This window comes from Xenopus laevis, chromosome 7L (genome assembly GCF_017654675.1).
Source record: "Xenopus laevis strain J_2021 chromosome 7L, Xenopus_laevis_v10.1, whole genome shotgun sequence".
In the NCBI taxonomy this organism is placed as follows: Eukaryota; Metazoa; Chordata; class Amphibia; order Anura; family Pipidae; genus Xenopus; species Xenopus laevis.
The window spans coordinates 132,478,206-132,550,294 of record NC_054383.1 but is presented as its reverse complement, the minus strand read 5'-3'; the positions used below and the strand labels follow the sequence as shown (position 1 = coordinate 132,550,294).

Below are 72,089 nucleotides of genomic sequence, written 5' to 3'. Positions count from 1 at the left end.
GGGTGTGCGGGATAACTGATCTTTCTGTCATTTGGGTCTTCATGCCTTAAATCTACTAGAAAATCATGTAAACATGAAATAAACCCAATAGGCTGGTTTTGCTTCCAATAAGGATTAATTATATCTTAGTTGGGATCAAGTTTTATTTATGCAGAGAAAAATGGAATTGTTTTTTAAAATTTGAAGCTTTCTGGAAAGCGGGTTTCCAGATAACAGATCCCGTACCTGTACTAAAACCCCCGAATCCTGAATAGCTCGGCTATTATAAGTGATTCATACGTGGCCATTGAGCAGTACAACCGGACTATAACTTGAACGCCTGTAGCTAGGCTGTAAATTATTTATACCGATTAAAGATTAGATCTTTACATGGTGTTTATTCTTGTTTATACAATGTAATAATGCTCCCTAAATCAATCAATGGTAGAAGAATAAAAAAAAATGAAATTGTGCGTGGTGTTGTGCCGAAAGCCGTGCATTAGGGGTGTTGCCCTATACATAGACGTGCGAATGAGAAATGCGTTATATCGGACTGCACTGACATCTCTGCAGCTGCAAATTTAGGAGCCTATTTATGATGCTGTGTAAAAAGCAATCTAGCTTTAAAAAAAAAAAAACAGCATAAAAAGTGGTGTAGAATAAAAGATAAATTTATCAAATTGTGCTTTATTTTAGGCCATTATTTTACTCCACTTCAGATCTTTGTTCAGTTCCGGCATAAGTTGTTCTAAGAAAAACCCATAAAAAATGTATGCCTTTTCTTCCCCACACGTAGACTGGTGATGTGTGCGGAATTCTGTTGCTGCTTTCCACGCTGCTTAATAAATCTGCCCCCAAGTGCGCTCCTGTAAATGTCTCACACATATATCTTAGCAACAACCCCAGCTTCGGGGGTCCGATAACGTCAGGCAGCAAGCCATTAAAAAATTGCTAAACTTGAAATCGGTAAATTAAATCCGGGCTGTTTAATAGTCTGTTCACCGCTGACCACAAACCTCACAACTAGGGTTGCCACCTTTTCCAGGAAAAAATACCGGCCTTCCTATACATTTATCTTTTTTCCCTATTAATAACATTGGGATCACTGACCTTCCTATATATTTATCTTTATTCCCTATTAATAACATTGGGATCACTGACCTTCCTATATATTTATCTTTATTCCCTATTAATAACATTGGGATCACTGACCTTCCTATATATTTATCTTTATTCCCTATTAATAACATTGGGATCACTGGCCTTCCTATATATTTATCTTTTTCCCTATTAATAACATTGGGATCACTGACCTTCCTATATATTTATCTTTATTCCCTATTAATAACATTGGGATCACTGACCTTCCTATATATTTATCTTTATTCCCTATTAATAACATTGGGATCACTGGCCTTCCTATATATTTATCTTTATTCCCTATTAATAACATTGGGATCACTGACCTTCCTATATATTTATCTTTATTCCCTATTAATAACAGTGGGATCACTGGTCTTCCTATATATTTATCTTTATTCCCTATTAATAACATTGGGATCACTGGCCTTCCTATATATTTATCTTTATTCCCTATTAATAACATTGGGATCACTGACCTTCCTATATATTTATCTTATTCCCTATTAATAACATTGGGATCACTGACCTTCCTATATATTTATCTTTATTCCCTATTAATAACATTGGGATCACTGGCCTTCCTATATATTTATCTTTATTCCCTATTAATAACATTGGGATCACTGGCCTTCCTATACATTTATCTTTTTTCCCTATTAATAACATTGGGATCACTGGTCTTCCTATATATTTATCTTTATTCCCTATTAATATCATTGGGATCACTGACCTTCCTATATATTTATCTTTATTCCCTATTAATAACATTGGGATCACTGGCCTTCCTATATATTTATCTTTATTCCCTATTAATAACATTGGGATCACTGACCTTCCTATATATTTATCTTTATTCCCTATTAATAACATTGGGATCACTGACCTTCCTATATATTTATCTTTATTCCCTATTAATAACATTGGGATCACTGGCCTTCCTATATATTTATCTTTATTCCCTATTAATAACATTGGGATCACTGGCCTTCCTATACATTTATCTTTTTTCCCTATTAATAACATTGGGATCACTGGTCTTCCTATATATTTATCTTTATTCCCTATTAATATCATTGGGATCACTGACCTTCCTATATATTTATCTTTATTCCCTATTAATAACATTGGGATCACTGACCTTCCTATATATTTATCTTTATTCCCTATTAATAACAGTGGGATCACTGGTCTTCCTATATATTTATCTTTATTCCCTATTAATAACATTGGGATCACTGGTCTTCCTATATATTTATCTTTATTCCCTATTAATAACATTGGGATCACTGACCTTCCTATACATTTATCTTTTTACCCTATTAATAACATTGGGATCACTGACCTTCCTATATATTTATCTTTATTCCCTATTAATAACATTGGGATCACTGACCTTCCTATATATTTATCTTTATTCCCTATTAATAACATTGGGATCACTGGCCTTCCTATATATTTATCTTTATTCCCTATTAATAACATTGGGATCACTGGCCTTCCTATACATTTATCTTTTTTCCCTATTAATAACATTGGGATCACTGGTCTTCCTATATATTTATCTTTATTCCCTATTAATATCATTGGGATCACTGACCTTCCTATATATTTATCTTTATTCCCTATTAATAACATTGGGATCACTGACCTTCCTATATATTTATCTTTATTCCCTATTAATAACATTGGGATCACTGACCTTCCTATATATTTATCTTTATTCCCTATTAATAACATTGGGATCACTGGCCTTCCTATACATTTATCTTTTTTCCCTATTAATAACATTGGGATAAACCATTATTTTTACCGGCCAGGCCGGTAAAATACCGGCCAGGTGGCAACCCTACCCACAACCCATATCACGGTTAACGTCCTTATGAGTGAAATTGGCACGCAACAGCAGACCGTTTTATAACGACACCGTTTGACGTCACTATCTCGCCTCGCAAGACTTTCCGGGAGTAAAGGGTGGAGATTGGTTAGGGCCAGGCCCGGATTTGTGGTGAGGCCACATAGGCCCGGGCCTAGGGCGGCACTTTTTTGGGGGCGGCATGCCGCCCAGCCGCTCTGTGGGGAGCCTGTGCTCCCCAGTGCTCCGGCGCTTGTACGCTGGCGCACGGCCTAGGGGCGCCCGCCAAGCGAATCCGGCGCTGGTTCTTGTTCCTTGTTGGAGCTTCAGCTGCTCTTTCTCTCTATCCTATCTGCCTTTCTCTCCTAGAGAGACTATGACATGTCTGCCCTAGTGTAACTATTCCTCATTCACGGGGTTACCTGGTCCCCGACTTGGACACATGACTTCTTCTGGGCCTATTGCACTCAGTCCCCTGAGCTCATCCAGCCGGAATCACATCCAGAGGCAAAAGAGGAAGAGGCCACTCCCTGCACTCACTATATAGGAGTGAGTCGGAGCAGTGTCATCAAATCTCTCAGCCTATCACTGTAAAGGTTATTTTGTAACAGGGATTCTACCCAATAACCCAAGGAAATTGTGAAAAGATTAACTCTATAGGGCCTGTATCCCTATAGGGCCCTACACCTTGTATCATCTCAGAATCTTGTTTGTGCACCAGAATGCGGGACCTGATGTCCATCCCCATGTCCTGGCTACACAATTAAATGGTGAAGAGATTGGGGGGAATGTGGGGAGAGCAGTGACATCTAGGAAGTGCTGAATGGAAAGTGAAAGTAATTGCCTAAGGCGTAGAGGAGGGGCAGATAATATTTGATTGACAGCTGAGATTTTTAAATGAGTTTACAACAGATATGAATGCTTTAATAAAAATAGAAATTGGATTTCATGTTTAATTTGAAAAGGACTTTTATTATACAGTGTATGTTAGCCAAACAGTGTACAACAATTAAATACACTGATTTTCACAGCAGTCAAAAAAGAAAGAGAAACTCAGCATACAAAGACTTTATTTGGTTTGGGCGCTATTTTCTTTGGAGCAATTCACTATAAGGAAAGAAGATATGGACTATGATGTAACCACTAGGGTTATATGGACTTGTGTTACTGGAGCCAACCAGGCTGCACATCCTCTCAGCAGTGTCCGGTATGACCAATCACATGAATGGTGGGAGGGACTTAATGTATTTAATTGTTGTACACTGTTTGGCTAACATACACTTGATAAAGAGCTAGCAAGCTCGAAACATGTCGTGTTTGTGAATAAAGGCACCTTTTGCAGCAGACATTCTGCGCTTTATTGTCTCCACCCTTATTCATTGGATTTACAGATTGACTGCTTTGGATGGAACAAGGTGTTCAGGACACTAGAATCTGTCTCAGAAGTGTAAAGGTACCAGTAACCCATTGCATTACAAATGGCTCAACCTCTGCCGTTGACTTTTAAATTAACTCGTTGGGTTTTAGGTGGTGAATATTCCTATTAGAACTGTTTGCATGGTCGAGATGTGATAAATCTCACATTTGGATTTACATTTTAAAATTCGATTGTGTGAATTTTGACACCATAAAACGATTGGAGTTTTAGGGTTGCTATATATATTTCTGTTGGCCTTGTGGGCCAGGAAGATTGAGATTTGGGTTGAATGCTTAATTGTTTTCCTCGTTTCTTCTATTAAGTATATTGGAATTACTGCCTGTAGGGTTCTCCGTCTGTCAGTCTAAAATGTATCATGCTGAGGATTGTGGGTAGAGACTGAGAGAGACTAGACTGGGCTTTGCTATTATTTTATGACGGGTGAGAACTATGCGGAGTCATGTGCTAAATACAGTCTACATGTTAGCACCCACAGACCTTCACTGTATACATAGGTATATATAAGTATAAAGGACCGAAGCTTAGTAAAGCATTTCTGTAAATTAAAGGCTTCATTAAAAAGTTGTTAAAAGATATGTGTTGTAAACCATTCCCAGGGTTTTAAAACGTCTATTTTAAAACCAGGTGTTGCCAGACATTCAGGGTAACTTCTTTTAGCTGACATTTTTAAGCTATTGAGTAGTCAGTGGCTACTGTATTAATCCTGGGCAAATCTGCACCTGAGCTGTATCCCATGGCAATTGGCAACCAATCGTAATTCTTCCTTCTACTGTATGTTGGCCAGCCAATGATAATTTGCACCAACAACAGAAGCACCAATGAGGTCCTGTTTGTTGGCCATACACTACAGAACTACCAATGAGGTCAAAAGAATGGTATTATCGTATTAATTTAGTAGAGTCCCCTATAAGGCCCTATGTGTTGGCTAACCAATACTTTCATTCTGTAAAGTGCCACTAATGAGGCCATGTGTGTTGTTCAACCAATAATACTTTAATTTCATAAAGAACTACCAATTATGTCCTTCTTGTTGACCCACCAGTGATACTTGAGTTCACTATAGAACCACCAATGAGGCTAATCAATGAGGTCCCATTAGTTGGCCAACCAGTGATGCTTCTGTTATTCTCCTATTTGTAGGTCTTATACTCACAGAGCACTGGACTGTAGGAATCGTGTCCTGACTGGAGAAGAGGTGTTGACTAATACAATGTATAAGTGGTACAGGTATGGGATCAATTATCCGGAAACCCATGAAAATCCAGAAAGCTCAGAAAGGCTGTCTCCCTTAGACTCCATTTTATCCTAATCCAAAAACAGTAGCTTGTACTTGATCCCAACTAAGATATAAATAATCCTTATTGGAAGCAAAACCAGCCTATTGGGCTTATTTAATGTTTACATGATATAATAGTAGATTTAAGGTATGAAGATCCAAACTATGGAAAGATCCATTGTCTAGAAAACTCAAGGTTCCGAGCATTCTGGATAATAGTTCCTATACCTGTATGAGAAGTCAGAACAAGCAATGGGAAGCATAGTAAGAGAAAAGTTGCTTAGAATTGTATTTCCTTATATTATGTGAACTTTATTAAAGGTGTGAATCAGGTAAGAGAAAACATTAAAGGGTTTCTTTTACTAGGCCACTTATTATACTGTAATATAAATGATGTAATAGTTATTTATTCATTCTAAAGGTATTTCATTTTCCTTTAAATTTGGACATTACCCACCATGCTGTTCTTCAACCAAAAAAGAGCACTAAGACAGTTAAGGGGTTATGATTACTATTTATAAATATAGAAGGGAGCAGAAATGAAATAGAGAAAGTACAGAGAAGAGCGACTAAACTGATAAAGGGAACAGAAGGGATCAGTTATGGGGAAAGGCAAGTTGGGATTGGTTACACTGGAGAAGAGACAGTTACTGGGGATATGATCACTATATATAAACGTATAAAGGGGATATGATCACTATATATAAATATATAAGGGGGATATGATCACTATATATAAATATATAAGGGGGATATGATCACTATATATAAATATATAAAGGGGATATGATCACTATATATAAATATATAAAGGGATATGATCACTATATATAAATATATAAGGGGATATGATCACTATATATAAATATATAAGGAGATATGATCACTATATATAAATGTATAAGGGGATATGATCACTATATAAATATATAAGGGGATATGATCACTATATATAAATATATAAGGGGGATATGATCACTATATATAAATATATAAGGGGATTTGATCACTATTTATAAATATATAAGGGGGATATGATCACTATATATAAATGTATAAGGGGGATATGATCACTATATATAAATATATAAGGGGGATATGATCACTATATATAAATATATAAGGGGATTTGATCACTATTTATAAATATATAAGGGGGATATGATCACTATATATAAATGTATAAGGGGGATATGATCACTATATATAAATATATAAGGGGGATATGATCACTATATATAAATGTATAAGGGGGATATGATCACTATATATAAATATATAAGGCGATATGATCACTATATATAAATATATAAGGGGGATATGATCACTATATATAAATATATAAGGGGGATATGATCACTATATATAAATATATAAGGGGGTTATGATCACTATATATAAATGTATAAGGGGGATATGATCACTATATATAAATGTATAAGGGGGATATGATCACTATATATAAATATAGAAGGGACAGTAATGAAATAGAGAAAGTACAGAGAAGAGCAACTAAACTGATAAAGGGAATAGAAGGGATCAGTTATGGGGAAAGGCAAGTTGGGATTGGTTACGGAAGCGAAGAGACAATTAACGATGGAAGATCGTTGCATTGATGTGTCATGTGGTCCAGAATTCAAACCCTCAAAGGCCCATTCATTCCAGTACTTCCCTAGTTGGTCAGACTCACTGGTGATCACTTGTGGTAGAAGCTCCTGCTGTGATTGCTACTAATCCTGTTCCTGGTATTAACCCTTGTCCACCTGACCCTATTTGTACACTTTCACTGCAATTTGCCTGTATCAATGCCTGACTTCTGTCTTACCTGTTCTTAAGTAGCAGTTCTAAAGTATCTGTCCTGTGTTCCCCAGTCAGCCTCCCCCTCAGTCCTTACTGATCCTTAATGACGTCCTGTTTTGATGCTTATTGTCCATGGCTGTTGGGAATTCCATAGACTAATTACCCTTGCCCGGGTGATCATTCACATGGAATAGGAGTTTCCATAATAACCTGCATGTAAACATATTGGAATCACCCTTCTTATAATGACTAACTCAAAATCTATTGTGTTGTGAGTCCAACATCAGAGCTGGGTTAGTCACCTAAAGTGCAGAGGGACAATTAAAGTGTATACGTTGTGTTGCATCATCAGTACAGACGAAACATGTAATTTAAAGGTGAACAAAAGTGGGTGCATCCGATACTATTCCCAGCCTTTTCTAGTTTTAGGATCATTTAAAATCAGTGCTCTCCATTCAGGGATTTAGGGGGAGGGCATCCTCAGTTGCACCAAAATAAAAACAGTGGGAGCTTTTGTCTGTTACATGATCATGGTCAGGCTGCTATTTACTTAAGGGGGTTCTTTATCAAAGGTCGAGTCACTGGTAGTGATGGGCGAATTTGTCCCGTTTCGCAGCAAAACGCGAATTTTGACGCCGTTGACAATTCACAGGCATCAACAATTCTGATTTGCGACATTTGCCGCACATTAAGGGGCAGATTTAATAAGGTTCAAGTGAATTCAAGTTAAAAAAGTTTGAATTTAAAAGTAATTTTTTTGAATACTTCGACCATTGAATAGGATACTATGACTTCGAATTTACTTTGACTTAGATTCGAAGTAAAAATCGTTCGAAAATTCGACCATTCGATAATCGAAGTACTGTCTCTTTAAAAAACTTCGACTTCAATACCTCGCCAAATTAAACCTGCCGAAGTGCTATGTTAGTCTATGGGGACCTTCTACAATTTCTAAGTCTTTAGAGGTCGAAGGAAAATCCTTCGATTGATAGCTGAAATCGTTCGTTCGATCAAACGATTTTCCTAAAAGTCAATGGGTTGACGAATTTTTGCTGAAATTTCCTGAATTTATTCACCGGTGGCAAAACAAATTTAAGTGAATTTTTTTTATTCTAATAAATTCGAATATACTCACAACTCAAATGGGAGGTTAGTTAAGTAAATGTGAACGTCTAATATTCGATCCAACAGTCCCGACTCAAAAATTTGAATCTAATTTGAATCGTGTTTTCCTCCGAAAAAACCTTGAATGTCAGGAAGGCAATTAACATATTCAAGTGGTTCAACGGACCTCTGCCATCGACTTGTACATGAATTTGGCAGGTTTCAGGTGGCGAATATTCGAATTATTCAAACTGTTTCCATGGTCGAGGTGTGATAAATCTCACATTCCAGTTTACATTCAAATGGGAGGATTAAAAATTGAAAGTGTGAATTTTGACACCAAAAAATTGGATTTCGAATTTACTATTCAGTCCTTAATAAATCTGCCCCTAAAACTTCAACTTTGAAAAGTAACCACCTAAGTGTAACACCAACATTAGTAAATGATTCCAACAGATTTAGAGACACTCCTCTTGCAGCTATGAGCCAGTACATATGTTGCACTTCCAGTAACACACACCTAGGAGGCAGTGCTCCATGTCAGCCAAGGGAGTAGATGACTTTGGAAAGGCTAAAATTAAGTAAGCTTTATCAGAAAGGTCTATATAAATACACCAGTAAACCCTCAAAGTAATGCTGCTCTGAGTCCTCTGTCAAAAGAAACACCACATTTCTTTCCTTCTATTGTGTACTCATGGGCTTCTGTATCAGACTTCCTGTTTTCAGCTTAAACCTCCAGGGCTAGGGCTTGAGCATGCTCAGTTTGCTCCTGTTTGCTCCTGTCTCCCTCTCCTCCCCCCTTTCCCTGCCATAATCTGAGCCTAGAGCTATGAGCAGGGAAAGACTTAGGCAGGAAGTGATGTCACACCAAGCAAATATGGCAGCTGCTATTCTAAACAAACACAGAGCGCTCTAGAGCTGTTTACTCGGGTATGGTAAAGAATTCTACAGAATAAATATAGTGTTATAGCTTGCACTGTTTTGGCTAATCTTTTAGCAATAAACTGCTTTAGTAGCTTTCCTTCTCCTTTAGGGGCAAATTTACTAACCTCCGAAAATTTAACAGCGACGGCTTCGCTCACATCGCAACACTTCGCCAGGCGTAGCTTCGACAGGACAACGCTAATTCACTAAAATCCAAAGTTGTGTCCAGGGCACCGAACGCTGGCAATGTTGTGCTAGCGTTACTGCGCCAAGCAAAGCAAAGTTGCACTAGCGTTGCCTCATTTGCATACAGCGGGATGTTAAAGTTGAATGGACGTATATGTTGCAGCAAATACATTACACTACACAAGCCCGGGAAACCTTAATAAAATAAAATAAAGTTGTTATATTGCCCTACACATGAGCCCAGTGTATAGTTTATGTGCCATATGTTAGGAAATGTAGGGGGGAAGCTGGTTACTCCCCCAAAAAAATGCTATTTTTCAGCCTATCTCCCTGAAAAAGGAAAAGACGACAGCGTTTTTTGGGATAGAATTTTTTTTAAGAATGTTATTAGGAACTCCTATCTACTCTATTGCACTTCGTCTGGTCTGAGATGGCGAAGGCAAGTCTGGCGCAAGAGGTAACGTTCAGTAAAATCCGCATCTTAGTGAATTTGCGTAGTTACGTCCACTGGCCAGAGAGCAAATTCTCCAGGGGGGAAGCCGGGTACCCTAAAAAAAGTACGATCTTTTGCAGCCTATCACCCTGAAAAACGGAAAAGTCGCCAGCGTTTTTTTGAGGAACTCCTATCTCTATTGCACTTCGCCTGGTCTGAGGGGGTGAAGGCAAGTCTGGCGCAAGAGGTAACGCTCATTAAAATCTGCATCTTGGTGAATTCGCGGAGTTACGTCCATTTGCCAGAGCGCAAAATCGCCAGGCGTTAGGGAGCAAAGTACCGATAGAGTCTATCTGCTTCACTAGCGAAGTTATGCTGGCGACCATTTGTAAATCGGCAAAGTACCGAAATGACGTCACGCTGGTGAATTTTCACTTCGCCCTTTAGTAAATTGGGGCAAATAAAGTGCTTGCTTGCCTTTAAATAAACGTTTAGTATGATACAGAGAGTGATATTCTGAGACAATTTGCAATTGGTTTCCATTTTTATTATTTGTGGTTTTTGAGTTATTTAGCTTTTTATTCAGCAACTCTCCAGTTTGCAATTTCAGCCATCTGGTTGCTAGGGTCCAAATTCCCCTAGCAACCATGCATTTGTTTGAATAATAGACTGGAATATGAATAGGAGAGGCCTGAATAGAAAGATAAGTAATACAAAGTTGTAATAACAATAAATGTGTAGCCTTCAAGAGCATTGGTTTTTAATGGGGTCAGTGACCCCCATTTGAAAACTGGAGTCAGAAGGAAGCAAATATTTCAAAAATGAAAAAAATGAAGACCAATTGGAAAGTTGCTTAAAATTAGCCATTCTATGACATACTAAAATGTTAACATACATTTTAACCAACCCTTTAATTACAGATGCAGCCACTTTGGTTTGTCTGTTTGACACAGAATAACTAAACACAGATATCCCATTTATCTCATTTAACACAGAAAACTGTGTCACAACAACCCATCTAATTAAAGCATTCACCATTGTGAACAATGGAGCTTTGGTATGCTAATGAAAAGGTTAAATGCATTAAATGAGTTAAGATGACTTAAGATAACACAGTTTCTTCAATTACCCCTGAGTCATGACGCATTTAACTCACAAATCCAAGTGGCTTCATCTGTATATCATAGGGTGACATTAATCAGGGAAATGATTCTCTGGAAACAATGGTACCAGGTTAATGTGTGTCATTGGCAGCCAGTGAAATGGGGAGAGCCCCATGCATCACCTCTGACAACAAACAACAGATATTTAATGAGTTTCACCGCCCGTCTGTATCCAGCATATAAGTAATTACAGTCATCGGCTTGTCTCGCTATGCAAGAGCATCACAACAGCAAGAGAGACGAGGCAGCTCACAGGAGAGAGGTGAGAATCATTTCGGCAATATTCAGCCAAAAAAAAAAGGGAGGAGGCACATTATTGTACCCAATGTATAACTGACCCTTTACTTTCAGGTCAAGATGTTGAAGGGCAGTCCTCTGAAAGTCGTACTCATCTTGGGTGAGTAGTGGAACTTATCTTTCCAAAATAATTGGGGGTGCACATTTTAATTAAGTGTTGTACAATATTTACCCAGGTCTAGTATACCAACCAATCCAATGTTTGCTATAAAACAGCTTGCTAGGAATCTCTGCCATAAAGCAGGACAGGACTGCTGCTTACAATGGGGATCAGATAGGATCTGTGCAGCCCCTGGGACAGAATGTTCTGTTATACAGATAGCTAGAATCTCTGCCATAAAGCAGGACAGGGCTGCTGCTTACAATGGGGATCAGATAGGATCTGTGCAGCCATTGGGACAGAATGTTCTGTTATACAGATAGCTAGAATCTCAGCTGCCATAAAGCAGGACAGGACTGCTGCTTACAATGGGGATCAGATAGGATCTGTGCAGCCACTGGGACAGAATGTTCTGTTATACAGATAGCTAGAATCTCAGCTGCCATAAAGCAGGGCAGGACTGCTGCTTACAATAGGGATCAGATAGAATCTGTGCAGCCACTGGGATAGAATGATCTGTTATACAGATAGCTAGAATCTCAGCCATAAAGCAGAGCAGGACTGCTGCTTACAATGGGGATCAGATAGGATCTGTCCACTCATTGGGACAGAATGTTCTGTTATACAGATAGCTAGAATCTCAGCTGCCATAAAGCAGGACAGGACTGCTGCTTACAATGGGGATCAGATAGGATCTGTGCAGCCACTGGGACAGAATGTTCTGTTATACAGATAGCTAGAATCTCAGCCATAAAGCAGAGCAGGACTGCTGCTTACAATGGGGATCAGATAGGATCTGTCCACTCATTGGGACAGAATGTTCTGTTATACAGATAGCTAGAATCTCAGCTGCCATAAAGCAGGACAGGACTGCTGCTTACAATGGGGATCAGATAGGATCTGTGCAGCCACTGGGACAGAATGTTCTGTTATACAGATAGCTAGAATCTCAGCTGCCATAAAGCAGGACAGGACTGCTGCTTACAGTGGGGATCAGATAGGACCTGTGCAGCCACTGGGACAGAATGCTCTGTTATACAGATAACTAGAATCTCAGCTGCCATAAAGCAGGGCAGGACTGCTGCTTACATTGTTTACAGATTTACATTGCTAGAGCTAATATGAGCACTGGGGAAATCACAAGTCTGGCTGAACTTCTGCCCATTCAGAGCATTACAATTCTCACCAAAACAAGACCAACCAGTAGCCCAAACAGAGGAATATAATTTCTCCAGATCAAGCCCCAGGTTATGAGATCATTAGAATAACTAGACCAGGTTGTAATCACAACATACGGTTGTACCAACTGGAGTCCCATGGGCAGAACAAGTTCGTACTGGTAAGATCACAAGGATGACTAAATGATGTTTCACAAGGACAAATTAAATAGTGGGGCATAAAATGTTATAGTTGTAATTGTCTTTTTATTATTTAAACTATAATTACTCCTAAAAATAACCCTGGAAGATAAACTGCTTCCTATGTTTTCATTATATGTTATAAAACTCCACCTCTGCACAACATCATAAGAGATCTGAGTATTATAGTCTATAGTAATAACAGGCGTGTTGCAACTACATCGTTATTGAGCTACTCAACCTCCACTTTGGTGCAATGCCTATTAACCTACCACTAAATCTATATAGGAATGCAACCCGTATAACTGGAACAGATTGTAGCATAGTAACATAGTAAGTAAGGTTGAAAAAACACACACGTCCATCAAGTTCAACCTTTTAGTTTTTTTTTATATCTGCCTAACTGCCAGTTGATCCAGAGGAAGACAAAAAACCCATCTGAAGCCTCTCCAATTTGCCTCAGAGGGGGGAAAAGGCTGAATCCCCACAGGCTAGGGAATATACAGCAGAGAGTAAGTTGACAGCATGTGATGGGTATTGCCCAGTTTTCAGGATATCTTCCAGTGGCAGACCTATCTCAACACTTGGTTCCTTACTCTGGGTCAGTAACTCTAATCTCCTCGGCGGAGCCTTGAGCTGCTCAGCTAAATAACCTCTCTATCACTCCTAGAGTGATCTATAAACGAGTATAGCTGTCTAATTACTAGGGCCAAGGCACTACCCATTCCCTTCTAGCCTGCTTGGTTGGGCTAAAGCAATGGAACCAGAACACATGGTTCCTAAACCTTTTATACTCACAGTGCCATCTGGTGTACACTGTGTGAACTACAGGGGTTACATAAGCACAAGGTCCCACTGAGGTGTCCATATTACTAGGGATGTGCCTGTCTGTAAAGTGTAAGGGTGTCTAAGATTTTCACATCCCTACAAAAGTAAAACAAACAGGGCTGCAGTTATTATAAATTAAACAGTGGGAATAAAGACTAGTGAATTAAACAGTGGGAATAAATAAATCACTAGGGGGCAGATTTATTAAAGGTTGAAGTGAAAAATCGAATTAAAAAAAATCGAATTTGAACTAATTTTTTTGTAGTTCGACTACGGAATAATCCAAATTCAATTCGAATTTGTAAAAAATCTTAAAATTTGAATTCCGAAAATTTATCATGCACTGTCTCTTTAAAAATTCAACTTCGACCATTCACCATCTAAAACCTGCCGAATTGCTGTTTTAGCTTATGGGGGACTTCCTAGAACCTATTTGGAAAAACTTTGAATCGAATTAGATTGAATGCGCTATTACCTAGATAGGTTCTTTTTTTTCCAGAAGTGGTAGCAACGCTAAGAGGCGGATTTATTAAAATTGGAAATTTGCAATTTTCTTCCCAGAAGAGGTAGAGATGCTAAGGGACTGATTTTTTTTGATTTTTCTAAATCGGAGATTGGCATTTTTTTCCAGAAGAGGTAGCAATGCTAAGGGGCTGATTTATTAAATTTGGAGTTTTGCAGTTGTTTCCCAGAAGAGGTAGTGATGCTAACGGACTGATTTTTTTTTTTAATTTGAGATTTGAAGTTTTTTCCCAGAAGAGGTAGTGATGCCAAGGGGCTGCTTTTTCTTTAATTAGAGATTTTAAGTTTTTTCACAGAAGAGGTAGTGATGGTAAAGGCCTTATTATTATATTTTTTTTAATTAGAGATTTCTAGTTTTTTTCCAGAAGAGGTAGCAATGCTAAGGGGCTTATTTAATAAAATTGGAGATTTGCATTTTTTTCCAGAAGTGGTAGCAATCATAAGGGGCTGATTTATTAAAATTGGAGTTGTGCAGTTATTTTCCCAGAAGAGGTAGTGATGCTAAGCGGCTGATTTTTTTTTTTTAATTGGAGATTTGCTTTTTTTCTAGCAATTTTCAGGGTTTTTTTAACTCTAATTTTTGAGAGTCAAACATGATTGAAAACATTTGGTAAAAGCTGTTATAGATACAGGGGGCAATTTATTAAACCTCGATTTTCTCTGGGCAAGGTTTTTAGGGGTAAAACTCGATTATTCGAAAAATAAAAAGTGGAATTTTTAGAGATTTATCATACGGCAAAGCTTCTAAAAATCTGAATCTGAAATACTCCATCTCAAGCCTATCGAGGTCATGTAGAAATCAATGGCAGATGTCCCTGAAGTTGTTTCTTGATATCATGATCTGCACTGGATAATCCAATGGAGTCTGGGTTTTCCTCTGAAAATACAAAAAAGTCAAGTTTTCGCAGCAAAAATTCGATAAAATCGACTTTTCCAAGCGACAATTGTACAATACAAATTGGTCTGTGGAGCCATTGTTCCCTGTATTTTTGGTGAAGCATCACAGCTGGAATCACACACACACACTTTATATAAAAGAGAGACTCTTAGGTGCAAATTGATTAAAATTCAAATTGGCATTTTTCTGCAATTTGGAAAATTGTGGGGAAAAAATTGTGAATTTCAATATTTTCACATTGTTTTTCTAATTTAAATTTTTGAAGCAATTGAAAAGATTTTGAAAATTCAAATAAAGAAATGTTTTCTAAAACAGCCAGAATAAAGAATAAATGAAACAATGTGATTACTTTTTTTTGCCGCAACTTAATGGGATCAAGCTTTTCTGATTCAAGTTTTTGCTTAAATATAATAGCAACTGCAATAATATTGTGATTGTGGAAAAAGACTCGATCAATTTGAGTCACTTTCAGCCACAGTTCTCTCAAATACGACAAGGTTACAATTTTGGGGGGAAAACTCTGCCTACATGGGCATGGGACAGATTTATCAACATTCGAATTCAAGTTTTTACCCCAATTCAAAATTTGAGTTTTCAAAATGTCGGTATCTCAAAGCTGGAAAGCTGCTATAGAAGTTTATTCTTAAAAATCTATGTATTTTTCGATTTTAGTTTTAAGATTAGTTCACAAATTAACATTCACTTGGCAGAGTCATTGAAAATGAAGGATAGAATGTAATTTGGCTGCTTCTGAGTTGTTTTTTTTCACAATTTTAAGTGATCAAGTTCCTAATTGTTCAAATTTGAGATGCGTTTTATAATTGTTTCAGATCTGACTCAAATATGTTTACATTTGAATTTGGATAATTACTACTGGTTCATTAGGTGGCATTTGCCACCACCAGAAAATACATCTGAGGAGCAGCACTGCATTTAATTTCTACAGCCCAGCAATGAGCATTTATTAGAAGTGACTCTTGTGGTCCGGTCACCTAACCTTGACGTTTGGGGGGTTATTTATCAAAGTCCGAATTTATCTCAATATTTTCTGCTACAAACTCCGATCGGATTTTTTAGGCTTATTTATTATTACATTTTCCCGAAAATTTGCTTTGCGTGGAAAAAAACTGATTTTCATGATTTTTTCAAATTTTTCATCCAATTTTCTATTTTTTCAAGATTTTATCCGATTTTCACGATATTTTTAGATTTTTCATCCGAAAACTAAAATTTTTGCCCAAAAACTCAGAAAATTTCGGGGTATTGCACAAAACCCAGATCACATCGAAAAAACTTCTCCCGTTGACTAATACGCAACCTCGACACGTCTGAGATGCCGGGTTTTTCTGATTCGAACTTTTCCATCATTGGGGTTTAATAAATACATGATTTTTTTTAATAAAATTGGACTTTCAAAAAATCACAAATTTTTCGGGATTTTTGCATTCGGAGTTTAGTAAATAACCCCCTTGGTGTTTTATTTAAATGCTCGTTGCTCAATCTGATTATAAAACAAAGGTTTTAAATTAGATGTATTTATAGAGACAATGGAGTAATTATTGTCATTAGGTGTGGAATGTTGCAAATCTGAACATGCCGTTGCCATTGTCTTCTTTATTTTTAGGCTTGTGCTTGACGCAAGTGACCGCCCAGCTTCCAACTGGTTCCCATGCAGGTAAAACACACACATTTTCTTCCTCCTTCCAGTGGCCCTAGATAAAAACACACCTCCAGTTCTTTTTTTAGCTTAGTTCTGTTGAGTTCTGTGCCTCTAAACAGGTGCCAAACTGGTGAGGAACATGTCAGAGCTTCTTGTGGAGATTTCATTGCACATTTTTGGTAATAAAAATGCTTTTAGCATTTATTATTTTTGTAATTATTTTGGTGTGGTTGTGCAGGTGTTTAAATTGGTCTGTTGGATAGTATCCAGATCCATTCCAAAATGTTCTCTGCAGATGATTCCGATATGAGAATCATTTATTAGGCGAAACCTACAAGGTCGTACTTATCTCCTTTTTTTTTTTTTCAGATGATTACTGTGAACCCAATAAGAAGTTCTATGATTGCATGCCATGTATTAAAGTTTGCGGCAACGTGGAGCCGGCGTGTGAAAAGAGCTGCAGACCATCGTGCCATTGCAAACCAGGCTATGTCTTGTCATCACTCTCCTCCGATACCTGTATACTAGAGAGCCAGTGCGGTTCTTGTGGACCCAACGGAAGGTTTGATAACTGCAGTCCCCCCTGTCAGGTCACGTGTGCAAATTATCTCCAGCGCAACCAGGCGTGTGCAATGATGTGCAATCCCGGCTGTATCTGCAACAATGGTTTTGTCTTGCACCAGGGCACATGCATCCTGCCCACACAGTGCCCAAAAAGCACCCGCTCCAGCCCAATCCTTATTGCTCTTCTAAGCAGGAATTGACGATAAATATAGTGCGTTGTTACCCCAACATATATCCTGATACTGTGTTACCTAAATGTTCATTCTGTCTCTGTGTGCTGCCAATAAATTCACTTTATTTAAATATCTTCATTTGTAAAGAATAAAAAAAGGAGGATGGTTGTTGTCTGTGCCCTGGGTACCCCTGGAACTATAGCAGGGTGACTGTTACCCAAAAATTTCTATATATTTGTAACCTTGTTATGAGCTAAGGGGGCCCAGTCTGAAGGTCAGTTAGGGGGAGATTTGGGGTGAGTGCTTATTTGTACCCTGGGTACCCCTGGAACTATAGCAGGGTGACACCCCAATGTTTCTATATATCTGTAACCTTGTTATGAGCTAAGGGGCCCAGTCTGAAGGTCAGTTAGGGGGAGATTTGGGGTGAGTGTTTATTTGTACCCTGGGTACCCCTGGAACTATAGCAGGGTGACTGTTACCCCAATGTTTCTATATATCTGTAACCTTGTTATGAGCTAAGGGGGCCCAGTCTGAAGGTCAGTTAGGAGGAGATTTGGGGTGAGTGCTTATTTGTGCCCTGGGTACCCCTGGAACTATAGCAGGGTGACTGTTACCCCAATGTTTCTATATATCTGTAACCTTGTTATGAGCTAAGGGGGCCCAGTCTGAAGGTCAGTTATGGGGAGATTTGGGGTGAGTGCTTATTTGTGCCCTGGGTACCCCTGGAACTATAACAGGGTGACACCCCAATGTTTCTATATATCTGTAACCTTGTTATGAGCTAAAGGTGCCCAGACTGAAGGCCAGTTAGGGGGAGATTTGGGGTGAGTGCTTATTTGTACCCTGGGTACCCCTGGAACTATAGCAGGGTGACTGTTACCCCAATGTTTCTATATATCTGTAACCTTGTTATGAGCTAAGGGGGCCCAGTCTGAAGGTCAGTTAGGGGGAGATTTGGGGTGAGTGATTATTTGTACCCTGGGGACCCCTTGAACTATAGCAAGGTGACTGTTACCCCAATGTTTCTATATATCTGTAACCTTGTTATGAGCTAAGGGGGCCCAGTCTGAAGGTCAGTTAGGGGGAGATTTGGGGTGAGTGCTTATTTGTACCCTGGGTACCCCTGGAACTATAGCAGGGTGACACCCCAATGTTTCTATATATCTGTAACCTTGTTATGAGCTAAGGGGGCCCAGTCTGAAGGTCAGTTAGGGGGAGATTTGGGGTGAGTGCTTATTTGTACCCTGGGTACCCCTGGAACTATAGCAGGGTGACACCCCAATGTTTCTATATATCTGTAACCTTGTTATGAGCTAAGGGGGCCCAGTCTGAAGGCCAGTTAGGGGGAGATTTGGGTTTATATATATCTGTAACCTTTTTAACAGCTGAGGGCCATGAGTTAAGATGAAATTTGGGAGGACAGATTTAAAGCAATACCTACTCAAGGAATTACAGCAGGGTACGCCTTGCATGGGGTTACTGTTCCTATAAAATGAACATTATCTTTAGTTGCTATAAAGACTATTTAATCTATAGATAATCTATTGTGTGAAAAAAACAAAAAACAAAATGCGCATAACCTCATACACAGGATTTATTATGTCTAGAAACATTTAATTTCTGGAGTCATTTAATTTTTCTATTTCCAGCTTGTTAGGGGCATTCTCTGGGCAGAACACAGGGCCCGGCAGTACCAGACAGAAAGATGTAGGGGGGCTGACAGAAGCATCCTCGCTTACACGCTGCAGGGCAAAAAAAATCTGCCTCATTTATGTTTTGACAGTCTCGGGGGCAGTAGGATCCACACTCTTTCCAAACCTGATTAAGGAGACAACTTCCTGCTGTGAGAAAAGAAATATAATGACAATAAGTCCCAACACGTTCCACAATCTGTACATTGTCTATAAAGTACATTGTGACGTCCCAGTAGATATTGAGATGACGACCAGTAGATCACATTGCAGCGTTATCCACAAGCAGTTCCAGTAGATCCCTATTCTGGATGATACCCATTATTCAGATTATGGAATTTGTTTTTGGGGAATTTTTAAATACCAAGAAAAAACCCAAAATGTATGGTTTCTTTCAGTGTTTTCCATGGCATCATAACTCTAAAGGCTGTAGAACCTAATGTGAAAACGACATAAAATTAGACCCTACTCTGGTAAACACTGGGTACCCCTGTTGTACATTGCATTGTGCATAAACATTGTGATAATTATAAAAAGGTATTTGCAAAGGTATTTTGCTCTAATAAAAACAAATTACATTCCATCCTTCTATTATGCCCTTGGTACACCAGGGTTCCACAGGAATATTTCTATGGTTAAACTGCTGTTAAAAAGATGTTACCACTCAGGCTGCCTACTAGTGTATGGGCCTTAAAACACATATTTGTGCATTTGTAGGCTTGTCAACTCTGTTTAAAGGGACAGTAACACCAAAAAATTAAAGTGTCATGCACTGTTCCCCTGCACTGGTAAAACCGACATGTTGGTTTCAGAAACAGTAGTACAGTTTATATAAACAAGCTGCTGCGCAGCCATGGGGGCAGCCATTCAAGCACAGGATACACAGTAGATAACAGATAAGTACTACTGTAGTTTATATAAACAAGCTGCTGTGTAGCCATGGGGGCGGCCATTCAAGCACAGGATACACAGTAGATAACAGATAAGTACTACTGTAGTTTATATAAACAAGCTGCTGCGCAGCCATGGGGGCAGCCATTCAAGCACAGGATACACAGTAGATAACAGATAAGTACTACTATAGTTTATATAAACAAGCTGCTGTGTAGCCATGGGGGCGGCCATTCAAGCACAGGATACACAGTAGATAACAGATAAGTACTACTGTAGTTTATATAAACAAGCTGCTGCGCAGCCATGGGGGCAGCCATTCAAGCACAGGATACACAGTAGATAACAGATAAGTACTACTATAGTTTATATAAACAAGCTGCTGTGTAGCCATGGGGGCAGCCATTCAAGCACAGGATACACAGTAGATAACAGATAAGTACTACTATAGTTTATATTGTGCCCCTATTGCTACACAGCAGCTTATTTATATAAACAATAGTAATGTTTCTGAAGCAAACACCAGTTTTACCAGTTCAGGGCAACACTGCATTATATTTGCATTACTTTAAAAACATATTCATTTTTTGATGTTACTGTTCCTTTAACCCATTGCACGCTGTCTGAGCAGGGATAGGCTGGTTCCATGTCATTTACACCCTTTTTTATAGCCCAGGATTCATTTGAAGATGCCGGCAAGATTTAGATGCGTTTCAGGCATATTATGTTGGAGGCGGGGTCAGGCATTTTCCCATGCAGGGGTGTAACTATAGAGGAAGCAGACCCTGCGACTGCAGGGGGGCCCAGGAGGTATAGGGGCCCCATGAGGTCCTTATTCATATACAATTTCAATAAATACTGTTAAAACTGGTCAACCTGGGTGCCTGAAAAATAATCTGCTATGGGGCCCAGTAATATCTAGTTACGCCACTGTTCCCACGATCCCCTTTGACATCATACAATTAGAGATGAGCTTTTCTCAAGGCATCACAGTGACATAAGCATCCCAGTGATTAATTCTGTGTATATAATAAAGTGATGGCTCAGAATCCCACTCATGTTCATGTCACAAGTGTGTTTCCCAGTGGGGTAAAGTCAACTTACGTTCAGCAGGTTCATCAGTGATAAAACATCTTGTTCCACAGACACAGAGAAGAGACAAAGCTACAAAGAGACATTCAGTATAGTGTTATTAGACTGCACAGCAACATGATCAGTATTTGTATTATTATCTACTAGACACTGCCAAAGGCTGATGCCCTCCAACTGGAATAAAAATTTGGTTTTTTAGATTTTCGTTTCATATTATTACCAATTAGTGATGGGCGAATTTGCGCCGTTTGCTTCGCTGAAAAATTTGCGAATTTCGTGCAAAATTCGAGAAACGACGAAAAATTCGCTAAACTGTGCCGGCGTCTCGTTTTTGACGCTGGCACCTGTTTTTGACGCCGGCCTCCGTTTTTTTTCGACGCAGGTGAATTTTTTCGGGCAAATTTTTGCGGGCGTTTCATGAATATATTCGCTGGTGGCGAATCCCGCAAATTCGCCCGTCACTATTACCAATATTATCAACAATTCTGTAAATATTCTGTAATTTGCAATATCATATTTAGGGGGGTTATTTACTAAAAGTCAAGTTGCGTTTTTCCCAAAAGATGAGAGTTTGAGGGTAGTTTAGTAAAAACTCAAACTTTGAGTTTAAAAAAAAAACCTCACATTTGTTTTTTTAAAAAAAAAACTTGAATTTTGAAGTTTATTATGCCCTTAGACTGGAAATAGATCTAATCCAAAAATACTCCAGCTAAAACCTGTCAAAAGTCGTGTAGAATGGCAGAGGTCCCTTGAGCCATTTGATGATGTTTGTAGCCTTCATGATATTTTGTTTTTATTCAGTGGTTTTTACTCAAAAACTCGATCAGTTTGAGGGTTTTTTTTTTCGCAAAAAATGCGATCAATTCTTGTATAGGTATGGTATCCATTATCCAGAAAGCTCAAAATTACAGAAAGACCATCTCCCATAGATTCCATTATAATCAAATAATCCAAATATTTAAAGGGGTAGTTGACCTTTAAGATAACTTTTAGTATATACAATAGTATAGTAGTCATAGAATGGCCGATTCTAAGCAACTTTTAAATTGGCCTTTAATTTTTCTTTGTTATAGTTTTTGAATTATTTGTCTTCTTCTTCAGACTCTTTCCAGCTTTCATATGGGGGTCACTGACCCCATCTAAAAACAAATGCTCTGTAAGGCTGCAAATATATTGTTACATTTTATTACTTATCTTTCTATTCAGGCCTCTCTTATTCATATTCCAGTCTTTTATTCAAATCAGTGCATGGTTGCTAGGGGAATTTGAACCCTAGCAACTAGATAGATGAAATTACAAACTGGAGAGCTGCTGAATAAAAAGCTAAATAACTCAAACACCACAAATAATAAAAAATGAAAACCGATTGCAAATTGTCTCAGAATATCCCTCTAAGTAGCAATAACAATAAATATGTAGCCTTACAGAGCATTTGTTTTTAGATGGGGTCAGTGACCCCCATTTGGAAACTTGAAAGAAGACAAATAACCACCAAACCATAAAAATAAATAATGAAGACCAATTGAAAAGTTGCTTAGAATTGGCCATTCTATAACATACTAAAAGTTCACTTAAGGGTGAACCAGCCTATTAATAAATTTCGAATGATCGCAAGAATCACAATACTTTTTTTTTTGCTGCAAAAAAACTCGAATCACAGTAAAAGCAAATAAACTTGCTTCTAAGCATGTAACAATTCTGGCCTTTCCTCACCCAGTGCACAGATTAGAAACACAGCGCTCGCTCTCTTCATTTTATTCAGTTATCTAGTGGTTCTCTAAAGAAATAGATGAGACAATTAGTACATTTAAAGACAAGAAGTTCAAAACAATTGAAGCCATATCAATTATTGATGTCAAAAAATTGCTTGAAGACTCGATTTTTTTTCTGGTCAAGGTGTAAAACTAGAATTTTACATGGAAAAAAACCCTCAGATTTTTAAAAAATGTATTATACCCCAAAGCTGCTAAAAATCAGAACCCGAAAATACTCCATCTCAAACCTGTTGAGATCATGTAGAAGCCAATGGCAGATGTCCCTGATTTGTTTCTTGACATTGGGATCAACGCTGGATAATCCGAAAAATGTGATCAAGTCTGGGTTGTCGTCTGATGATCCAAAAAAGTTGAGATAGATAAAGTGCTGGGGTTTTACTAAGCAGGAATAGATTTGATACTTACATGAGAAGTTTTCTTCAGTCGAAAGTCTCTCTCTCTCTCTAAGGAAAAGGTTCACATACCAGTATTTATATATGTTATATGATTTGTGCAGATTGTTTCTACCCAAACAAGGAACAAGGAAGAAAACGTCAATTTTTATTACAGTTTTTAAAATCACAAGTCTTTTAGAAAGGGAGAAAAGCTGCAGTTTATATGCAATAACGCAGAACTGGTATTAGACTGGTTTCTATCATACAGCAACCAGATCTGTCATATGTCGTCAACCAGATGTAAAGGAGAACTAAAGCCTAACTAAAGAAGTAGGTAGAAATGTTGTACATGATGTTTTGTGCTTCTTTACCAGCCCAAGGCAACCACAGCCCTTTAGCAGTAAAGATCTGTGTCTCCAAAGATGCCCCAGTAGCTCCCCATCTTCTTTTTTGCTGATTCACTGCACATGCTCTGTGCTGCTGTCACTTACTGAGCTTAGGGACCCACTCACAATATACAGTACACATAGAATAGAAATGTCACAATATAAGGCTGATTAGTAATTAATACAGATAATTACTACATGGCAGCACAGAAACCAGTGCAATTAGCATCAGAATTGAATCATCAGCAAACCTGTAGCATCAGTTTATATTACAGCCAGGGAAGCTCATTTTCTGCTGGATAATTAGTGACGAGCCCTAAGCTTAGCTTCTCAACAGCCAATCAGAGCCCACTGAGCATGTGAGTGTCACAGACACTTTCCAAGATGGTGACCCCCTGTGACAAGTTTGAAGTCCTGGATCATTGCTGCTATTGACAAGCTCAAACTTTAGCCTCATGCAATATGTTCAGTATATAAAATATGGCATTTTTAACCATATTCATTTTTACGGTTTAGTTCTCCTTTAAATGTCACATGTTGTTCACAAACTACAATGAATGACAATAATTACTAAAATTACTAAATACAACATTTTGCAGTTATTTTTTTGGTTTATCATTGCTTGACCCACAACTAGATCATAATGAACCAATAATGAACATCATGAGACTCTTTTGCTCACTCTCTCGTGATTTGTATTTGGTATAAAACTACTGGGTTTTGTTTTTAGCTTTTACAATTAAATAGTCAAGGTTGGGTCCTACAATTATATGTAGCCTGTCACTATCTCTGTCTCCAGACAGTCTGGAATCCTTTCCTAGCAGTGATAGTGGGTTTATGGTACTGGTACTTAATCCAACAATGATTAATTTATGTTAGTTGGGATCAAGTACAAAGTATTGTTTTATTATTACAGAGAAAAAGGAAATAATTAAAAAAAAAATGTTATTATTGAATTGGAGTTTATGGGAGATGGCTGTCCCATAATTCGGAGCTTTTATGATAAGGGGTTTGTGGATGACAGATCCCATCCCTGTAATAAGATTATAGCTGTTCCAAAGTGTGGGACAGTATTGATCTCTCTCTTTAATCCTAATTCTGCTTCAGAAGAAAAATGTAAACCCATTGATCAGTTCAAGCAGCCTAAAGACCAGTTAGAGGGAGATTTGGGGTGAGTGCTTATTTGTGCCCTGGGTACCCCTGGAACTATAGCAGGGTGACACCCCAATGTTTCTATATATCTATAACCTTGTTATGAGCTAAGGGGGCCCAGTCTGAAGGTCAGTTAGGGGGAGATTTGGGGTGAGTGTTTATTTGTACCCTGGGTACCCCTGGAACTATAGCAGGGTGACTGTTACCCCAATGTTTCTATATATCTGTAACCTTGTTATGAGCTAAGGGGGCCCAGCCTGAAGGTCAGTTAGGGGGAGATTTGGGGTGAGTGTTTATTTGTGCCCTGGGTACCCCTGGAACTATAGCAGGGTGACACCCCAATGTTTCTATATATCTGTAACCTTGTTATGAGCTAAGGGGGCCCAGTCTGAAGGCCAGTTAGGGGGAGATTTGGGGTGAGTGTTTATATGTGCCCTGGGTACCCCTGGAACTATAGCAGGGTGACACCCCAATGTTTCTATATATCTATAACCTTGTTATGAGCTAAGGGGGCCCAGTCTGAAGGTCAGTTAGGGGGAGATTTGGGGTGAGTGTTTATTTGTACCCTGGGTACCCCTGGAACTATAGCAGGGTGACTGTTACCCCAATGTTTCTATATATCTGTAACCTTGTTATGAGCTAAGGGGGCCCAGCCTGAAGGTCAGTTAGGGGGAGATTTGGGGTGAGTGTTTATTTGTGCCCTGGGTACCCCTGGAACTATAGCAGGGTGACACCCCAATGTTTCTATATATCTGTAACCTTGTTATGAGCTAAGGGGGCCCAGTCTGAAGGCCAGTTAGGGGGAGATTTGGGGTGAGTGTTTATATGTGCCCTGGGTACCCCTGGAACTATAGCAGGGTGACACCCCAATGTTTCTATATATCTATAACCTTGTTATGAGCTAAGGGGGCCCAGTCTGAAGGTCAGTTAGGGGGAGATTTGGGGTGAGTGTTTATTTGTACCCTGGGTACCCCTGGAACTATAGCAGGGTGACACCCCAATGTTTCTATATATCTGTAACCTTGTTATGAGCTAAGGGGGCCCAGTCTGAAGGTCAGTTAGGGGGAGATTTGGGGTGAGTGCTTAATTGTGTCCTGGGTACCCCTGGAACTATAGCAGGGTGACTGTTACCCCAATGTTTCTATATATCTGTAACCTTGTTATGAGCTAAGGGGCCCAGTCTGAAGGTCAGTTAGGGGGAGATTTGGGGTGAGTGATCATTTGTACCCTGGGTACCCCTGGAACTATAGCAGGGTGGCTGTTACAAAATTCAGGGGCGGGTTAGTGGAAGCACTCTTAAGGCTAAATCAAAGTATATTTAAGTATAATGGAAGTGCTACTTACAATGCACTTCCCTGGGCCCCTGTCTCATAAGTAATTCAATATAAATGCAAATGCATGTGTTTACAAAACAGGGGGTTTTAGTTACAAAGTTATGATCATAAAGTTGAAAAGCCACCATACCACGTCAAGGTAAACCCCTAACTTACTTAACTCAGATCATGATATAAAAAGATACTTCTCTGCATAATAGCATTACCTGTATTCAGTGTGTGTTGAGCATTGGTTTCAATCTGAAAGCGAAATCCTCCCCCGCCAGTAAGGGCTTTTAAGAGAGAGAGAGATTGCTCAAACCAACGCCCATATTTAAAAGCATAGGAGAAACCATTAGTATAAAGGGGTGGGTATGGGGTGCTATTAAAAACCAGATAGATCTGAGCCACATCTTTAGCTTTAAGAGTGATTCCACTAACCCCCCCCCCCCCCTGAATTCAGGGTGACTGTTACCCTAATGTTTTTCTCATGCATCATAAAGTGGTGCCTGAAAACCGAACATCATATTATATATATATATTTACATGTGCATACATGTTCCACCTTGTAATTCACTGGATTTTCTAATTCAATGATCCAAATTATATTTGTTATAGCTGCTATAAATATTATTTAATTAGGGTTTACAGCAAATTTTCTGCAAGGAAAGAGAGACCAAACATAAGGAATATAATCACACACATGAGATTTATTAAGTCTAGAAACCTTCCATTTCAGGAGTCATTCAGGACTTTTTTCTATTAACAGGTTGTTAATGGCAGTCACTGGGCAGAACGCAGGGGCCAGAGTTCCCAGAGAGAAAGACATAGGGGGTCGCACAGACGCAGCCTCGCTTACACATCGCAGGACAGATCCGATTTGGCTCATTCAAGTTTTGACAGTTTGAGGGGCAGGAGGATCCACAGTTGCTCCAAACTTGATTACTCAGGCACTCTTCTGCTGTGAGAAAAAAATACTATCACAATTATTTTTTAAGTACGTACCAACATAAAAGACCCCTAAAGTGTCTGAACTGAAGACTAAGTAGCCTTTATACATGTCTCAAGCCTAAGAAGCATGATCATCAGAGCTGCTTATCCCATAGTTATAAAGGAAACATTTCTGCCATATTAGAGCTGCAGATTTACCATGTGAGTTTGCGTATTTTAAAAGTTCAGTCGTTTTATTCTGTCTGAGCCAAAAATTAATTTTTTTGCTCATCTATAGTGATGGGCGAATAAATTCGCCTGGCGCGAGTTCACGGCGTGAATAAATTCGCGAAACTCCCGTGAAAATTCGCTGGCGAAAAACATTCTGAACGCGCTCCCGAAAAGCTGCTCACATCAAAATTGCTGCACGTCAACGCTATTCGGACGCCCATTGACTTTAACGCCGGCATCAAAATTGACACTGGCGTCAAAATTGATGAGGGCAGCAATTTTCGTGTTTGTGGGAAATTCGCAATTTTTTCAGCGAAGTGAAACGGGAGAAATTCAACCAATCTAACTAAATTACATATCACCATCCAGCAATGTTGGAATCAATAAACGTTACAAGGTCTGGCTCAAGTTTACACATTCTTAAAATATTCAGGTATGAGATACGTTAACCGGAAACCCATTATCCACAAAGCTCCGAGTTACGGAAAGGAAAAATGATTTCCTTTTTCTGTGTAATAATAAAACAGTCGCTTGTACTTGATCCCAACTAAGATATAATTAATCCTTATTGGAAGCAAAACCAGCCTATTGGGTTTATTTCATGTTTACATGATTTTCTAGTAGACTTAAGGTATGAAGATCCAAATTACAGAATTTATCTGGAAAACACCAGGTTCCAAGAATTCTGGATAACAGGTCCCATACTGTATCTGGATTCTCTGCCATAAAGCAAGACCGTACACAAGACAAGAAAGAGAAAGTTAAAATGGAGTGAAAATGGAAAAGGAGTTTAACAAAGGGATGCTATCGGGAATTCACTGATTCTTGCATTTGTTTAAGAATCCAGCCAAAACCCAACACTTTAAGCAGGGCTCAGGCAGGTTCTCAGCAGAGCAAATAGAGGCAGATTTACTAGAGTATTTCTTTAGATTTAGGTTTTTTTTATCTTTCAAATATGTAAAAATTTTTTCAAAACACTTCCCATTGACTCCTACAGAAACTCACCAAGTTGTCAGCTGCGGAATTTTTTGTATTTGAGTTTTCAAGTCTTTTTCATTCGATAAATCTCAAATATTCAAGTTTGCAAAAGTTGAATTTAAAAATAGTCAAGGTTGCAGGGGCATAACTACAGAAGAAGCAGTCAGACCCTGCGGTTACGGGGGGGGCAAGAGTGTAAGGGGCCCAGTGAGGTCCTAAATAATGAGCAATTTTAATTTATCGTAGTAGAAAAATCAACAATTTGCTGTGGGGCCCAGTGACATCTAGTTACTCCACTGCGAGGTTGAGTTTTTCTGCTGCGAAAAATTTCTCTTGATTGTTCCCAATTGTTGGTAAATCTGCCCTTCAAAGCCATGTGGCTACACTACAGGCTAATTTTCTGTTCACAGGTGATGCCATTTTTTAAATAAGCTGTAGTACGCAAATTAGGGATTGGTTTCGTAGTCCGCCAAACCATTAGCGGGGCATTTGGTATTCCGCTGAATAAAATATGAACGTCAATTTAAAATAAAAACTAAAAACAATGATATAATACTAAGAATGTGGTAAATATGGCTTATCGGGGCTCTTGAAACTGTAACCCCTGCTCCCAAGCCAAAGAAAAGGGGATATAAGGTGGGGGTCTACAGAACATAACCAGTGTTAATGGGGGCAAAGGGATTTGCTGCATTTTGCACATATTTTGTTGGGGGGGTCATGAATTTTCTTGTGATCCCCCTTGATATCTCCAGATTAGAGGGGAGCTTTCTTGAAGGCCACACAGTGACAAGACCTGTGATGCTTGTTGTGTGTATATAGTATAATGTGGTGTCAGAAAACTGTTATATCTGTACTGATATCTTTTTATTTGGACCCATTCATTTCCTATCTTTTTACTGTCAGTAAGCTAATTACCTATAAGAAAGTCATGGAAAGACATATATGTTAAAGGGATACGGTCATTGGAAAAAACTCATCAGTAAATAGTGCTGCTCCAGCAGAATTCTGCACTAAAATCTGTGAAATCTGTTTTTTAAAAGATTTAAAACATTTTTTATGTTTAATTTTGAAATTTGGCATATTGTCAGTTTCCCAGCTGCCCCCAGTCATGTGACTTGTACTTCGTCCACTCTTTACTGCTGCACTTCAAGTTTAGATGATATATATCCCCTCAATTTCCTCCCCAGCAGCCTAACAACAGAACAAAGGGCAGCCAACCAGACAGCAGCTCCCTGACACCTCTGCTGAAGGATTTGTTTGCATCACTAAATGTCCCTAGTGGTAGACATGAGAATAGCACCACGACTTGGGTAGTGGTATAATACAATGGGAAGTGGAGAAACAATAGCTGCCATAAAGCAGTTCCATCCTGAAGTGCTGGCGCCTTCTCAAAGCTCAGAATCAGGCACAATGCACTGTGATGGCACCCCACACCAATATTACAGCTAAAAAAAATACATTTGTTGGTTCAAGAATAAAATTTTAATGGTAGAGTGAATTATTTGCAATGTAAACAGTGTAATAAAGTAAAACCAACGTGTGGAGCTGCTCTCAGTGGGGTACTTATATGCTGATTACTATATTGCTGCCTGCACTACCCCAATCCTAACCCAAACCTCACACCAACATCTCCTGCCTTCCGTGAGCCAATCGACATGGGTAAAAACAGCTAAAATCCAAACAGAGGCTCAGACTAAGCTTGACCACTTCGTTACGAGGACAGCACAAAAGGGTGCCAACTCTCAACCTGCTACACAGGCCTCTGCCCCAGACTCACCAGGAGCACACCATTGATCATGTCCTAGAGCAAGTGCTCACAGCGATTGTGGCATGCCAAAGCTCACTTACAGCCTGACTTGATGAGGTAAAAACATATTTTTCATTAAAGTCGACATCCATTCTATACGCGAGAAAACCACATTGTTTGAATCCAGACTCAACATATGTCAACCCATCTCTTGACAAATCCAAGCCCTCCAACCAAACATCCAGAAGCAAGTGGAAAGCTTGGAGGATTATAAAAACAGGCAGAGATACAATAATGTCCGCGTGGTTGGTCTGCCGGAAGGTAAAGAGAGGACTATTGCTACAGACTTTGCAGAACGCTGGCTGAAAGCCCCGCTCCCGAATGCTACCTTTTCTCCCTAGTATGTTATAGAAAGGGCTCACTGAGTACCAGGGCGCCCAAGACCAGCAGGGGCCCCACCAAGATCTTTCATATTAAATCCTTAAACTACAAGGACAGTGATGCAGTCCATGCAGCCGCCAGAGCAACGCAACACCTACAACATGAGGGGCCCCAAGTATCTCTGTACCCGGACTATTCTATCCAAGTCCAAAAACAGCGAGCAACATTCACAGGAGTAAAGAAACGACTGAGAGACCTTAACGTAAACTACTCCATGATGTACACAGCCAAACTGAGGATCCAGGATGGGAACAAGGTGCAAATTTTCACGTCACAAGAAGCCTCAGAGTGGCTGGAAGCCAGACCATGGCTCCAGAACCTGATGCTGGAAACATAAGGTATGCTGCTCTCAATGTCAACAATGCAATGCACTGCACTAGAAGAGGAGGCCAAAGCGCCACTTGCTGACAGTTAACCCGGTTGAGCTAAATATGTTACTTAATGTTGCAAACAAGGCCTGTGGACACAGTGCGATAATATACCTATAGATACAAGGACAACTACGGACAGTCTCAGCTACCTACAACTTAGGATCAACCAAGTATCTTTTAATTGGCTAGAGACAATCCAACCACCAGAAACAATGCCAGGTAGCTGAGACAAATCCCACGGAGAGTAACTATAACTAATACGCTCTTCATAAGACTTTTGGTTATTGAGCACACTCTACCAACCCCAGTTATTCAGTTAGGGGGAAATACCCACCAAGTTGGATTGATGGGTAGGGAGGGCTAGGGGTGTTATAAGGGTTTACTTGCCTATGTTCTGACTTTATCTAGATTTCTTGCTTTTCCTTTTCTCTCTATATCAATAAGGAGTTACACAATCCATCACATGGCACAATCCACAGGGCCCTGTCCGGGCAACCTAGGGTAGTCGTTGAAATGGTACACAGTTTACCCCTCTAACCACTATCTGAACCATGCTATTACTACAGGGCTTGAATTGCAAATTTAAAAGAGCATTGTTTTTTAACTATGTCAAGTTCTATGTCCCACATATCTTAATGATCCAAGAAACCTACGGTACCTCGTGGGTCAAAAGGTTAAAGCATTGTTAAACCATGGGTAGCCCAACATTCCCACTCTACGTACTCAGTATATTCCTGTGGTGTCTCAACCTTGGTCGGAAGGGGATTTCCTTCTCACTCGAAGAGGTCCATATTGACCCAGTCGGAAGGTTCATTCTTTTATATGCTAGCATTGAAGGAAATATAAATGGATTGTTAATGTGTATATACCACCCCCCTTCTCTGGACAAGTTTGGGGACCCTGGATTGACTCACAGCCATGAATGTAACCTCCTTATCTCTCTTTTCTGTACTGTACTGTTACGATAAAATAACTCATCAAAATAATGACAGCGTGCCATTAAGGTCACTAGTGTGTTTCCCAGTGGGGTAAAGTATACTTACATTCATCAGAGTCACTAGAGTCAGTGTCATCAGAATCTCTACCATGGACACAGAGAGAATACAAGGCTAAAAAAGAGAAACACAAGAACATTCATATTAGCCTGCATAAACAAGATCACTATTCATATCTATTTAATATTTAATATTTATTAAACATTGCAATAGTCTGATAAAAAGCTTTTTCAAGTAACTAACACTAGAATGTTGAGGTTACAAACTGGCAACTTGGTCTGGAGGGGCCAAATCAGTTGCTTAAATTGGCATGAATATCTAAAGGTGACAAAAAAGTTGAGAAATTTTCATTTTAAATAAAGCAAAATTAAATTCAAATTTAAAAATCAGTTTATTAAAATAAATATATACATGGCTAAGTGGTCCACATGATTTTTATCATAGAATGGTACCGAATTCACATACGGCAAATAGTGCTCAAACTCCATGAAACATTCTTGAAACATTCTCTCAGCCCAAAAAGCAAAATTGTTGTCATTCCTAAACCCAGGAAAGACGCAACACAGTGCTCCTTAGACAGGCAAACAACTAGACAAACTGGTCTCCACCCTCATTCAACCAGACCAGACAAGATTCATGTTATCCAAACCCACAAGCATCAGCCTTAGGGGCGCATTTACTAAAGTGTGAATTGTCTCTTCATCTAACTTCACCAAAGTTCACTTCAAATAGCCAGGTGGATTTTCACAACACATATCTAAAAATTATAAATATACTTTTTCAAGAGAAATGCTGTGAATTTGCTCCTGGCATAAATTCTCGGTGAAATCTTGCCAGTATATCATCCACCATACAATTGAAGTGGGGAAAATTCTCCAAAGAATTTTTGCCATGGAGAATATTAGCATGGAAAGAGTAATGTTGATAATGAGATTTAATAACACAAGAACAAAGGCTCTAAACAGGTTCTTCCTTGACACCACTAAAGCTTTCAGTTCTAATGGACATATCTCTGGGGCTTTGGCCCATCCTTAACCAAATGGACCAAACTAATGTATAGTGGATGAAAGGATTCAGTTTGAGTTAATGGTATTCTATCCCCCAAATTCCACCTCACCCAGGGCACCTGCCAAAGATGCTTTCAAAGGAAAATTGTTAAAATAAGCCAACACTAGGTATAAAGACATTCTTTCCCTTCCTTACCCAGAGCACAAATTAGAACTGCCGCGCTCACTCTCTTCATTCTTTTCAGCTTTCTAGTGGGACTCTAAATAAACAAGAAAATAAGTTAAGTTAAAGGGATACTGTCATGGGGAAAAAAATTTTTTCAAAATGAATCAGTTAATAGTGCTGTTCCAGCAGAATTCTGCACTGAAATCCATTTCTCAAAAGAGCAAACAGATTTTTTTATATTCAATTTTGAAATCTGACATGGGGCTAGACATTTTGTCAATTTCCCAGCTGCCCCTGGTCATGTGACTTGTGCCTGCACTTTAGGAGAGAAATGCTTTCTGGCAGGCTGCTGTTTTTCATTCTCAATGTAACTGAATGTGTCTCAGTGCGACATGGGTTTTTACTATTGAGTGTTGTTCTTAGATCTACCAGGCAGCTGTTATCTTGTGTTAGGGAGCTGCTATCTGGTTACCTTCCCATTGTTCTTTTGTTTGGCTGCTGGGGGGGGAAAGGGAGGAGGGTGATATCACTCCAACTTGCAGTACAGCAGTAAAGAGTGATTGAAGTTTATCAGAGCACAAGTCACATGACTTGGGGCAGCTGGGAAATTGACAATATGTCTAGCCCCATGTCAGATTTCAAAATTGAATATAAAAAAATCTGTTTGCTCTTTTGAGAAATGGATTTCAGTGCAGAATTCTGCTGGAACAGCACTATTAACTGATGCATTTTGAAAAAAAATTTTTTTCCCATGACAGTATCCCTTTAAAGACGGAGGCCGAAAAAACAGAGCAGAAATTAGCAATAGGTGAAAACATTCAACAATAAAACTGCAAAAAGAATGGAAAACCTCCTCTGTTTGTGGGCCGTCGTCCTATATCCCTAATCTCATTCTAAATGCAAGATTTAGGAGCTCATTTACTAACAATCAGATTTTGACTTTTCCATGAATCTATTGGTGTTCTCATTTTTTTTAAAAAGCTTTTAAAATTTGGGATTTATGAAGTGTAAAAACCATGAAAACCTCTAATACAAATACAAAACTTTGGCAGGTAAAAGTTGTCTAGGTACAGGATTTGTAGAATACGGAGCACCAGTAGAAACCAAGAAAGGTTCATTAAAACAGTTGAACTTTATTCAGCATGTTAAAATCCAGATACAGCGTGCCCAAACACAGTAGGGGCCATGCGCTCAACGCGTTTTGTGGCTTCACGCCACTTCCTCAGGAGCTTAAAAGTTGTCAAGGTCCTATAGAAGTCAATGGGAGCTGCACTGATCTTTTTGGACTGCTTTAAATCAGTTCGGAACTTTAGAAGTTTTCCGATTTTTTTTTTTTTGCTAGGAATTGTCCAAAAAATCTTGTATTTTCTTTATTTATTGGTTACATCTTCAACATACAGAAATAAAGGAAACTTTTACAATAAAATTCAGAACGTACAGTGATTGTTCACATTGGTTAAAAAACATGTATTTTTAGAGGTCTTCGAGGTCTTCGTGTTTTTTAGTGCAGAGTTCAGAGTAATTTTTCGTTTGTACTTACTCAGATTTTTTAAGACGTTGGTTGTTTAAGAGTTTGGGAGTTTAGCAGTGGTCTCAAAAACCACTAAAGCCCCGAATACAAGACCGTTGATAAATAGGCCCATAAGTGTACAAATAATAAAGGGGGAAAAAGGAAAGAACTAGAAAAAAAGTGAATAAATTACCAACAGTTTTTCCCATTTAAGAAAAACAAATAAAAAAAACAAAGCTACTGTCATTGAGATATTGTTCATACTTATATTTTACCAAAACAGCAAAACAATTTAATACCAAACCCTACTTTATAATGATTTTGTTGTCTACCATCCCAACTCAGACCGATCCACATTTTACCCCATATAGAAGGATTTTACTAAATTAGAAGAGATTTCATACTTACATTAGAAGTTTTCTTAATCTGAAGTTTTCTTAATGACCTCTATGGCAAGGCACACACACACACACCAGTATTTATATATGTTATATGGTCTGTGCAGTGAATTTATTTCTAAATAGGGAAAGGAACACGTCACACTTAATTGTAGCACAGTGTTTCATAAGGAAGTTATAAAAATGGCAGAATAACTACTGTTTACATGCAATAATGAAAAACTCTTATGCAACAAGTTTCTATTGGTTCATCCACCGATGTTATTATACATTAATGCCAAGCAGATGTAATCATTGTGCATGATATCCATAATAACACCTGGTCATGTGGTCAACTCAGGGAGAACTGCAGTGCCTTGTTACATCAACATCCAATTTAATTCATTTCTATATACGGAAAAATAAGTCTATGACACACATTTGTACTAGTAGGTGAGGATCATTTGGGAACATTTGAGCATCTTCAATAGGCAGCATGTTCCCTCAATGGGAAGTATTTGTGAACTCTGAGGGGTTATTGCCACATTTCACCTGGAAAAAGACTAAGGCAATATAATAAAATACAATACAAGAGGATAATGTCCACATTTTTAAAAAAATCTTGGGCTCTGTGTTGGTAGAAAGCTAGCCATGATATGGCATACTCAGAGGCTTGAGTTCTAAAGTTGTTGGGCCAATCTTATTTATAAAGCTCACTTACATATCTGGTGAGACCCTATTGAATACTCTATTCTTCAAATTCTCTATGGGGCAAATTCACTAAGATTCGAAGTTGCGCCAGGCGCAACTTCGCCGCACTTCGCCAGGCGTAGTTTCGCCAACGCTCCGCAAATTCACTAAAATCCGAAGTTGCGCTCAGGGGTAGCGTAAGGTTGCGAAGTGGCGCTAGCGTTGATTCGCTATGTAAAGCGAAGTTACGCTAGCGAAGGCTAATTTGCATACAGCGCCAAATTCAAATTTCAATGGAGGAATACGTATCAGCACTACAAATGGCTAGAAAACCTTCAAATCATCAAATAAAAATGTTTATTTTGCCCTACACATGTGCCCACTGTTTAGTTAAGTTGCCATGAGTCAGGAAATGTAGGGGGGAAGGAGGGGAGCCCCAAAAATCTTTCAATCTTTTTCAGCCTATCACCCATAATGTAGAAAACACTTTTTTTGAAACAATCCCTATCTACTCTATTGCGCTTCGCCAGGTCTGAGGTGGCGAAGGAAGTCTAGCGTAAAAGGTAGCGTTCACTACACTACACAAGTTAGTGAATTTGCGTAGTTACATCGGTAGCGAAAATTCGCCAGGCGTAAGGGTGCGAAGTAACACTAGCGAAACTACGCCAGCGTTCGTTAGTGAATTTGCGCAGTAATGAAAATGCCAAACGCTAGCGAATTAATGCTAGCGTTCGGTGCTTCGGCGCTTAGTGAATTTGCCCCTATATGTTTCCACCTCTATATAGAGCGTTTATAGTGCCAAAATTTAGCATTCCAGTTGCTCTAGTTATTTCTTCATTGTGACATCAACCACACAAAGGTTTAGGTCACCACTGTAATGTACTAGAGTAAAAAAAAAAGGCAAGATATATTGATTTGGGTCCATTACTAACAAGTGGTCTTGATAACCATTCACTTCTAAAAGTAGATTGGCCTCCAAATGATGTTTGCCTACCGACTCAAGTTTCTACCATCAAGAACTTTTGCTATTCAAGTAAATGATAAGTTGTTGCTAAGGAGAAGGGATTTTTCCATTTGTTTTTCTCAAAGGGGCTTTGGGCAATTCAAATTTTCTTTCTGCTATTACCCTAATACACATCACCTTTTGGAATGCAACCATTATTTACAGCATTTTACAGTTTACTTTATATGGCCAGGAGTCACCATTGGATGCACCTCATGGTGTTAGAGTCATGGAATTTTCACTGGACCCCCTCAGATTTTGCTTTAAGAGAAATGTTTATTGATAACATCACGTCACTTCTAACCTGACCTTGTGGGAGTTGAGTTTTTTACTCTTTTACTGGTGTGACATTGAGAAATGGACCCGACCCTCACAGTCTACTGGTGTATAACGTCTGCTGGTGAAAAAAGGTTTTGTTGTTGTCTGGGCAAGATTTAGGGCTCCTTTTTGGATTAACACAGGATTCTGTTACAAGGTCAGTTTCAGAACTTATGATGAAAATTAGAACTTGTGTTTGTAGTTACTAAATGGACCACATATATTTATATGATGTTTATGATTACACAAACAAGATGATTCTGGAAAAGCCTTATTACAAGTTTCAAATGTGTACAGTGGGCACAGCAAAGGCATCCCTGTTGGGCTTCTGTCTGATTCACAAGGCCACAAGGGATTTGATAACCCAACACCTGCCATGCTGCCTTTTCATGGTCTGAATTTTCACATCAATTCCATGTTACAAGTTAGATACAATCATATTCTGTTCTCAAGTTAGATGTGGTCACTAGTACCCTGGCCTTGAGAGCAGAGCCACCTGCTTGGCTGTAAGAGCAGTTCTTTGTATTCCTGTGCTGTGGAGCAACATCTCGATGCTCTCCCACCAGTAACACCCTTTTTGCAAGTCTACAAATACTCTGTGATTCCTTTGTTCCGAATGCATGGAGCTCATGTAAAGTAAACTTTCTCTGTTACTTCAAGTGGTCTCCGGTAACTGAATTTTTCAGGACAAATATACACAAGCAACTATTAAAGTTTTACAAGAGCAGCCTTGGGGTTTTTGTTTAATACCTTCCTGCCTTCACAGACACTGGTGGCATAGCAAGCATTACGACAAACCTCTTCAAATTCAGTAAAACCAGATCTACTCAAGTTTTGGGGACATGGAATTACTTGGGAACAAGTATATTCAGATGAATGGAACAGATGTGTTTATATCGGCTGCAATAGGAAATGTATTTCTCTTCTGTGAGCAGAAAAAACACATTACTCCCAACCATACCCTGTAATGGTTGCAGTGTATTTCTATTTCTATTATTGGAGGTTACCTACATTATCCCCTGCCCAGTGCACCCGCCATTCAGTAAGTGATGAGCTCTATCTTATCAGTGTTACCCAAGACACATGGCAGACATAAGGGAGGGAAGAGCTCATTAGACAGAGTTTATCTGTATAAGTTAGTCATAGGGTAGGGTTTTTTTCTGCTAAAATAACAGGCAGAACATGTTTTCAAGGAAAAGCTTCTTTTTATTGGGTTTTTATTGACCACAGGTTTATTTTGCCTTTATAGTCCTCGTGTAAAAAAGCACACTAGGTGTGGCAGCTGTGTAGAAGGCGTTTTTAGGGCAATAGACTCTTGACTGATGCCATAAGCTCACTATAATACAAGATTAGGTGACAGGAGGAGTAGAAATGATTCCCTCTGGAAGTTGAAAATTAGATTATTGTTCCAGTCTGAAAATGCAGAAATACAGTAAATATAAATAAAAGGTGCATATTTGGCACTTTATTATTGGTTGGCCAAAACACCAGGACCTCACTGATGGTTCTTCAGTGAATAAATGTATTATTGGTTGAACAACACATCAGGTTCTCACTGTTGGTTCTGTACTGAATTAAAGTACCGTTGGTTGGCCAACACACCAGGATGTCATTGGTGGTTCTTCAGTGAATGAATGTTTTATTGGTTTCCCAACAAACAAGCACCTCATTGGTGGTTCTGTTCTGAATGCAAGTATAATCGGTTGGCCAACACACCAGGTTTTGTACTAAAATAAGAGTATTATTGGTTGTTCTGTAGTGAATGAGAGTATTATTGGCTGTCCAACACAACAGGACCTCTTGGTGGTTCTGTCGTGAATGCAAGTATAATCAGTTTCCCAACACACCAGGACCTCATTGGTGGTTTTGTACTTAAATGAGAATTATTGGCTGTCCAACACACCAGGACCTCATTGGTTGTTCTTCAGTGAGTTAATGTATTATAGGTTATCCAATTGTACAAATACACTGGCACACGTGGCAAGTTCAAGCAGGGAGGTCCCTTGTGTCTTTATTTGAGAAAAGCAACGTTTCGGGGCTATACCCCTTTGTCAAGGGGTACAGTGAAGGGGTACAGCCCCAAAACGTTGCTTTTCTGCAAATAAAGATGCAAGAGACCTCCCTGCTTGAACTTATACATTGTCCATTATTGGTTATCCAACACACCAGGACCTCATTGATGGTTCTTCAGTGAATAGATGTATTATTGGTTGGCCAACACACCAGGTCCTCATTGGTGGTTCTGTAATAAAATGATAGTATTATTGATAGACCAACACACCAGAACCTCATTGATGGTTCTTCAGTGAATGGATGTATTATTGGTTGGCCAACCATCAGGTCCACATTGGTTGTTCTGTACTAAAATGATAGTTCAATTTATTGGCCAACAAACTAGGAACTCATTGATGCTTCTTCAGTGAATGAATGTATTATTGGCTGCCCAACACACCAGGACCTCATTGGTGCTTCCTCACTGAATGAAAGTATTACTGGTTGACCACCACACCAGGATGTCATTGGGGGTTCTATACTGAATGCAAGTATAATAGGTTGGCCAACACACCAGGACCTCATTGGTGGTTTTGTACTGAAGAGAAAGTATTTCTGGTTGGTTTGCCAACACATCAGCTCAGTTGTGGTTCTTTAGTGAATGAAAGTATTATTGGTTGGCCAGCATACCAGGACCTCATTGGTGGTTCTTCAGCAAATGAATGTATTATTGGTTGGCTAACAATCCAGGACCTCATTGGTGGTTCTGTAGTAAATGAAAGTATAAATGCCAACACAGAGTGCCTCATTGGGACTTTACTAAATTAAGAGTACAGTTGTTTGACAAACACAATATTACCTTGGAGTGACTTTCAAAATGTCTGGGCAATACACTGGAATAGTTTTATTATCTGAGACAAGACTTAATTACAAATTCTTAAATCAAGCAGATGTATTAAACTGGTTGGTCAGACAATGTTTACTGAGATTACAGAGATGATAAACCAACAACAAAGCATAAGAGAATGTGAATTGAAATAAGCCACTAACTGCTTGGTAACGAAAATCAACTAAACCAAGTTACTCTGAAAGGACAAGTAACGCCTGTTATTAAAATACATCACATGTTTTAACACCCTGAAAGTGCTCTATAACATGTGTTTTTTAAACAAAATATTACACAACCCCTTTAATTTGTTTTACTATTATTTTACTAGCCTTTAGTTATTTATACTAAAGTAACAAGGTCTGTAGGTGCTACCATGCAAATGATCTCATCAGTCTGTAATTTGCCCATGACTCCACACATTTCTAAAAACATAGTAAAGCCTAGTCTAGGACCTACCCACAATACTCTAAGGGTCAGGGCACACGCTCAGATTTGGGGAGATTATTCTTCCGGTGACAAATCTCCTCTTCTTCGCGGGACTAATCTCCCGAACTGCCTCCCACCGACTAGAATGTAAATCGCCGGCGGGGTGGCACCCGCAGCGCTTCATTTTCCATAGTCAACAAACTTTCCTTCAGGTGACTTCGCCAAATGAAGCGCTCAGAGTGCCCTCCCGCCCAGAAGAAGAGGAGATTTGTAGAGGGGCAACTCATCTCCTCAAATCTGATCGTGTGCCCTACACCTAAAGAGTAAAACAAGATACATATTGGACTGTCAGATGGGGAACCCTACTGGCAGTTGCATAAAATCAGTCCAATATAAAACTCCATACGCGAGCAAGGCTTTTCAAGTTCAAGGACACCCTCTCTAATGATAATAAAGTTACAGCTATATAAATAAATGGTCTTATCAGTAGTTGTCCTCCAAGCAAATCTCAAAAAGCAGTTAAGTATTCACTCCAAATCTCACTCTACCAGAGACACCGGAGGAGTGTGAATTATGTTTGGGATGGCTACCAATAGATAGCTTTCCATGGGATGAATTATAAATGTATACCTACCTATATATGAGAGTGGGTTGGTTTTTGGGAGGGTAAGACCTAGACCTTTATGATGGACTGAGGTACATTGGGCCTGCTAGGAAACCGGACCACTCCATTATTTTATTTCTGTCTCTAATCACTGCACCTATAACATCTTTGTTCTGTTTTCTTCTTCTTTCCCTTCCCTTGTTCCTTTTCCTTTCCCTTCTTTACCACTCCCTCTCTTCTTCACCTATATTCTTTCTGTCTTTCATTATATTCTCTTTTTCTCCTGTTCTTCTCCTTGTAGAAGACACGGTACAAACATAAGGTGCCAAACTGTTACAGCAAAAAAGGGGCAGTTGTATCCCGGGTACAATGTGAGTTTCCATATTTACTCTGGGTCCTGATTATACATTGGTTCTCTTCAGGTATTGGTCACTGGAACACTATAAAACAAGGAAAAACAAATCAGCTACCCCTAAGAAAGATTAAGGGGCAGATTAACTAAGCTTGAGTGAATGGTTCGAATGTCAAAAAGTTTGAATTTCGAAAGTAAATTTTTGGGTACTTCGACCATCGAATAGGCTATATTCGACCATTCGACTTCGATTCGAACGATTCGAAGTAAAAATCGTTCAACTATTCGACCATTTAATAATCACAGTACTGTCTAAAGTCGAAAAACTTCGACTTCATACTTCGCCTAATTAAAGCTACCGAAGTGCTATGTTAGCCTATACCTTCCACAACACTTTTCTACGTTTTTTTTGGTACATAGAAATCCTTTGATCGATCGATAAAAATCGTTCGATCTAATACACTAAAAATCCCTCTACTTCGATATTCGAAGTTGAGGGATTTCAATTCGATGGTCGAATTTCGAGGGTTTTAACCCCTCGAAATTCGACCCTTGATAAATACCCCCCCATATGATTACCTGTGTCACTGCAAAGAGGACAGCACAAAAATGGACTTGCGCCTGTGTGTAGAACCCATATGCATTATATGAGAGATATAACTTGCACTACTTGCATTTCACACTTCAGTTGATATCAGGGATGCGCCCAGTCCACCGAATCTGAATCCTAATTTGCATATTCAAATTAGGGATGGAAAAGGAAAAAGTGAAAAAAAATTTTTTACTTTCTTGTTTTGGTACAAAAAGTCATGTGATTTCCCTTTCCCATCCCTAATTTGCATATCAGTTCAGCTAGGCACAAGGATTCAGCGAATCCGAATCCTGCTGAAAAAGGCCGAATCCTGAACCGAATCCTGGATTCGATGCATCCATAATTTATATTGATATAACTGTTTATATATGATTCTGACTTTTTCCATCCTCGGGGTATAAATAAATAACCCCCTAAAAGTTAACTGAAATGTGAACCCCCTTTAAAATATTAGGGGCACATTTACCTAGGGGTATATTTATCAAAAAGTGAAGTTAGAGATGGCAACAGTCCTCTAGAGTGAAATTCCGCCACTCTCCATTCATTTCTATGGGATTTTTAAAAGAGTATTTATCAATGGGTGAAAGTGAAAGTTCACCCATTGATAAATACGCTTTCAAAATCCCATAGAAATGAATGGAGAGTGGCGGAATTTCTCTAGCTTCACTTTTTGATAAATATACCCCCAGGAGTTGCCATTGGGAGCACATGTATCATTGGCAAGTTACTGCACTTGAGACACATGCCTAGGGGCAGATTTACGCTTCCCATCCATCGCTTCACTTCACCAGGTGAAAACTCGCTCAGACAACCCTAATTCACTCACATGTGGAGTTTTGTAGTGGGCGCAGAACGCTGGCGAATTTTCGCTATCGTTAGTTTGGCAATGTGAGCCAATTGAAAGCGAAGATGCACTATCGTTCATTTCTGCCTATCGCCAATTCGCTAGAGGTCTTCGTTCAGGTTAATTTGCATACAGCAAAGTTGAATGGACGTATATGTTGCAGCAAATACATTACACAAGTCCAGGGAACCTTAATAAAAACAAGAGAGTTAATATAATGCCCTACACATAGGGGCCGATTCACTAACTTCGAGTGAAGGATTCGAAGTAAAAAAACTTCGAATTTCGAAGTGTTTTTTGGGCTACTTCGACCATCGAATGGGCTACTTCGACCTTCGACTACGACTTTGAATCGAAGGAAAAAAAATCGTTCGACTATTCAACCATTCAATAATCGAAGTACTGTCTCTTTAAAAAAAACTTCAACCCCCTAGTTCGCCATCTAAAACCTACTGAACTCAATGTTAGCCTATGGGGAAGGTTCCCATAGGCTTTCCTAAGTTTTTTTGATCGAAGGATATTCCTTAGATCGTTGGATTAAAATCCTTCGAATCGAACGATTCAAAGGATTTAATCGTTCGATCGAAGGAATAATCCTTTGATCGTACTATCTGCGCTAAATCCTTCGACTTCGATATTCGAAGTATTTTAATTCCCAGTCGAATATCGAGGGTTAATTAACCCTCGATATTCAACCCTTGGTGATTCGGCCCCATAATGACCTACACATGAGCCCACTGTATAGTTGATGTTCCATACGTTAGAAAATGTAGGGGGGAACCCAGTTACCCAAAAAAAAATGTAAGGACTTTTGCAGCCTATCACTCTGAAAAAAGGAAGACGCCATGCGTTTTTTGGACTTAGAAACTTTTTCCACTAAAAAATATGATGTAAGTAACAGAGGATTGAGGAAGATCTATGCACTCCAATGCACTTCACCTGGTCTGAGCTGGAGAAGTCAAGTCTGGTGAAAGAGATAACGTTCAGTAAAATCCGCGTCCATTCTCCAGAGCGAATTGTCGTATGTGGGAAATAATCTAACAATTAAAGATATAATTGTGATCCATAGGCTCAGGGCCCCGATCAATGAATGAGCCAAATAAAATGGTCTGATTGATAATCTGATTGTGGAAGAATCTGCTGGGCATGGCTGCGGCTGGTTAGTATAATGTGCAGAGTTATTGTTGGGCATCTCCTTAAGGGAATATACAATAACAGTGCAGGGCACCCTGGGGAGGCAACTTTCTTATTGAAAACAACATCAGCGCCAGGAGCTAGAGATGTACAACATGAGCCTTACATAAATAGTAAAGTGGTTAGAGCACATTATTTCAATCATGTTGTACAAAATTAAGAGTTTGAGGGGTCAGGGACGTCTGTTGGGTGATTTTGCTAATGGACGCCAAGTAAAAAGCGGAGCAGTTTGTGGTATTGGAATATGTTGTGAATAATTTGATTCCTCATTCCTCAGAAGACAAATTAATTGTAGTTGGGAAGGTAAGTGACTTGGCAAAGTGATAGGAGCAGAGATGATTTTTTACCCCCCACTAATCAAAGGACAACGAGTGTTGAAAACACGGAGGTATTAATACTGGGGGTGTCAGTTTGTTTGACTCCAGTAATGTACAGATATGAGGGACTTCTTATCCAGAATGCTCAGGACCTGGGGTTTTCAGTATAACGGATCTTTCCGTAATTTGGCTCTTCATATGTTAAAGGGGACTTTTCATCCTAAGAAATAATTCCAAATCTGTTTCTATTATATTAGCTGTGAAATAAACTTTACTTACACCATATGAATTATTTAAATAGTGTTTCCTTCAGTCTTGGAATTCACAATCACAGCAAGAAGTCAGGTGCCCTTTATTAAGGCAAGCTTTGTATCACCCCAAAATCTTGTGTATCCACCAGAAAGGGGCTGCACAATAGAGAATGTAAAGAGGAGGGGGGGGGGGTAATGTGAGGAGTGATGTCATATCTAGGAAAACGCTAAACGAAAATAAATTCTTCCCTGCCTATATATGATTGACAGCTCAGATTTCTATATCCATTGAGAACAGAAATGGATGTTTTAATATAAAAAAGATTTTTATGTTTAATAGAAAAATAAACTGATGAGCGATGCATATTTAGCCCATAGTAAAGTTTAAATAAAGGTGGGGCACCACACTTAAAAAGAGGCCACATTTTGTCCTAATAAATGACTTTATACTTTTAATATACTTTTGTTTTGTTTTTTAATTTTTGGGAAAAACCCACCATACATCTGTATTCTGACTCATGTTTAATATGCAAAGTACTTTTATTATACAGCTTTTTATGTGTGGGTGACAGTTCCCCTTTAAGTCTACTAGAAAATCATATAAACATTAAATAAGCCCAACAGGCTGGTTTTGCTTCCAATAAGGATTAATTATATTTTAGTTGGGATCAAGAACAAGCTATTGTTTTATTATTAACAGAAAAAGGAAATTAGGATTATTAAGATTAAAGGAGTCTATGGGAGACGGCCTTCTAGATAAGAGATCTCATACCTGTACAACCTGGTGCTTTGATCAGCACATTAGGTGCAAGACACGACAGCAAGACCCTAAAGCAGGGCTACAACTTGCACCTATGTAATGGCACGCTAGTAAAGGGAAATGCAAGTGGGCACCCATATCTTTTTTACAAACCATCCAGTGAGCCTCCTTTGAGGAGTTTCTTTTATTCACACACCCTGAGCAGCTCCACCTCACACGCAACACTCGTCCATTCCTGGCTTATTCCCTGTAGCCCAACAGTCACAGAACTAATTCAACCACATGATTTTCAAACACATTTTTATTGAGAGAATATTCTGGAGGCCCTGCTCCATTTTCTCTTTATTTATCATCTGAAAGCATAAAGAATCTCCATCCGTCCCAGTGGTGTAGGCTCACGTTCATGTCCGCTAGGAACCACTGAGATCCACCTGAAGCTCAACTGTTGGGCGTTCAACTCCAAAATAATAAAGACTATCCATGGCCAAGCAAATACAGTTGTTTAGGAATGGAGGACTTGGAGTGTCAGAGAACTAGGTGGGGTAGGAGAGGTTTGGTTGTTGGTGGAGTAGAAGACAACCAACCAGCATATACCTTTGGTCTGTCAACTTCAAGTCAAACAACTGAAAGCTCGTTTGACTGTGGGTAACTACTAGAGGGTATAACATCACCCATGGAGGGTTCATTCCCAGCACTGAGTATCCAGTGTATCCAATTATGTTCCATCATGGGAATTTAGTGACTGCAGCCTTATTGTGCCATTTCTATTTGTGACTGGTGTGAAAGCCCAAGGGAAGCTTTATTACGCATGAAGATTTAACACATAACAAATAGAACCAGTTGTCACAGTGGGGGTCATGTAATAAGTGCAGGGGTGCAAAGTGCCAGAAACAGATGCAACTGCCCATGTTTTTTCCACTTTGTACCACAACCTGCAGTTTGAAGCATTGCTCCATGTCTGTACACTTCACAACAGAGACCTGCACCCTCCCCCCATGAATGCAGCTCTACCTGGATTCACCAGCACTGTATTCATGAGGGGAAAGAGGAGGCACCCAGGGACCCCCCTGCCCCACTCTAACTTGCACCCCATTTACAACCCCGAAATAGAGGCCACAACAGAGCCCTGTAAAGATAGTTCTACCTTGCACCCTCATGTGCAGACCACACCCTGGATACGAATCCTTTATAAGGATGTGTGTATGGATGCTGGGTTTTCATTTGGAGGGGTTGAACTTGATGGACTTTGTCTTTTTTCAACCCAATTTAACTATGTAACTATAAATATGCTTTACTACCCCATAGTGCTCTGACACTTGCACCTGGAGTTATAGCAAATGCCAACACACTGTAATTCCCCGCCACTATTGGGCCACACAACTTCTCATTTTAAGGGGTTCCCAGACAGCTGCAGGTACAGATGGAGCAGGGGTTACTGGGGAGACACACAAAGTCCCACTCATTGGAATATGAATAGGAAATAGACTGAAAGATGAGTAATAAAAAGTAGCAATAACAATACATTTGTAGCCTTACAGAGCATTTGTTTTTTAGATGGGGTCAGTTTGAAAGCTGGTAAAGGTTCAAATAAAGAAGGCAAATAATTCAAAAACTATAAAAAAGAAATAATGAAGACCAACTGAAAAGTTGCTTAGAATAGTCCATTCCATAACATACTAAAAGTGAATGTGAAGGTGAACCATCCCTTTAAAAACCCCTGTAAAGGAAATGTTCTTGGTCCCACCCATCACACTTAGAAACCAATTCACTGAATATCAGACTGGTGATTCCTTAGGGCAACAGAAAAGGAGAGGAAGGAAGTGGCGTGTAGACAGTTCATTGTCAATTCTAGAGGGACGGGCAGAATCTTCTCAGCTTTCAGAGAGGACAGGAGGCCAGCGGTTCCCAGTCCTAGGCTGCCAAGTACCCCATAGCCATTCCCAGTGAAAATGGAGACCATCAGGATCCCCAGAGATGAGACAACATAGCTGGCGTGGGCTGCAAACGTACGGCTTTCCGGAGTCATGTAGTCCCAGCTGGCAGATAGGAGCAGAGCGGCACTTAGTATCATGTTGGCCGTGGAGTGATCACCGTTTATCCAAAAGAAGCTAAAGGCCAGTAATGGGAGGCCTATGGTGGTGGCACTCCAGGAGGCCGAGCTGAGGAAGGAATCATCGTCTGAGTGCAACAGAGTAGGAGCCAGGAAACAACCTGAGGCCAGAATGGAGGCCAGACCTTGGAGGAAGAAACCAGCAGCAGCCCCTCTGTGCTCCTGTAGGAATAGAGATACAAAGAGGGAATGTCAGGGGCCACATGTGCCTGTTCATCCAACATTCAAAGCTGAAAAAGGAGAATAAGGCACAGGATACACAGCAGATAAGCTCTGTAGTATACAATGGGATTCTTAAGAGCTTATTGGTTATCTACTGTGTATACTGTGCTTGAATGGCTGCCCCATGGCTACACAGCAGCTTGTATATATAAATTATAGTAGTACTTATCTGTTATCTACTGTGTATCCTGTGCTTGAATGGCTGCCCCATGGCTACACAGCAGCTTGTTTATATAAACTATAGTAGTACTTATCTATTATCTACTGTGTATCCTGTGCTTGAATGGCTGCCCCATGGCTACACAGCAGCTTGTATATATAAATTATAGTAGTACTTATCTGTTATCTACTGTGTATCCTGTGCTTGAATGGCTGCCCCCATGGCTACACAGCAGCTTGTTTATATATACTATAGTAGTACTTATCTGTTATCTACTGTGTATCCTGTGCTTGAATGGCTGCCCCTGTAGCTACACAGCAGCTTGTATATATAAACTATAGTAGTACTTATCAGTTATCTACTGTGTATCCTGTCCTTGAATGGCTGCCCCCATGGCTACACAGCAGCTTGTTTATATAAACTATAGTAGTACTTCTTTCTGATGTAAACCCAGCAGTTTTATCAGTGCAGGTCAACAATACATTATATTGTCATTCCTTTAAAAAAAACATGAATTTTTGGGTGTTACCGTTCCGTTAATGGCATTTCTCTGTCAAATGAAGGGACAGATTTCCTACTAATCCTATATCTGATTTATTTCATTACTGGCCCAGTCTTACTGAATTATAACATAACAGGAGGGCTATAGAAGGTGAGAAGGAAGCTTGTGATCAGACTTGCTGGGACAAACTGCAAGATGAACCAGTAACGCCTTCAAGGATCACAGAACCCAAGGGAACAACTATAGAAAGGGTAACTAAAAGAATTGTACAGTAATAAAGGAGGAAAAGAAACCAAGATGCAATACAAAGAAATGGATTTGTTCTTACCTGGAAGGAGTGGCAAGCAGCCCACAGACACACAGCAGAGACTGAGATGTTTGAGAAGACAACACTAAGGTTGGTACCAGGGGTCGCCATTTGGGGCTACAGAGCAGCTACACAGAAGCTATTTAAAAAAGGACAGAAGGGGAAGAGATCATTAAGCTGAAGTGTATTCCACCAATCAGGCACAGAGATGGCCATACATGGGATTTACTCATGTTTTGTGTTTTCTGGGTTCTTGTTTATTAAGGCAGCACAAATACACCCCATTGCTATTTAGTGTTATTTCTGGGAGCTGTACACCCCCCCACAGTAGAGTAAAAGAATGAGTTGGGGCTGTAACTCTACAGAAATGTGCCACAGAGAATTGGAGATGAATAAAAGCAAATGCATTTAACCCCTTCCATTAGTCCATGGTTACCAGTATCTGCCCACGTTTCTCTAGTACAACTGGCTGAAATGGCCCTGTCTGTCCCTGAGACCCCAAACACCTTTGTTCTCTGCTGCTTATTCCTCTATGAACAAAATATATTTATTCCTCTCCTCATGTTCAATCTCTCTTTTCTCTCCCCCTCTCCGCCTTCTGCCCTCTCCCCCATTCATATGTCATTGCCCCTCTCCTTCTCTGCTTCTTCCCTACTGAAATTCTGCCCAACAACCATAAATTCATTCTTAGATTTTTTGGCCCCACAGCAATATAATTTTAAAACTTTTGGAAAATAAATACTTTTTACAAACATGTAGTACAATTGTTTATCAGTCTGTGCCCCTGTCCCCCCAGCAGTCATACTTTCTCTATAGTCCCACCCCTGCTTAGCTCCCCCACCCCCAACAGTCAGACTTTCTCTATAGTCCCGCCCCTGCTTAGCTCCCCCACCCCAACAGTCAGACTTTCTCTATAGCCACGCCCCTGCTTAGCTCCCCCACCTGTCAGACTTTATAGTACCACCCATGCTTATCTCCCCCACCAGTCAGACTTTCTCTATAGCCACGCCCCTGCTTAGCTCCCCCACCCCCAGCAGTCAGACTTTCTAGTCACGCCCCTGCTTAGCTCCCCCACCAGTCACAATTTCTCTATAGCCACGCCCCTGCTTAGCTCCACCACTCCCAGCAGTCAGACTTTCTAGTCACGCCCCTGCATATCTCCACCACCCCCAGAAGTCAGACTTTATCTATAGTCACGCCCCTGCTTAGCTACAACACCCCCAGCAGTCAGACTTTCTTTATAGTCACACCCCTGCTTAGCTCCCTGTGTCAACGTTTCCCTGGTCACTCTAGCCCCGCCCAGGCGGGGACATTCAGGCAGTACTTGGTGATTGGTTGGACTTGTTGTTCCTCTCGCAGGGTGTGAGGTTCCAATTGATTCATTATGAGCAGCTCCAGTAAGAGAAACAAGGGTCCCACTCAGCAAAGAACAAAACTAGAAGAGACCTTGAATGTGCCCGGCGACCCCGATTCCCTGTCAGAGCGCGACCCCAGTGAGACGGATTTGCGCTCAGGGCCCCGGGAGCTGCGCTGGGTGAGTAGGAGCAAAGGAAAAGCCCAGGGATGTGACACGGACAGATTCCCGTTTAAATTCCCCGCTACACGCGGCGCATGTGACTCCTCAGCCCCGGGAGACAATCAGGGGACGCCCCAAAGCAGGAAACACAAGTTCCGCACTTTAGTTCCGCTCACAGCAGAGCCCGGCAGCCGACAGACATGGGGATCACGAAGTTGGCCAAACTGATCGACCAGGAAGCTCCGGACTCCATCTCGCTGTTTTCGCCAAGGGAATACCGAGGTGCCCGGCGCAGCGCTCGGGGAAGATCTGACACTGACATCGCATATAAGGCTTGACATAGGCGTGACAGATCACAACGCGAGCATTGTGGGAATTGTAGTTCTCAGGCGCCAAACCCTCCGCTTTTAAATATAGTACTGCGTCATATGAAAAACTACAGCTCCCAGCATGCCGCGCGGCAGTTAAAGGGACACAAGCCACTGCGGCGAGTTGTTTTCCTTTTATCTGTTGTGTCTGTAGCGATGTCTCCGCTGCTCATTGTGACTGTACCTGCGCTCACTCACCTTCCCAGTGTCATGAAGCAGCGGCCTGCAAATATTCCTTATCCACAGATTATTCCCACCAGCTTTTTTTCATTGATGTCCCCCCAGTCTGTTTACTGTTTACTAGTTGTGCAGGCTGATCCCTTATACCCAGTGCCCAGAGGTTCTGCCTAATCCAGACTCATAGTCCCAGTTCCCCAGTTTAACAATCTTCTAGTTCCCCTGCATGTCCCTCAGTCCTAACCCTGGGGTCCCTGAGCTCCATTCCAGCTATAAAGATATATTGGGGTAACAGTTCCAGGGGTACCCAGGGTACAAATAAGCACTCACCCCAAATCTCCCCCTAACTGACCTTCAGTCTGTGCCCCCTTAGCTCATAACAAGGTTACAGATATATAGAAACATTGGGGTGTCACCCTGCTATAGTTCCAGGGGTACCCAGGCTACAAATCATCACTCACCCCAAATCTCCCCCTAACTGACCTTCAGACTGGGCCCCCTTAGCTCATAACAAGGTTACAGATATATAGAAACATTGGGGTGTCACCCTGCTATAGTTCCAGGGGTACCCAGGCTACAAATGATCACTCACCCCAAATCTCCCCCTAACTGACCTTCAGACTGGGCCCCCTTAGCTCATAACAAGGTTACAGATATATAGAAACATTGGGGTAGCAGTCACCCTGCTATAGTTCCAGGGGTACCCAGGGTACAAATAAACACTCACCCCAAATCTCCCCCTAACTGACCTTCAGACTGGGCCCCCTTAGCTCATAACAAGGTTACAGATATATAGAAACATTGGGGTAACAGTCACCCTGCTATAGTTCCAGGGGTACCCAGGGCACAAATAATCACTCACCCCAAATCTCCCCCTAACTGACCTTCAGGCTGGGCCCCTTAGCTCATAACAAGGTTACAGATATATAGAAACATTGGGGTATCACCCTGCTATAGTTCCAGGGGTACCCAGGGCACAAATAAACACTCACCCCAAATCTCCCCCTAACTGGCCTTCAGACTGGGCCCCCTTAGCTCATAACAAGGTTACAGATATATAGAAACATTGGGGTGTCACCCTGCTATAGTTCCAGGGGTACCCAGGGTACAAATAAACACTCACCCCAAATCTCCCCCTAACTGACCTTCAGACTGGGCCCCCTTAGCTCATAACAAGGTTACAGATATATAGAAACATTGGGGTAACAGTCACCCTGCTATAGTTCCAGGGGTACCCAGGGTACAAATAAACACTCACCCCAAATCTCCCCCTAACTGACCTTCAGGCGGGGCCCCTTAGCTCATAACAAGGTTACAGATATATAGAAACATTGGGGTATCACCCTGCTATAGTTCCAGGGGTACCCAGGGTACAAATAATCACTCACCCCAAATCTCCCGCTAACTGACCTTCAGGCTAGGCCCCTTAGCTCATAACAAGGTTACAGATATATAGAAACATTGGGGTAACAGTCACCCTGCTATAGTTCCAGGGGTACCCAGGGTACAAATAAGCACTCACCCCAAATCTCCCCCTAACTGACCTTCAGACTGGGCCCCCTTAGCTCATAACAAGGTTACAGATATATAGAAACATTGGGGTAACAGTCACCCTGCTATAGTTCCAGGGGTACCCAGGCACAAATAATCACTCACCCCAAATCTCCCCCTAACTGACCTTCAGACTGGGCCCCCTTAGCTCATAAAAAGGTTACAGATATATAGAAACATTGGGGTAACAGTCACCCTGCTATAGTTCCAGGGGTACCCAGGGCACAAATAAGCACTCATCCCAAATCTCCCCCTAACTGACCGTCAGACTGGGCCCCCTTAGCTCATAACAAGGTTACAGATATATAGAAACATTGGGGTGTCACCCTGCTATAGTTCCAGGGGTATCCAGGGCACAGATAATCACTCACCCCAAATCTCCCCCTAACTGACCTTCAGGCTGGGCCCCTTAGCACATAACAAGGTTACAGATATATAGAAACATTGGGGTATCACCCTGCTATAGTTCCAGGGGTACCCAGGGTACAAATAATCACTCACCCCAAATCTCCCCCTAACTGACCTTCAGGCTGGGCCCCTTAGCTCATAACAAGGTTACAGATATATAGAAACATTGGGGTATCACCCTGCTATAGTTCCAGGGGTACCCAGGGCACAAATAAACACTCACCCCAAATCTCCCCCTAACTGACCTTCAGACTGGGCCCCCTTAGCTCATAACAAGGTTACAGATATATAGAAACATTGGGGTGTCACCCTGCTATAGTTCCAGGGGTACCCAGGGTACAAATAAACACTCACCCCAAATCTCCCCCTAACTGACCTTCAGACTGGGCCCCCTTAGCTCATAACAAGGTTACAGATATATAGAAACATTGGGGTATCACCCTGCTATAGTTCCAGGGGTACCCAGGGTACAAATAATCACTCACCCCAAATCTCCTGCTAACTGACCTTCAGGCTGGGCCCCTTAGCTCATAACAAGGTTACAGATATATAGAAACATTGGGGTAACAGTCACCCTGCTATAGTTCCAGGGGTACCCAGGGTACAAATAAGCACTCACCCCAAATCTCCCCCTAACTGACCTTCAGACTGGGCCCCCTTAGCTCATAACAAGGTTACAGATATATAGAAACATTGGGGTGTCACCCTGCTATAGTTCCAGGGGTACCCAGGCTACAAATCATCACTCACCCCAAATCTCCCCCTAACTGACCTTCAGACTGGGCCCCCTTAGCTCATAACAAGGTTACAGATATATAGAAACATTGGGGTGTCACCCTGCTATAGTTCCAGGGGTACCCAGGCTACAAATGATCACTCACCCCAAATCTCCCCCTAACTGACCTTCAGACTGGGCCCCCTTAGCTCATAACAAGGTTACAGATATATAGAAACATTGGGGTAGCAGTCACCCTGCTATAGTTCCAGGGGTACCCAGGGTACAAATAAACACTCACCCCAAATCTCCCCCTAACTGACCTTCAGACTGGGCCCCCTTAGCTCATAACAAGGTTACAGATATATAGAAACATTGGGGTAACAGTCACCCTGCTATAGTTCCAGGGGTACCCAGGGCACAAATAATCACTCACCCCAAATCTCCCCCTAACTGACCTTCAGGCTGGGCCCCTTAGCTCATAACAAGGTTACAGATATATAGAAACATTGGGGTATCACCCTGCTATAGTTCCAGGGGTACCCAGGGCACAAATAAACACTCACCCCAAATCTCCCCCTAACTGGCCTTCAGACTGGGCCCCCTTAGCTCATAACAAGGTTACAGATATATAGAAACATTGGGGTGTCACCCTGCTATAGTTCCAGGGGTACCCAGGGTACAAATAAACACTCACCCCAAATCTCCCCCTAACTGACCTTCAGACTGGGCCCCCTTAGCTCATAACAAGGTTACAGATATATAGAAACATTGGGGTAACAGTCACCCTGCTATAGTTCCAGGGGTACCCAGGGTACAAATAAACACTCACCCCAAATCTCCCCCTAACTGACCTTCAGGCGGGGCCCCTTAGCTCATAACAAGGTTACAGATATATAGAAACATTGGGGTATCACCCTGCTATAGTTCCAGGGGTACCCAGGGTACAAATAATCACTCACCCCAAATCTCCCACTAACTGACCTTCAGGCTAGGCCCCTTAGCTCATAACAAGGTTACAGATATATAGAAACATTGGGGTAACAGTCACCCTGCTATAGTTCCAGGGGTACCCAGGGTACAAATAAGCACTCACCCCAAATCTCCCCCTAACTGACCTTCAGACTGTGCCCCCTTAGCTCATAACAAGGTTACAGATATATAGAAACATTGGGGTGTCACCCTGCTATAGTTCCAGGGGTACCCAGGCACAAATAATCACTCACCCCAAATCTCCCCCTAACTGACCTTCAGACTGGGCCCCCTTAGCTCATAAAAAGGTTACAGATATATAGAAACATTGGGGTAACAGTTACCCTGCTATAGTTCCAGGGGTACCCAGGGCACAAATAAGCACTCATCCCAAATCTCCCCCTAACTGACCGTCAGACTGGGCCCCCTTAGCTCATAACAAGGTTACAGATATATAGAAACATTGGGGTGTCACCCTGCTATAGTTCCAGGGGTATCCAGGGCACAGATAATCACTCACCCCAAATCTCCCCCTAACTGACCTTCAGGCTGGGCCCCTTAGCACATAACAAGGTTACAGATATATAGAAACATTGGGGTATCACCCTGCTATAGTTCCAGGGGTACCCAGGGTACAAATAATCACTCACCCCAAATCTCCCCCTAACTGACCTTCAGGCTGGGCCCCTTAGCTCATAACAAGGTTACAGATATATAGAAACATTGGGGTATCACCCTGCTATAGTTCCAGGGGTACCCAGGGCACAAATAAACACTCACCCCAAATCTCCCCCTAACTGACCTTCAGACTGGGCCCCCTTAGCTCATAACAAGGTTACAGATATATAGAAACATTGGGGTGTCACCCTGCTATAGTTCCAGGGGTACCCAGGGTACAAATAAACACTCACCCCAAATCTCCCCCTAACTGACCTTCAGACTGGGCCCCCTTAGCTCATAACAAGGTTACAGATATATAGAAACATTGGGGTATCACCCTGCTATAGTTCCAGGGGTACCCAGGGTACAAATAATCACTCACCCCAAATCTCCTGCTAACTGACCTTCAGGCTGGGCCCCTTAGCTCATAACAAGGTTACAGATATATAGAAACATTGGGGGTAACAGTCACCCTGCTATAGTTCCAGGGGTACCCAGGGTACAAATAAGCACTCACCCCAAATCTCCCCCTAACTGACCTTCAGACTGGGCCCCCTTAGCTCATAACAAGGTTACAGATATATAGAAACATTGGGGTAACAGTCACCCTGCTATAGTTCCAGGGGTACCCAGGGCACAAATAATCACTCACCCCAAATCTCCCCCTAACTGACCTTCAGACTGGGCCCCCTTAGCTCATAAAAAGGTTACAGATATATAGAAACATTGGGGTAACAGTCACCCTGCTATAGTTCCAGGGGTACCCAGGGCACAAATAATCACTCACCCCAAATCTCCCCCTAACTGACCTTCAGACTGGGCCCCCTTAGCTCATAAAAAGGTTACAGATATATAGAAACATTGGGGTAACAGTCACCCTGCTATAGTTCCAGGGGTACCCAGGGTACAAATAAGCACTCACCCCAAATCTCCCCCTAACTGACCTTCAGACTGGGCCCCCTTAGCTCATAACAAGGTTACAGATATATAGAAACATTGGGGTGTTACCCTGCTATAGTTTCAGGGGTACCCAGGGCACAAATAAGCACTCACCCCAAATCTCCCCCTAACTGACCTTCAGACTGGGCCCCCTTAGCTCATAACAAGGTTACAGATATATAGAAACATTGGGGTAACAGTCACCCTGCTATAGTTCCAGGGGTACCCAGGGTACAAATAAGCACTCACCCCCAATCTCCCCCTAACTGACCTTCAGACTGGGCCCCCTTAGCTCATAACAAGGTTACAGATATATAGAAACATTGGGGTGTCACCCTGCTATAGTTCCAGGGGTACCCAGGGCACAAATAAACACTCACCCCAAATCTCCCCCTAACTGACCTTCAGACTGGGCCCCCTTAGCTCATAACAAGGTTACAGATATATAGAAACATTGGGGTAACAGTCACCCTGCTATAGTTCCAGGGGTACCCAGGACAATGTATAAACTTCATTAACTGCCCACTATGGTGCCTCACAGTAATAATGGTTTCCTTGTTCTCTTGCAGGTCGGGTTCTCGCTATTGATGCCTCTGTGGCCATTTACCAGTTTAATTCGGCAATTCCTACTATACAAAATCGATATGGGGAAGACCTAAGGTTTGTGTTTCATGGTGCAGCTTTTCCATTCTATTGTTTAGATACATAAAACACACAAAAGCCACAAATAACCTGTAACACTCAGTAGTGATTAGTGTCACTTGTACTATAAAACATTGTTATAGAGTAATAGGGCTTTACTATATCCAACAAAGGAGCATAAATAGGCACACATGGTCCCAATCTTTGTACAACATGACAAGGGTGGGCGTCAGCGTAAAGTTAAGGGTTTGGGCATCACAAAGAAAGTATTTCGGGTCAGGAGACTCTCTGCACCCCTCACCCTCAGACTAAGCAGGCAGTCAGTGCTTATAAGACTGTCTAAAAGTGGCCAGTGATATGACAGTTGAGTTCTGTCAGTGTCTTGCAGGGAATGTTCTATCGCACAGTTTACATGCTGGAGAATGGGATCAAGCCCGTGTATGTATTTGAGGGGCAGCCTCCTGCTTTAAAACACAGAAAGGTAAGTGTAAGTACCATAATGCACAGGGCATTTCCATAAGGGATGCACCAAATCTATCTTCGGTTTGGCATCAAAGTGTTGGGTCAATTCTGGTTGATCCTTGAACCGTTTTGCCCATAGTTATATTACACTACTTGCCTGAGTAGACTTAAAGCATGGCCTTCATCCATGATCCATGGCAATCCTAGGTGGATGGAATTTTCCCATTTGTTGATCTATAGCTAAGAAAACTCACCTGATCTGACATTTACTGGAGTTGCATTTTGGGATCATCCCCTAGTGAATTCTATCTTGTTCAAGATCCACAGAAGATACGTGCCAGACTTCTCAGCCTTAAACTTTGCTCTCTGTTGAGCTTTTCCATCAACGTTCAGCTAATAACTGTGAGCGTTAATGCTCCTCCTGTTAATGGTCAAATCCTTTAAAATGTTGATATTGCGGTAACTGTTTTTCCATTTTCTCATTCAGGAAAACACTGCTGGAAAATCCAATGCAGGTAAGTCCATGTCCTTGATTTTGCCATATGGTACATAGACTAGTGATTGGATAACACTGCAGTATGGTTACAATTTTATTTGGTGGGTCGTTTGGTGCTGAGTTGGGCACCTTGGTGGTTTTGGGGTACACTAGTCAATTAAATAATTTGAGTGCTAAGTTTGAGCACTGGGTTATGCAATCATATAATTAATAGGTGTCTCTTAGGGTAATTGCACTTGCCTTCAGTTATATGTCTATTACATTCAACATTGGGCAATGCAGTTAGTCCATGGTGAATTTGCCTATTTGCTCTGCTGGTTAGTAGGTGCTACATTGTCTAAGCTGCCCATAGAAGGGCCGATATAAGCCGATGACAGACCAGTTTATTGGGCAGTGTATGGAGCCCTCTGTCTGGGCTTCCCAGATCAATATCTGGTTGGAAATTGGGCCAATGTTGATCAGGCAGGTTTAAAAATCCCATCAGATCGAGGGCTGCATTGGTTCATTGATGTGGTCCTGTATTTTTCACCGATGCGATCCAATCATCAGGCCCATGATCAGATCAGCCCCATATCTCCCACCTTAAGGTGGGCTTAACGGGGAGAGGTCCGCTCGGTTGTCGAGGTCATTGTTATGTTGGACAGTGCAGCTGGATAATCCAAGTTAATTTAACATGGTTAGGAATCATGAATTCCTGATACAGTGCTGAGTTTATTGGGTATTGTTGCAGTCAGCATTGAAGTACTTATACTGCTCCCAAAAGGTAACACAACTTCCAGTTTCCATACAAGTCTATTCTTACCCTACTCTCAGTTGCTTATTCTGCTCCCAGAATAAGAAGAAAGAAGTTCCCTAATTCTTAGTGCCCAGAAACCAGAACTCTGGTTCTTACTCTGTTTCCCAAAGACAACAGAACTCTCAAGTTCTTACATTGTTTCCAAAAGCCAATATAACTCTCAAGTAGGGATGGGCGAATTTGACCCGTTTCATTTCGCCAAAAATTTGCCGTCAGCGAAATGTCACCTATGCCTATTAAACTCTATGGGCGTTGAAAATATTTTGTTGCGCGGTGAAATATTTTTGACGCGTGTCTTTTTTTTTTTTTGACGCACAACACCATACAAGTCTATTGGCATCATTTCCCGCGCAAAACAAGGCAAAAAAGTTGACCCATCCCTACTCTCAAGTTCTTACACTGTTTCCCAAAGCCAACAGAGCTCTTAAGTTCTTACCCTGATTCCCAAAGCCAACAGAGCTCTCAAGTTCTTACCCTGATTCCCAAAGCCAACAGAGCTCTCAAGTTCTTGCACTGTTTCCCAAAGCCAATATAATCCTCAAGTTCTTACACTGTTTCCCAAAGCCAACAGAGCTCTCAAGTTCTTACCCTGATTCCCAAAGCCAACAGAGCTCTCAAGTTCTTACACTGTTTCCAAAAGCCAACAGAGCTCTCAAGTTCTTACCCTGATTCCCAAAGCCAACAGAGCTCTCAAGTTCTTACACTGTTTCCAAAAGCCAACAGAGCTCTCAAGTTCTTACCCTGATTCCCAAAGCCAACAGAGCTCTCACGTTCTTGCACTGTTTCCCAAAGCCAATATAATCCTCAAATTCTTACACTGCTTCCCAAAGACAATATAATCCTCAAGTTCTTACACTGTTTCCCAAAGCCAATATAATCCTCAAGTTCTTACACTGTTTCCCAAAGCCAACAGAGCTCTCAAGTTCTTACCCTGATTCCCAAAGCCAACATAGCTTTCACGTTCTTACACTGTTTCCCAAAGCCAACAGAGCTCTCAAGTTCTTACACTGTTTCCCAAAGACAATATAATCCTCAAGTTCTTACACTGTTTCCCAAAAACAATATAATCCTCAAGTTCTTACACTGTTTCCCAAAAACAATATAATCCTCAAGTTCTTACACTGTTTCCCAAAGGCAACAGAACTCTCAAGTTCCTAAATTGTTTCCCAAAGCCAATATAACTCTCAAGTTCTTACAGGGCTCCCAATAAGTCAAAGTGCTTTCAGAACCTTCAAAAGCTTGGAGTGCTCCAGACAGTTTCAGTTGTAGCCAGTAGCCTCCTCTGTATTTACAGTAATACCAGGAACCTTTAGTTGTTGCGTTGCTCATATTTCAGCTCTTTTGTGCCACCCACAGGACACAAGGGAAAAAACGACTTAGAGACAATGCTGAAATACCTCGGAGTTCCTTATATACAGGTAATGCTGTGTGTCTTCTAACTGCAGATTCTCAATAAATGTATAAATGATGTGTTTTATCAACACCAACTAATCACTCTGCCACTTATTCGCTTAATTCTAGTACGATGTAGAGACTAATATTCTGAGACAATTTCAATTGGTTTTCATTTTCTTTTATTATTTGTGGTTTTTGAGTTATTTAGCTTTTTATTCAGCAGCTCTCCAGTTTATAATTTCAGCCATCTGGTTGCTAGGTTCCACATTCCCCTAGCAACCATATATTGATATGAGTAAGAGACTGGAATATGAATAAGAGAGGCCTGAATAGAAAGATAAGTTATATATAACAATACATTTGTAGCCTTAAAGGGCATTTGTTTTTCAGATGGGGTCAGTGACCCCCATTTGAAAGCTGGAAAGAGTTAGAAAAAGTAGGTAAATAATTTAAAAACTATAAAAAAAGAAAAAATGACCAATTGTAAAATTGCTTAGAATTAGCCGTTCTATAACAAACTAAAAGTTAACTTGAAGGTGTTTGATGATTTCTCCCTTTGACAAACCGGTTACACAGGCCACGGGTGAAGCAGAAGCCACGTGCGCTGCACTAGTCAAACACGGCTTGGCATGGGGCACAGTGACAGAAGACATGGACGCCCTGCCGTTTGGAAGCACCCGCCTAATACGGAACTTAAAGGCCAATGACGGGAGGTGAGTAAGAATTGAATGGAACTCTTCGAATAATACTGGATCTGGTCTATAGGCGCACACTCTTAGTATATACATTTACTAGGCGATGTTGTGGGGCTGATAATCACCTCGGGTGCAGACTGCTGCCTACACTGATTTCTATACAGCTATGCACTGCTCACCTGAAGTCGTTTCAGCATCTGGATTTGATTAAAGTAACAGTAACATCAAAACATTTAAGTGTTTTAAAGTTATACAAATATAGTGCAATGTTGCTCTGCACTAGTAAAACTGGTGTGTTTGCTTCTGAAACTCTACTATAGTTTATATAAACAAGCTGCTGTGTAGCCATGGGGGCAGCCATTCAAGCACAGGATACACAGTAGATAACAGATAAGTACTACTATAGTTTATATAAACAAGCTGCTGTGTAGCCATGGGGGCAGCCATTCAAGCACAGGATACACAGTAGATAACAGATAAGTACTACTATAGTTTATATAAACAAGCTGCCGTGTAGCCATGGGGGCAGCCATTCAAGCACAGGATACACAGTAGATAACAGATAAGTACTACTATAGTTTATATAAACAAGCTGCCGTGTAGCCATGGGGGCAGCCATTCAAGCACAGGATACACAGTAGATAACAGATAAGTACTACTATAGTTTATATAAACAAGCTGCTGTGTAGCCATGGGGGCAGCCATTCAAGCACAGGATACACAGTAGATAACAGATAAGTACTACTATAGTTTATATAAACAAGCTGCTGTGTAGCCATGGGGGCAGCCATTCAAGCACAGGATACACAGTAGATAACAGATAAGTACTACTATAGTTTATATAAACAAGCTGCTGTGTAGCCATGGGGGCAGCCAATGAAACACAGAATACTCAGTAGATAACAGATAAGTACTACTATAGTTTATATAAACAAGCTGTTGTGTAGCCATGGGGGCAGCCAATGAAACACAGAATACTCAGTAGATAACAGATAAGTACTACTATAGTTTATATAAACAAGCTGTTGTGTAGCCATGGGGGCAGCCAATGAAACACAGAATACTCAGTAGATAACAGATAAGTACTACTATAGTTTATATAAACAAGCTGCTGTGTAGCCATGGGGGCAGCCATTCAAGCACAGGATACACAGTAGATAACAGATAAGTACTACTATAGTTTATATAAACAAGCTGCTGTGTAGCCATGGGGACAGCCATTCAGACACAGGATATACAGTAGATAACAGATAAGTACTACTATAGTTTATATAAACAAGCTGCTGTGTAGCCATGGGGGCAGCCATTCAAACACAGGATACACAGTAGATAACAGATAAGTACTACTATAGTTTATATAAAAGGCAATGGGCGTCAAAATAATTTAGATGCACGTCAACTTTGATGCCCGCGACAATTTTTGTCCAAATGCATTAAAGTCAATGGGCGTCCGAATAATTTTGAAGCGCGGCAATTTTTATGCACACGACTAGGGATGCACCGAATCTAGGATTCGGTTCGGGATTCGGCCAGGATTCGGCCTTTTTCAGCTGGATTCGGATTAGGCCGAATCCTTCTGAAATCACGTGACTTTTTGTCACAAAACAAGTAAGTAAAACATGTTTTCCCCTTCCCACCCCTAATTAGCAAATATGCAAATTAGGATTCAGATTCAGTTTGGTATTCGGCCGAATCTTTCACAAAGGATTCGGGGGTTTGGCCAAATCCAAAATAGTGGATTCAGTGCATCCCTACACGCGACTATTCTGACGCTCGGCAATTTTTTTTGATGCAGCGAATTTTCACTGCGGTTTCGCAAATTAATTCGCTGTAGTTTTGCGTATTTATTCGCTGGCGGCAAAAATGCAGAAATTCACCGCGAATTAGAACCTGGCGAATTTATTTGTCCATCACTAGTTACTGCTCCATGGCAAACTTAGTCCCTTATATTACATATGGGAAAAAAACTTAATCCAAAGGTGAACCAGCCCTTTAATATACATAATGTAACACAGTGGGGGAGACAGACAGTTATTCTGCACTTTATTTTGTAGGAATGTAAAAGAATACAATCTACCGAAACTACTAAAACAGCTGAACTTGAGTATGGAGCAGGTGGGTAAGTGGGGGGTAATGGCTGCATTACACCCCTAAATGCTAATTATTGATTGGGGGTCACTGGGCAACGTGGGGTGTTGCTATTTGCACCCGTAATGATGACTTTTATCACCCCAGTTTGTGGAGCTGTGCATATTGCTGGGATGTGACTATTGTGAGAAAATTAAATTCCAAGGCATAAAGAAAGCTCTGGAGCTGATGCACAAACATGGGAGCATCAAGAACATTGTAAAGACCATTAAACAGAAGGTGAGAAATACACCGAGACCCTCATTCTGCTTATGAACTGCTTCTGACCTGTCTACTGGGGTCTCATTTAATCCCTTCAAGCTCATTCAGCACTCTCAATTTGTTAGGGAAGGCTGTTTTTACAGTACAGGTATGGGATCCACTATCCAGAAAGCTCAGAAGGCCGACTCCTATCGACTCCATTTTATCCAAATAATCCAAATTTGTAAAAATGATTTCCTTTTTCTCTGTAATAATAAAACAGTAACTTGTACTTGATCCCAACTAAGATATAATTAATCCTTATTGGGAGCAAAACCAGCCTATTGGGTTTATATGATTTTTTAGTTAAGGTATTGAGATCTAAATTACAGAAAGATCCGTTATCCGGAAAACCCCAGGCCCCAAGCATTCTGGATAACAAGTCCCATACCTGTATTAAATTGATGGTTAAGATGGATGTCTCTCTTTCTCTCGGCCAAGAATCACATTCCTGCAGATTTCTGTTATCGGGAAGCAATCGAGCTGTTCCTCCGGCCGTCTGTAACTGATGTGAGTCTGGTTCAGCTGAACTGGAAAGACCCAGATGAAGAGAAGCTGATTCAGTTCCTGTCACATGAAAAACACTTAAAGTAAGTCATTCTGACCGGGACTCGCTGCTTTCTACCCCTAAGGTTCCCGTATGTCCTTGTTTCTTAGAGACAGAACCCGTTTTTGGCTCTTTGGTCCACCGGTGTTACCTCCTGAATGTCCCTTATAACAGCTCATCAATTCCTGACAAAAGCAGCTTCATTTGATTTGATTGAGGGAAACTGAAGCTCCTCCATGTTTGGTCCTTGAGAAGTAGATAAGTGATTGTAGAGCACCCATAGGTGGGCCTGAGATATGTGATTTCAGTTTGTATACGGGACTAGACTTGTGTTGTGCCACTGACCTACTTGTACTCGAGCAATTCCCTGTAGCTTATGTTCTCCTCTTTTCAGTGTCGTAACTACTCACCGGCAGGCCCTGGTATAGGATGAGCACCTGGGCCCCCCTGTCGGGCCCTCCCCCCTATGAATCGCGTGCGCTGTAAAATTTCCCCCTGCCCAACCACCCACGATATCCATTATCATGGCTCCGGTGGGCCCTTAGAGGGTGCGGGCCCAGGTGCCATCGCACCCTCTCCACCCCTGGTAGTTACGCCACTGCCTCTTTTTAATAAAGGATCCAGATCCCAGAATTGTTTCTTGCAGCAAATAACAGGTTTTACTAACAATGAACACTTTCATAAAGAAATTTGCAGTCACTTTGTTTGAGGCACATCACACATACAATGGGGAGAGATTCCTCCCAGAGGTGAAATAGACAAAGTGTAAGTTACCAGACCCCTGAGGCAACTTCTCCCTGAGAGTAATAAGCTATTCTTATAGGATTCTCAGTCTGGGGTCTTGTATCTTGGTGCCCAACACTGCATTGGAATCCCTGCACCAGTGGTTCACATACCAGCGGGTCCTAACCCCACTATTCATCCTCGTTGGAGTGAAAGACTTCTCACTACCTTCTCTGAGCCTCCCTCTCACTCCTAAAGCAATTGTTCTTTGTGATCTTCAGCCTGAGGTCTTGTATCTTGGCACCCTACCTGGTCCTCAACTCACCCACTGGAATCCCTGCACTAGTGGCTTACACACCACGGGGTCCAACCCAACTGTTCCTCCTCATTGGAGCGAAAGGCTACTCACTATCTTCCCTGAGCCTCCTTCTTGCTCCTGAAGCAACTATAACCTTGGACTGACTAATACTAGCTTAGTCTTATCTAAGTTAAACCCAAACTGGAGCCCTGGGCCTGTAACAACCTCCCAGAGAGGTGAGGTCCCAGGAAAGACCTTGAGCACATTTTATATCCACCAATACCGCCACCTGCTGGACACTTATTACCTAAACAAACCACTTACTGTAACCCAGACAAAGGGGAAATAACTTCCTGAATTGTGTTACATATATTGTTCACCTTATTAAGTTCAATTTCAGAATTAACAACTTTTTTTTTATCACTTTCCATTTTTTATTTTTTACTGTTTTTCCGAAATCTAAGTTTAAAGTTGAATGTTGGTGTCTCTGCTGTTTGAGTCTGGCAGCTCAGTAATTCAGGTGCAGATTCTGACCTGTAACAATTTGCTCCATTAGTTGATCCATTTCTCAGCAGCATCTCTGGAGTATTAGTAACTATTGTATCAGTTCTAACAGCTGCCTTTAATTAAACCCAGGGATTCTGCTCAGCAGGGACAAAGATAAGAAATGTATCACTTAAATGTAACAATTTAGAACAGTTTACAGGTTCGGCGACCCCCCTCCCAGAGCTGCTTTAGAAGGTGAAAAATTAAACTTTACACTTCAGTCTTAGAAAAACTACGACAAATAGAACATAGAAAGTTATTGGAAAAAATCTTTATTTCTGTTGAATTGTCTGAAACCAACTGAACTGAAAACAAAAGTGTTGAAAGGTGAACAACCCCTTTAAGGCCCACTTCGGAGTCTAAACTACAGGAGGGGTTCCCTGAGTAAATATCCACAAAACTCAGGGTCACTACATGTAAAACCTATATACACATGGAATTATCTGGGCACTGGTAACATATTTATCTGCCTCACAAGGACCAAACATGGAGGAGCTTCAGTTTACCTGTTTTTCAACAATAAACAATAGATTCACTGGACTAATGTTGAAATAATGTGGTGTGCTGTCCCTTTAAGAAGTATTCTACATGTACAATGCTGTTGTTTTTAAATTGCATTCTGAAAATGAAAGTGTATCTATCCCTCTCTCTTAAAGGGGTGGTTCACCTTTAAATTAACTTTTAGTATGTTATAGAATGGCTAATTCTAAGCAACTTTTCATTTGGTCTTCATTATTTTTATTTTTTTTTATTTGTATTTTTTCTATATTTTTTGGTATATGTTTATGTTGAGTGAATTCAAATTACTTTTATGTTGTCAGCTTGTTCTAGATACATTTTGGTTGTAGGGACAAAAGTACACAAAATACAGAAAAATCAGAATTTACCAGGACAGCTCAAAAAGGTTACTCCATGTATATACACTAAGGGGATTATTTATGAAAACTTTAATTTATCTGGTTGGGCTATTAAAGGGGAAAACTCACATTTTTAATGGAAAAAATAAAACTCAGTTTTTGAGTTTTTATACCCCGAGGCTGCTAAAACTTCCAAATCTGAACATACTCCATCTCAAACCTGCCGAGTTCATGTCTAAGTCAATGGCAGATGCCCCTTTTACAATTTGAAGATATAGTGGTCTGCGCTGGGTTTCGTACGATAATCCGAAGAATTCAGGTGATATCATGAAAAAATCAAGCTTTTTGGGCGTCAGACTTGATGAATTTGGGTTTAATGCATGACAATCTGAAAAAGTCACATTATTCGAATTGACCCACAAATTTTCGAGATTTGTTTTCAAAATGTTTAGAGATTTTTTTTCGCAATTTTTCAAGATTTTTCTCAAACCAAGTTTTTCAAGTTAAATTATTAGTAAATAAGATAAATTAGTGGATGGGAGTTTGGTTGAGTTTGGTTGTTTTTTTTTTTAAAGAGATACTGTCATAGGAAAAAATGTTCTTTTCCAAACACATAAGTTAATAGCGCTGCTCCAGCAGAATTCTGCACTGAAATCTGTTTCTTAAAAGAGCAAACTGATGTTTTTATATTTAATTTTGAACTCTGACCTGGGGCTAGACATATTGTCAGTTTCCCAGCTGCCCCCAGTCATGTGACTTTTGCTCTGATAAACTTTAGTCACTCTTTGCTGCTGTACTGCAAGTTGGAGTGATATCACCCCTCCCCCCAGCAGCCTAACAACAGAACAATGGGACGGTAACCAGATAGCAGCTCCCTAACACAAGATAACTGCTGCCTGGTAGATATAAGAACAGCACTCAATAGTAAAATCCAGGTCCCACTGAGACATATTCAGTTACATTGAGTAGGAGGAACAACAGCCTGCCAGAAAGCAGTTCCATCCTAAAGTGCTGGCTCTTTCTGAAAGCACATGACCAGGCAAAATGACCTGAGATGCACCTACACACCAATATTACAACTAAATACACTTATTATACACTAAATACACAGTGAATTATTTGCAGTGTCATTTAGAAATAAAAACCACACCATAAAAATCATGACAGAATCCCTTTAAAACATGAGAAGCATTCAGATTTTAGGAAATAACCCCCTAAGTGTATATAGATTGTTATTCTTCCATGGAAAAGTATTAGTTTGTGCACATTCATTGATATAGCCCCCCTGGGCCCTCTGCTACTCTCCTGTTGCATAACTAGGTTGCCACTGGCCCTGGTGCAGGTATCGAACTCAAGCCCCCACCCCAGGGTCCTTCCTGCTCCCACTTTTTCCAGGTGCACATATATCCTCTGGGATGCACACAAAACCTTTTCTACTTCAATCTTCAACTATGTAACTATGTAACTAAATCCTCCAAGTCATGCAGATGCACCCCCTGCTACCCCTGTACTTGCAGATCTGCTACCCTCCCTGTGCACTTGATTCCCTAATCTTTTATTATAAAGAGGGAAAGCCAAAAGCTCATTGGTTCAGCCACCACTTCCATATTGAGCTGGCAGAGGGCAGTTGATGGGTGAGCTGGTGCAGATATATCCTCAGTATAATCATTTGCTGTGCGGTTTCCACAGTGAGACAAAGATCCGCACAAAGCTGGAGAAGCTCCGCTCTGCACAGCAGCCAAAGGCAAAGAAAACTCCAAAGAAAAGAGCAGCTCAGTCCAGTGTTTTTGATCCAAATGACCAGAAGCAGCAAAAGATGACGGATTTCTTCACAACCAAGAAAAGCCAGTCCAGTCTTCCTGGTCCAAATAAACAGAAGCAGACAAAAAAGCCAGATTTCTTCAAGACCAAGAAAAGCCAGAAGCAGCCTCAGGTAAAGGGGTGGGATGTATGAATATAAAAGTGCTTTACAGTGTTCACATAGGTTCCTAGACGAGTCCAATAATAAAGTTGCTTGGAGGGTATATGTCCATGTTCTGGGGATATACTGTATCTATTTGTGGAATTGCAGTTAGTGTATGCGAGTTTTATGGCTTTAGGCTCTTTTTAACAGTGATTGTTGCCAAAAAGTGGATGCTCAGTATAGAAAAGACAACTAGGTCCCCTCCTTGTTCTCCTATTCCCATGTTTCCTCTCTTTAACATTTCTGGAATCCCTTTATTTGTTTCTATCCTTTCCATCAATATAGGTGCCGCATCCCACAGCCCTCTCCCTTGTGCTTTTGCCCCAATTTTTAATGGTTTTGCCCATCTTCTTCTCTCCATCAGACTCCCTTCAGTTATTGTCATTGTGCCTTTCCCAATAAATATCTGTAGTCATTTACCCTCTGTGTTCTTCTAATTGAATAGATTGTGCCCTTCATTGGGTCGATACTCTCGTACATTCCCTCTTCATTGTTTAAATGGTTTCTTATCTTCCCCAATATAAATAGTTGCTTTCAACCATGTCCTGCCCATTCTCTTCGTACCCAATATTTGTGAGAGTGGGCCTTGATGTGCGTTTCTCTGCTGGGCTTTAGTAGGCATAGTCCAAAACTGGTGGAAAGGGGGGCCCTGTGGGCAGGAAACTCCTGGCCTGTATATTACACTATATACTGTAGGTGTAAACCCTATAATGTCCTCCTTATTAGCCCCTCCTTCCTTAGGCTCCCAATGTAAAGCAACCCCTCACTCACCTTGTTCCTGGACATGAAGTCCATCTTCATAGGGGGTTGGTGCAATTGGAGGGAATTCAAGTCCCAGAATCCATCACTTCACAATGAAACAGGGCAAGGAAGGGGTTGCAACCTGAGGGATCTTAGTAAATATAATATCATGGTTTCTGCACTCTTTCATACATAATATATGCATTTTCCTTAGGGCCGCACTGAGAACAAAGATCTATCTGGGAACATCCCATCCACCTCCTCAAGCCCTGGATGCAGCCAAAGTACTCGCTGACCATCCCAGAGGCACCGGCTGTGGATAATATAGAGCAGTTATCACTTTATGTATAGAGTTACTATATCATCATACAATCATTTACTTCTATTATTTATGTACTTTTCAAAAACACAACTATTATGGGGAAATGTAGCAAAAGTTTCCAATAACCCATAACAACCAATCATATCATTACTTCTAAAAAGGCAGCTAGATGCTGATTGGTTGCTATGGGCTACTGTATATAGCAAACATTGCACATTTTAATATTTCACCCATTCGACGTCCCTCTCATAGAGCTGAGGCCTTAAAGTCGGATCATGTTGAAGTTAAATTTCTTATTATGGAATAAAGCTGCAGTGCCCAAACATGTGCAGTTAGTCTGGGATGGGGCACCTCACATGTGCTGCACCCTAAAACACAGGAGATTTGGGGCTGGGCTGGGGAAATGGGGGGCTCTTGCCTATATTCATATAGGACTGTCTGTATCAGAGATTATAGTTTTTATAACACACCTTACAATGAGTTTCTTAGATAAAAATAATGGTTTTATTGAGAAAAAAACTTAGTTTTTTACTCAACTTTTTGTAATGTGTCAATATTCTTAGTAAATGTATCTTATGTATAAAGAAGAGAGCTTGTCCATTTGTTTGTTTGTTTGGGTGTTCTTTATGAATACAGACACAATATTATACACAATGAACCAAAACCTCAACAAGTACTTTTGGTACATTGGGCCCCCATGTGCATACCTTAGGGCCCTTCCTGATAGGATAATATTCATATGGACGTGGAAAGCAACAAAGTTTTGTTTTTCATGTCTTATGGCTGCTTTGTATGCACTAAACTTTTGTCCTTGAACCTCTTATGGAAATTCAATCTGACCGATCAGGTTTCTGCTTCCCATAGGGTATGGCCATATACAAGGAAATAGGTACTTAGCTTAATTCTGTATACTGTCCAGACTCAAAAATCACACACACCCGCCTGTCTGGCCAATCCGATCGTGCCATTACATAGTGGAAAGGTTTAACAATTCAAATGAACACCGGATAGATCAGTTCTTATAGAAATAAATAATGAAATGAAGTGTAAAACAACTTGTGCTGCTGAAGACCCAGGGGCTGCTGCAAGAGAACATATGTATTTCTTTTTCCAGTAACTATAATTGCAATGGGCCTTGGTACAGGAATTATACCTGGGAACCCCCAAAGTTCTGGAATGGCCTCCATCATCCTCCTCCAGACAGCTCCTCTCCACACATCTAAGACTGAAAGGAGAACTCAAAAATCCCCATCCCCTTCCATCCATTGGCCCCCTCAATGCTTTCTCCCTCCTTAGTAACTCAGTAGAAAAATTATCCCTGTAATGCACCTTGGCATATTCATGCAGAGTAGAGCAGCGGAGCTCTTCGGCGCCATCTTCAGTTTCTTCGGATACTCTTGTTTTCCTTCGGCAATCTTCTGAGCTTTCCGCACATGCGGAGCAGTCCCAACTGCGCATGCGCAAATAAGCTCCATGCCGGCACTCACTTCTGCGAGGAACCAGAAGATACAGAAGATGGCTTCGGAGAGCTACGCCACGCTACTCTGCATGAATATGCCAAGGTACAATACAGGGATATTTTTTCCACTGAGTTACTAAGGAGGGAGAAAGCAGTGAGGGGGGCTAATGGACAGAAGGGGATGGGGATTTTTGATTAACGGGGGGTTTAGTTCTCCTTTAAGCTAGCCATACATGGCCGATATAAGCTTCCAACAGACCAAGTAGGCAGCTTATTGGTGTATGGGGCCATCTGACCAGGCTTCCCCGATCAATAAACCAATCCTGGTTTAAAAACCTAGTTGGATCAAGCATCGCATTGGTTCATTGATGGCGTCCGCAATCCAACCTCTTGTATTTCCTGCATTGTGACCCGATTGTTGGGCCCTAGGGCCCATGATCATATCAGCCCGATATCTCCCAACTCAAGATGGGCATATTGGGGAGAGATCCGCTCATTTGGCAACTTCGTCAAACAAGAGGATCACTGAGTATATGGCCAGCTGTACACGTGCTTGAATACCTTCCTCTTCCCTTCATAATCCTGTCCTTGTTTTGTTTCCTAATAAGCCCCATGGGGGTACAGGCTCAAGTGCAATCACAACCCCTGCACCCTTTTTAATTATGTCTATTTCACAATCATACATTGAAACTGTAGCCATACTGGATCTCTCAGGAACCAATGGGTGGGTTATTATTCCAACCACTAGACAACATGGAGACTGAATTCAAACCCTAATTAATATATTTATAATTATATATCCTGTTGAAATGTTAAAGGCTAAATAACTGGGGGGGTTGATTGATTATAATCACTCACCTAAGATCGGGGGGCTATCATCTCTGTGTCCCTGGGTGACGTGTATGCACAATAGAACAACTGAATGAAATTGGGACTTCACACTCAGGCACCAGCTCCTGATTATTTTCAATGGGGAGTATCTGACAAATTGGAACCCCCTTAGTGATTTGGCCTTCAACATTTGAACAAGAAACAATTATTCATATAAATATTTAATAAAGTTTGAATTCAATCCCTGTGCTTCCTGGTGGCTACAATTATAACCTACTTCCTTTTATCTATAACAAGCTTTTCAAAGGAGGCTGATTTATCAACTTTCACATTTACATTTCCCCCCCAATTCCAGCGTTTTTTTAGGTAAAATTTACAAATTCAAATTAGAGTTTCAAAAACTTGAATTCAAAAATGCAGCATCAAACAGCGGCTGAGTTCATGTAGGAGTCGATGGGAGATGTCCTCTGCGATTTTCTTGAATTTTTCACATTTTATTGAGTTTTTGGTCCCATTGAAAATGATGAGTAGAATGTGGATTTGATGTATTCGGGATGGTTCCTGGTTTTATTCAATCAAGTTTTTAGCAGTCAAGTTTTTTTGATAAATAAGCAAGCATTCAAGACTGGTAAAATGTTGAGTTTATATGAATGAAGAAAAACTCTAAAATTCTCATATTCTAAGGTTAATAAATAAGACACCAGATGTGTCACTGCCTCTACAACCTAATGTTACCTTGCAACTGTCATATGGACAGCTTCATTAAGGTTTGAATTGTAAATTCAAATTTTCAAATTTTTTTGTGTCACAAAAAAAAACATTTAAAAGCACCAACTCGAATGTAAATGTGAGATTTATCACTGTCACCACGGAAACAGTTTTAATTCCAATATTCTCCACCTAAAACCTGCCAAATTAATTTACAAGTCAATGGCAGAGGTCCGTTGACCCATTTGAATAT

At 40.6% G+C, this 72,089-nt stretch overlaps 3 protein-coding genes across 3 annotated transcripts; 2 read left to right on the top strand and 1 right to left on the bottom strand.

Annotated features, from left to right (window-relative positions):
- The first annotated feature begins 11,485 nt into the window (after positions 1-11,485).
- Positions 11,486-17,832, top strand: LOC108696920 (BMP-binding endothelial regulator protein). The gene is made up of 4 exons (XM_018226628.2): positions 11,486-11,560; positions 11,650-11,695; positions 16,926-16,976; positions 17,331-17,832. The coding sequence occupies exons 1-4, from the start codon at positions 11,510-11,512 to the stop codon at positions 17,723-17,725; spliced, it is 543 nt and encodes a 180-aa protein (XP_018082117.1). The 5' UTR covers positions 11,486-11,509; the 3' UTR covers positions 17,726-17,832.
- Positions 17,833-19,282: 1,450 nt separating this feature from the next.
- Positions 19,283-26,647, bottom strand: rdd1.L (riddle 1 L homeolog). Its single transcript, NM_001088995.1, is given in 5 exon segments — positions 19,283-19,542; positions 21,388-21,447; positions 23,089-23,152; positions 23,556-23,593; positions 26,603-26,647. Coding segments are annotated over 3 exon segments (288 nt in total). The 5' UTR covers positions 23,129-23,152; positions 23,556-23,593; positions 26,603-26,647; the 3' UTR covers positions 19,283-19,354.
- Positions 26,648-50,327: 23,680 nt separating this feature from the next.
- LOC108696916 (flap endonuclease 1) lies at positions 50,328-68,954 on the top strand. Its single transcript, XM_018226619.2, has 11 exons — positions 50,328-50,459; positions 56,537-56,627; positions 56,988-57,090; positions 57,559-57,586; positions 59,720-59,781; positions 60,335-60,471; positions 62,508-62,568; positions 62,689-62,820; positions 63,283-63,431; positions 67,502-67,745; positions 68,731-68,954. Exons 1-11 carry the CDS (start codon positions 50,378-50,380, stop codon positions 68,809-68,811), a joined length of 1,170 nt encoding a protein of 389 aa, XP_018082108.1. The 5' UTR covers positions 50,328-50,377; the 3' UTR covers positions 68,812-68,954.
- Positions 68,955-72,089: the final 3,135 nt, after the last annotated feature.

Excerpts from the sequence above, each read along its gene's own strand:
- LOC108696920 (XM_018226628.2), top strand. The coding sequence starts at position 11,510 with ATGCAAGAGCATCACAACAGCAAGAGAGACGAGGCAGCTCACAGGAGA. Across the intron at positions 11,561-11,649 it reads AGGCAGCTCACAGGAGAGAG|GTCAAGATGTTGAAGGGCAG; the intron begins GTGAGAATCATT and ends CTTTACTTTCAG. Across the intron at positions 11,696-16,925 it reads GAAAGTCGTACTCATCTTGG|GCTTGTGCTTGACGCAAGTG; the intron begins GTGAGTAGTGGA and ends CTTTATTTTTAG.
- LOC108696916 (XM_018226619.2), top strand. The coding sequence starts at position 50,378 with ATGGGGATCACGAAGTTGGCCAAACTGATCGACCAGGAAGCTCCGGAC. Across the intron at positions 57,091-57,558 it reads CTGCTTTAAAACACAGAAAG|GAAAACACTGCTGGAAAATC; the intron begins GTAAGTGTAAGT and ends TTTCTCATTCAG. Across the intron at positions 63,432-67,501 it reads TCACATGAAAAACACTTAAA|TGAGACAAAGATCCGCACAA; the intron begins GTAAGTCATTCT and ends CGGTTTCCACAG.